At 33.5% G+C, this 72,089-nt stretch overlaps 3 protein-coding genes and 1 long non-coding RNA gene across 7 annotated transcripts in view; 1 reads left to right on the forward strand and 3 right to left on the reverse strand.

The window, feature by feature from the left end:
* The window catches only part of LOC108334741 (putative disease resistance protein RGA4), a 3,627-nt gene extending 535 nt beyond the window's left edge, over window positions 1-3,092 (reverse strand). The window contains exon 1 of the mRNA XM_017570675.2: window positions 1-3,092. This exon is cut by the window's left edge and continues 535 nt beyond it. Within this exon, the coding sequence (XP_017426164.1) occupies window positions 1-2,994 (2,994 nt within the window). The 5' untranslated portion in view covers window positions 2,995-3,092.
* An 18,891-nt stretch (window positions 3,093-21,983) lies between these two features.
* On the forward strand, window positions 21,984-28,939 carry LOC108335379 (uncharacterized). Of its 4 annotated transcripts, none has more exons than XM_017571391.2 (9): window positions 21,984-22,203; window positions 22,331-22,689; window positions 26,088-26,582; window positions 26,668-26,817; window positions 26,900-27,067; window positions 27,222-27,269; window positions 27,350-27,412; window positions 27,571-28,001; window positions 28,158-28,939. In XM_017571391.2, exons 2-9 carry the CDS (start codon window positions 22,359-22,361, stop codon window positions 28,743-28,745), a joined length of 2,274 nt encoding a protein of 757 aa, XP_017426880.1. In that variant the 5' UTR covers window positions 21,984-22,203; window positions 22,331-22,358; the 3' UTR covers window positions 28,746-28,939. The 4 variants fall into 4 exon arrangements, with proteins under 4 accessions (XP_017426880.1, XP_052726090.1, XP_017426881.1 ...); XM_052870130.1 differs by having other exon boundaries at window positions 21,984-22,187; XM_017571392.2 differs by having other exon boundaries at window positions 21,984-22,145.
* Window positions 28,940-30,611: 1,672 nt separating this feature from the next.
* On the reverse strand, window positions 30,612-57,115 carry LOC108334871 (uncharacterized). The gene is made up of 6 exons (XM_017570801.2): window positions 56,812-57,115; window positions 56,210-56,701; window positions 55,837-55,974; window positions 49,232-49,285; window positions 31,468-31,946; window positions 30,612-31,382 (listed from the first exon to the last, which is right to left on the reverse strand). Exons 1-6 carry the CDS (start codon window positions 57,113-57,115, stop codon window positions 30,666-30,668), a joined length of 2,184 nt encoding a protein of 727 aa, XP_017426290.2. The 3' UTR covers window positions 30,612-30,665.
* An 8,386-nt stretch (window positions 57,116-65,501) lies between these two features.
* On the reverse strand, window positions 65,502-66,257 carry LOC128194351 (uncharacterized). Its single transcript, XR_008245780.1, has 2 exons — window positions 66,117-66,257; window positions 65,502-65,980 (listed from the first exon to the last, which is right to left on the reverse strand). It is a non-coding gene; the product is annotated as an uncharacterized LOC128194351 (long non-coding RNA).
* Between the last annotated feature and the right edge of the window lie 5,832 nt (window positions 66,258-72,089).

Genomic DNA, 72,089 nt, shown 5'->3' on the forward strand with positions numbered 1-72,089 from the left:
TTCCAAAGAGGTAACATCCTCAACACCCCATGGAAGGGATTTGAGCTTCGGAATTTCCTTTATGATCAGAAAACGTAGACGTTTCAGACCCTCCCATTCAGTCTTTGATCTGTCAAGATCAAGTTCCGCACATCTCTCAATCGTAAGACTCTGGAGTGAGCTCAAAGACTTGAAACCTTGTGGTAGATACAGTAACTTAGAGCAATCACGAATTTGAAGGGTCTGAAGGGAAATGAAGTTTTTAAGCCATCTCTCAGGTGGAGTTTGTGTAATACGCGATATTAGCATGGTCTTCAATTTCGAAAAAGGAAGGAAGTCCGCTGAAATACTAGCATGCACTGTATCCCTCATTGACTTTACACTTGAATCCACAACCACTAACTCTTCATCCAGATAAGGGTACAAAGGCATGCAATGCAACTCAGGGCAGCATTGTACGTCAAGTTTAGAAATGCGAGTAAAGAATGGTCTGTTGGGTTTCCACTTGGCAGTTTCCCACCAGCTTCGGAGTTTCGGGCAATCAGAGATTGTGAGTTCCTTTAACGATGGAAAAAATGGTGTACTAGAGGAGGAAGATGAGGCTTCAGTGTCAGCACTGATTTGGTCACTGTTTTTTGAAACGTATTCAAGGGAGTCCAATCTCCTTAGCTCGAGAACCCTGAGGTGTTGGAGGTGATCCAGTGCTGGGAGATATTGGCAATTGTAACAATCATTTAGGCTAAACTTAACAAGGCATTTAATCGAAGAAAGCCAATTAGAAAACGTTTTACCGTAATACCCAACTACGGATAACACTGCCAGATTTGGATTTGGATCAAGACATTCCAGTGATTCCTTGTCTTTTTTAGCAATGACATTCCTTTTCTTCTCATCTTCTTCCTCTTTCTCCTCGTGATCCCATCTTAAAGTCAAACAATGAAGGTGCTTTTTATCTCTCAAATACTTGTCTTTGGCTTCCAATGGTGCAGAAAAATTCAATTGCTCCAGATGCAAAATTTCCAAGTGTCCTCTGAGGCCATCAAGATCTGTGAGTTCCCTTAGACCTCCCACTTGGTAGTTCTTGCCAACCACAAAAAGTGACAATGTCTGCAGAGAACTCAGCTTACCTATCCCGCGAGGCATCTGAGTGAGATCAAGGCACCCCTCTAAGTAAAGATGGATGAGGGAACTCAGATTCTCCAAGTCTTTTGGCAGTTCTTCGAGAACATGACATTGGGAAAGTTTCAATGTTTGCAAGTGGAAAAGCTTGGTGATTGAACTGGGAAGCTTCTTAATGTTGTTATGGGATAGGTCGAGAAGCCTCAAGTACTTCAGTTCCCCAATAGAGCTCGGAACCATCTTGATCCCCAAGTCATGGAAATCCAGCACTCGCAAACACTTGAAAGTTTCCAAGATCTTTTCACAAGTTGATATGGTCATCTTCACCTCGTGTGGAAGCCTCGATTTGTTAGTCTTCCCCAGCAAGAGAATGCTCCTCAGTTTCTTCGCATTCTCGAACAAAGCCTTTGGGATTCCACACTGAACATCCAACGCAAAATGAAACGAGGATCGCACCACTCTCTCCTGAACTTCAACCTCTGCCGAGTCCACTATGATATTCTCATCCCAGGCCACAGTCCTTGCCAGTTCATGCATTAAACGGTTCATCTTGTACCGCTTCACAACACCAAACTCGTCACTCCCCATTTCCTGGAAAACAAAAGGAACAAAGTCGTTGAAACACGCTAAGCCAAATTCTTGTGGATCGGAATATAGGTTCCGCCAGAGAAATCCTTCTGCCATCCAGAGACGAATCAAGCTCCCAGCGTCTATCTCTTGTTCTTGAGGAAACAACGAACAATAAGCAAAACATAGCTTTTGTTGCGGGGAAAGTTCGTCATAATAAGTAAACCTTATCTCTCGCAGAAACTTCTTCTTCAACTCAATTTCTGGAACTGGTGAATCAAGATCTTCTAACAACCTTGCTATGGCTATTATCTTCATAGGGACTCCTCCACAATATTCCCTCACTACCCTCCGTCCCACATCTTCGTTTATTTTTCCGGAACCCGGTCCATGAATTTTCTGAAACAGAGACCACGATTCCTCTTCGTTAAGCTCTTGCAAAACATGGGGTTTAAGTTTAACCGTGCCAATTTCAGAAATCTTCTTTGCAACAAAATTGCTACGTGTAGTTACAACCACCGCCCCACCAACTCCAGCCTCCGCTAACCTGTCCTGCAGCTTCTGGAGACATCCCTCACCGTTCTCGACTCTCAAATCATCAAGCACAAGAAGAAAGCGTTTACCCTTGTTAGTTGTTTCGATAACACGTGTAGCAATGGACTCCACGTTGAATGTTTCAAGGTTTACCCATATCCGTGATGCAAAGAGACCTTTGACTTGCTCATCCCCATAAACGAGACGAGCAAGTTTAGTCTTCCCTATTCCCGCAACCCCAACAATGGTAACCACAGGAACAGAAACAACATTGCTGTTCACGAACATCTTCATGAGTTGATCTATAATATCCTTCTTCACATTTTCTCTAACAACCACTTCAACATACTCTAATTCCTCACTTTTACGAGTCAACTTTCTTTCATTCTGCCTAGCTTCTTCAGAGATGACCAAGTTTTCTGCCTCGTTTGAGAGGCGTTTGAGCTCCTCAGTGGCGTCTTTGATTTGGTGCTTGAATTTGTGGCGATGTGCCATGTTTTGGCCGGCTTTGATTAGAGATATTGTGGCAGCGGTCTCCTTGTTGTGACGATGATCCTCCATGAAATCGTTCAAATCGTTGACCACGTCTTTGACATTTTTTAACCAAATTGAAAGAACCGAGGGGTCTTGGATGTTGCTGTGCATGGCCTTCTGAACAATGTGGAGTATCCTTTTGAGATTGTCTTCAAATTGTTGAATGTCGTTTGAGGAGAGACGAGTTGCTTGGGGTGATAGGAAGGTGGTGGCGCATTGAAGGGTGTAAGATATGGCTTCGGAGAGAATAACCATGTCCATTGATTCAACTAAGGTGGATGAAAAATGTTGGTTTGGAACAAGGCAGAATAACAGAAAGTGTTGTGTTGATGAGAATAGCAGACTAAAGAAGACATTGATGAGAATAGCAGATTAAGAGAATGTATTATCGTTTTTTTTTCTTTTATGTAACATTATATTTTAAAATCTTTTTCTAATAACATTTTTATGTATTATTATTTTATTAATTTATATATTTGAAATGAACCAATAAAAAACTATCATATAAATTATATTATTATAAAAAAGTTGTAAAAAAAATAGTTAAAAAATCATTTTCCTTTTTTTATTTTTCATACCACCGTATTATTAAAATATGTTTAGTATTATTTATTATTTTATTATTATTTAAATATATTTAGTATTATAATTACTATATTATACTTGTTTACATAAGTTAAGGTTAAAAGCAAATCTACTAAGATTTCACAATTTACGTGAGTGTTTGGTGAATAATCTTATTTTAATTACGTACATTATGCTTTGAATTCATATATATTGTAGTTTAATTCATGTTAACATGCATAAATGAGTGTGTCAGTGTTCACATAAATATATATGGATAAAAAATGTTTCAACGAAATCCAATAAAAGAAGCATTTGATAATTTGTTGTACTACTTCCTGACGCTAATTAAAGATTCACATTGCTACTAAATTTATTAACCTTACCAAGCACGCAGACATATATTTAATTTATTTTATATTAAAGCAAGCATGAATGTGTGTGGTCAGTGTTCACACTAATGTGGTCCAGAATAAAAGTATTCACACTAATCTAATAAATTGTTGATAGTGTTTGTTGTTTCCTGTGTTAGTTAGGTCAAGTTCATTTAATTGATATTTTACTGCACATAATTAAAAAACTTTTTAAAAATGCTCTCTGAAGGGAATCCAAGGCAAGAGACACACTCCTCCACCCACAAAACATAGGTTAAGGAGATAAAGATTAACATCAAACCATGGGATGAATAAAAAAAACTATATTCTATTGTAAAAAAGAAATATTATACCCAAAATATTTATGGGTAAAATACGATATAATACAAAAACAGATTGATTTTTGTTTTCTATTTTTAATCAATTAAACTGGACTATGTAAAAAAAGATATATACACAAAGCTATCATATTATTAACTTTCATTTTTGTTCTAATAATAATTTTTTAATACGAAATAAAAATATGAAGACCAACTAAATCAAACAAACATGTGTTTGCACTTGAATTAAGAAAAGTTTTCACATTTGCCAGTTGTTTCCCAGACTATAGAAAAGATTAGTCAATAGAAGATAAGTCTGTGCTATTTTTATACATATTTTTAATTGACTTGACCCGTCAAATATGGATCATAGTTCCTCTTTTTTTAGTAGTGAAAATTCCTAGGAAAGTAAAGGGTCATGTCACTGGAAAAGACACAAGCAAATGGTATAATGATGTTGAAGTTCTTCTTTTTTTTTAGAAGAAATTCAATAAAGAAATAAGAGAGAAGAAAAAAGATAAAATATAGAAAATTGAATATTAAATAAAAGAGTAAACGGGTAGATTTTATATTAATAAAAAAATAATATAATTTTATATAATGATTAAGAACTAAATTGTAAATCTATCTTTAATTTATGATTTTTATATTATATTAAAAAAATACTTCCAACAATAATATATATTGAATATAAGTTCATTTAAAAAATTGATATTGTAAAATTAAATTAAAAAATTGAGTTAAGAAATTGAATTAGGTTTAAACTTTAATTTTTGGGTTAAATATGTTTTTAGTCCCTAAACTATTGGTCGTTTCTGGTTTTAGTCCCTCTTTCAAATAAGGTACAATTTGGTCCTCATTCTTTTCGAAACTTTGGTTTTAGTCCTCGAAAACTAACACCGTTAAAAATGTGCTGATGTGTCTAACGTCTCTCTCCACGTGTAATTGCTTTTTTGCTGACGTGTGTTAAGTGATTTGGAGATGGAATTGATTCCTCTTTAATCTGGAATGAAATTGGTACTCAAAATCAGTTACGGTTCGTGTTGGTGTTGCTGTTCTTTCTTTGGGTTTGGTTCGTGGTTCATCTGCGCGTGCATTTTCGTGGTTCATGTGTTTGTTCTTTGCGTTTGGTTTGTGAAAGAAAGGGATTTCTTTGTGGTTCGTTGAGCAAGGTAATTTTTTAGTTGAAGTTTAATTTGTTTTCTTTGTGATTCGTTGAACAAGAAAAAAAATTGTGTGTGTAATGGGCATTCCGCTGTGCATTGTCAGTCTAATGTGGGAAGTTTTCATTTGACCATGTAGGAAAAATGGTTTTTGACGTGTGTTTGTATCATATGAGGAAGTTCATGAAGAACAAGGGTCTAGAATATGTGGAAGGAGAGATACATGTTATTAGGGGAATCGATCCCGACATATGGTCATACTTTGAAGCGGTGGGATTTGTTTGAGAATTCAAGTACTGTGGAGAGTTCAAACTTTGGTGGAAGGGTTCGAAAGAAAAGGCAATGAACAACCTCAGACCACTAACAGATGATAGAGAAGCCATTTTGTTGGCTAACTATGCAGAGGCAAAAAAGGAGGAAGTTGAAATCTATGTTCAACATGGCCAACCCAATCAGGCAGAGGAAATTACTTTTCTTACATTTGGTTAGGAGGCAAAGGAAATAAGAGTAGAGGAGATGGAGGAAGAGATTGTTGTGGATGAAGAAGATATTGGTGGGGTAGAGGGAAATGTTGAAGTACAAGATTTGCTAGTAGATGACGAAGAGGAAGAGGGGAATGTTGAGGGAGAAATGGTGGAAGAGCAAGAGGAAGAGGGGAATGTTGAGGGACAAATGGTGGAAGAGCAAGAGGAAGAGGGGAATGTTGAGGGACAAATGGTGGAAGAGCAAGATGAAGAGCAAGATGAAGAGCAAGATGAAGAGGGCAATGTTGATGACAGTGAAGAGGAGAGAATGACAAATGCTGATGATGGGTTTGGGATGGACAATGTGATGGTGGAGGAAGAGAGAAGAAATATTAATCCAGTTTTGGATAGGTGGAAGAGAATGAAAAAGAAAAATAAAAGTGTTAGGAGCATATTTGAAGATAATGAGGGAGCATTTGTCATTAACGAAGAGGTTGGACAGCATGAGATAAATGAAGTTTATGATACAGAAGAGTTGTCCTCAAATGTAGATAGTGATGAGGATGTGAGGGAGAATAAAAGGCATTTTCCAAAGTATAAGACAGAAGATATGACTAGGGGATTCAATTTTAGATTGGGAATGAAGTTTAAGTGTTTGAAGGTTTTTAAGAGTGCCTTACAGGAGCATAGCGTTTTGAATGGAAAAGAAGTGAAGTTTGTCAAGAATGATTTGGAGAGGGTAAGGGCAGTTTGTAAGAAGGGGTGTGGTTTTCTTATTATGGCTAGCAAGGTAGGAAGTAGCCAAACCTTTAGAGTCAAAACTCTAGTTGGGCACAAGTGTGAAAGGGGTTTTAGTAGCAAAAGTGCAAGTGTAGAATGGATTGCACAGGTTTTGGTTGCCAGATTTGTCAATGTTGCAGGCATGACAGTGAAACAAATTATAGATGAAATACAAAAGTCATATAGTGTTGGAATAACTCATTGGAAGGTTGGAAGAGCTAATAGAATTGCAATGGATTGTTTAGTGGGTGATGGAGAACGACAATATGGTCGTCTCTATGACTATGTGGCTGAGTTATTAAGAGTCAAGGCTGGGACCTTCAAGATTAAGGTCAATCAACCCGAACCCACCTTGCCACCAAGGTTTGGGTCATTTTACATGTGTTTGGAGGGCTGTAAGGAGAGGTTTTTAGGTAGTTGCAGACCATTTATTGGGGTAGATGGTTTTCACTTGAAGACAAGTTATGGAGGTCAGTTGTTAGTTGCAGTAGGAAGAGACCCTAATGACCAGTATTTCCCACTAGCTTTTGCTGTGGTAGAAACATAATGCAAAGACACATGGATGTGGTTTTTGACACAGCTGCTTGATGATATTGGAGGCATAGATTGTCAAAGGTGGATCTTCATTTCGGATCAGCAAAAGGTACATTAAAATTTTTAGTTTAGTTAGAAATTTATTGTGATTATGTAATACTTATTGGTGTATTATGCTTGTAGGGATTAATGTCAGTTTTTGATGATATCTTGAATAGAGTGGAACACGGGCTGTGTTTACGCCATTTATACAACAATTACAAGAAAAAAATTTGGGGGAGGCCTACTCATTAGAGACCTCATGATGGGGGTTGCGAAGGCAACATACTATAAGGAATGGGAGAAAAAAATGGGTGAGTTAAAAAATCTGAATGTTGATGCCTTTAATTGGTTAATGGGTATACCAACTAAAAGTTGGTTTAAGCATGCTTTTAGTGCTTATCCTAGGTGTGATGTGTTGATCAATAACTTGTCAGAATCATTTAATAGTACTATTTTATTGGCAAGGGACAAACCTATAATTTCAATTATGGAATGGATTAGATCATACATAATGAGTAGGTTTGCAAGCCTTAGAGAAAAATTTGACTCATATCCTGGTGATGTTATGCCTAAACCGAGGAAAAGATTGGATATGGAGGTTGAAAAGAGTGGGAACTGGCTTCCTGTTTGGGCAGGGGGTTCACAATTTGAAGTAACTCATGGCTTTACCATGGACAAATTTGTTGTTGATTTAAGTAATCACACATGTACTTGTTACTTGTGGGATTTGGTAGGAATACCATGTAGACATGTTGTTGCTGCTATTCATTACAAATCAGAAAACCCAGAACATTATGTTCATCCTTACTATAAGAAACATGCCTATAGAACTTGTTATGCACCAATTATAAGTCCTATCAATGGACAACAACTTTGGCCTACATCTGACTCTCCAATACTACTACCTCCCATTTACAAAACACCTCCTGGGAGGCCAAAAAAATTAAGAAGACGAGAAGCTGATGAATATGTCAGCCATGGAAAATTGTCAAAGACCAATATTGCTATAAGATGTAGCAGTTGCAATGCATATGGACACAATGTAAGGACATGTAAAAAGAGCCAAAAAAGCAAGGTAAATCTTCTTGGTAATGTTATTTAGAAGTTCATTTATTTACAACTATGTGTTATCTAACTATCTTACTCCTTTCATAGGACAAAAGCGGTGCTTCTACATCAACACCTGGATCTGCATCAAGAAGGGCTGCATCTGTAGGAAGGGGGGCATCTACAAGGGCTGCATCTGCAAGGGCTGCATCTGCAAGGGGGGCACCATCCTTAACATCACAAGCTGGAAGGAGATCAGTCAGAGATGCAGGGGCTGGGGCTGCATCAACATCAGAAGCTGGAGGATCTGCAACTATGCGTGAAGGAGGAACAAGAGCATCCTCAAGACTGGCTGGACAAATTCTAGGGTCTCAAGCAAGTTGTAATTGAAGGATGTAATTTCAGACAAGTTGTAGTGGAGAAAGTATTTATTTAAAGTGGTGGCTGTAACTCTTATTTAAAGTAGACTGGCTGGACCACTTTTTTGTCTTCTAGTGATTGTAACCCTTTAAAGTATGTTGGGACCACTATTTGTACGACTTCTTTATTAGTCAATATGGACCACTTTTGCAGTTGATGTTATTTGAACCATTATGCAGTATTATATTTAATTCCAGTGGCCTTTATTTATGCTGCTGTCACAGACTTTGTTTTACTTTTATTTATGATGTAACTGGTTTAGCTGGTGTAGGGTAAAGTCTACTGCCATGGCTTGGTTAAACTGGTTTATAAATTTTAGGCTCTGCTGGCTGGTGGAACAAGTCATGATTGGTACAACAAACTTGCTCCAATCATAATTTTGAATGCCTAAATTGATTTCTGCAAATTTGCCATTCCAAACCACCACTTTTGGTGTTAAAGAGCAACTCATACAGTGATATTTTCATCTGGAAGCTTTTAGCCTCTGCTGGCAGTTAGTACATGTGACATTTGGTAAAAAAAAGTTGCTCAAATAATCACATTAAGATTCCAAACTCGTTTCTGCAAAATTGACATTTAAACCCCCAAATATTGAACACTTTTTCTGATAAGTTGCAGAATTTGGTGATTTTGTGCTTGTTGTGTTTATTGCATCACATTATATCTTAAATTGGTAGTAAAAGCTTGGTTTACAAACAAGAGCACAGTCTGCATTGTAAAAGCTGGTTTCCAATTGCCATAAGCTGGAAGTTATAGTTATATAACACAAATGCACATAACACAACCATCAGGGCACAATTGAACTGAACCTCCACATTTTATTCAATTTAAAACTTCAAAGTACATCCACAACACAACATTACCTATCTAATTACAATTTACCTTCAATACAAACAAAATACAAAACATAGCTATTAATGCCCATGACAATACAAAAAACACCAACATCATTTTGAAATTTTTTCTCTCTTGCTCTAATTTCTTCTTCAACTTGTCCTTCTTCTTCCTTAGATCCAACACAACATTTTCAATACACACTTCAACTTCTTCACTCTTTCTTTGTAAGCTTCCTTCCATTTCGAAATCTCCTTCATCAACCCATTCAAAGAAGTTACAGCTTGAATTACTCTGCAAATGACAATTACAAATCACCAATACAATCTTGAACACAATAAATAAAGCTTTTATTCTCACTTACTGCCCAATTTCTACATCTATAAAATAGTCTCCCTTTGTTCTTCAATGTAGTTGCCTTCAACAACAACAATCTTTCCCCACAACCACAGTTTTTTGAAGCTAAGTGAGAGGATCCACATGTTTGAGACATTCCAGAATCTATGCTCCTTGGTGTGCAACCTCCTCTATCACCTTTCATTTCCCTTCAAAAGTGATTAAGAAAGAAACTCAAGTTGGAAACCAAAACCTACAACAAAACCCTATATCCCCAAATCCATCCATCATTTTAAACCAAAACAAAGACGAAAATGAACTTACGTGGCCAACTCCACCAATGCCCAACAAGGTGATATCCAAGCTTGAACCTCTTTCGACCTCGTCTTTGCAATGAACCTTCAGACAACACTTTGCAATTAAACTAATAAACCAAACTTTACCAATGTTGGATTAACTTTGCATTTTAACTGTAAGAACACGTGGACAGAGACGTTAGACACATCAGCACATTTTTAACGGCGTTAGTTTTCGAGGACTAAAACCAAAGTTTCGAAAAGAATGAGGACCAAATTGTACCTTATTTTGAAAGAGGGACTAAAACCAGAAACGACCAATAGTTTAGGGATTAAAAACATATTTAACCCTTAATTTTTTAACATAGTATTGAATTAAAAAAATATATTAAAACTCTTTGTAATAATTTTAAGGTAATCTTAACTGAAAATTTTTAAATGTTTTATTGTATCACTTTTCATTAACATAATATTGTTATTTTATTAGATTTTGATAAAAAAATCTTATTTAATTTTTAAAACTGAATTGTAAAAGTATAATTTTCATAAACATTTCCCTCCTAATTTTATTGCAACTTAAAAGATTAATGTTATTAATAAATTTAATATTTTCATTTATGGACTAATACATCACTTGTTTTTTAAAACTGTAGTAGGGTGACACTTCTACATTAAAACTACAGAAAACAAATGTATTCATTCATTTCAATATATATATATATATATATATATATTTACTCAACGATTTTTCACGATAAATTCGGTATTCTACCCAAATAACCATAAAATCGAAATAGACACTACTGCGCTAAAGGGATATAGCCTCGGTTATTTTTGGTTATAAACACTGGTTCGGTAACCGAGGCATATCCAAACGAGGTAAAAAGGTTACCTCTTTTTGTCTCGGTTGTAACCCGAATCGAAAAACGATAGAATTTTACCTCGGTTTCTGCTGAGCCGAGTCAATATCTTGGATTCTACTGCCTCGTTTGAGACCTGAACCGAGGCAGTATAGTGATTTTCGATTTTCCAATGTTCCAGGAAATTGCCTTCCATTAACCGATGACCTTCCATTAGATCACCTTCCATCACATTAACTTATTATCATTTTCATCTTTCAATCTCAAACTCTGTGAAACCACAACCAGAAAAAGAAAGCAAAATCTCACAACCAGAGAGGAAAATATCCAGAGAGGCTAAAATCATATTCAAATTCTTTCATAAATATAACAGAATCATACAACACAAAAAAGAAAACACAAAAAAGAAAAAGATCCTTAAGCCCGTGCTCTGCTCCTTCTTCACCTGCGTAAAATGGAGCCAACAACGGCGACTTTGTTGAGCAACGACGGTCCGACGACTGGCCTCGGCTCCAACGTGAGGTTGCGAACGTCACTTCCCCAGACGCGAATCCGCGAAGAGGCATCAGATCTGTAGATCTGAGATTGGAACGAGAGTCGGTTGGGACGTTGGGGATCTCTATTGCGGGTGAGCCGGGCCTTCAGATCTGTAGATCTGAGATTTTTCACCCCCAAAAGCCACCGCCAACAGCAACCGCCAACAGCCATTGCCAACAGCCACCGCTTCACTCCAAAGATGGGGCCGCTTGCTCTTCACTCCAGAGATGGGGCCGCTTGCACAAGCGAGGTGGTGGTGGCTCCTTGTAGCGGCGGGGCAGCACCGGGGCAGCGGCGGGGCCACTTGCTCTTCGCTCCAGAGACGCAATGGCAGGTGAGGTGGAAGCTGCACTCGAGCCGTCGCCCAGGACGAGGTGGTGGTGGCTCCCGGCAGTGGCGAGGCAGCGACGGGGCAGCGGCAGCGACACTTACAACAGCAGAAGCGAGATTGGAACGAGAGAAAAGCGAGCTTGGAACGAGAGAAGCGAGATTGGAACGAGAGAGAAGCTTCGAGGGAACGAGAAAAATAAAAAGAAAGTGAGAGAGCTTCTAGGGAACGAGAGAGAAGCGAGAAAAATAAAAGGAAGAAGAAAGAGCTGCTATGTTTTCTCGTGCTTCAGTCCAAGCGCAAGCCTTATATGCCTCGGTTCATCTGGTAACCGAGGCAGTAACTTTTTCACTTGAGGTATATACCTCGGTCTATTTTGTCAACCGAGTCAGTATGTCTTTTAGACACCGGTTATTTAATAACCGAAGCATATAATGATTTAAAAATTACAACTCTGCCACCGCATCTGATACGCTTCGGTTCCAAAAAAACCGAGGCATAATGTACGAGTTAAAAATGCAATTTTTTACTAGTGAGAATACTCTATATATGTAAAAATTTAGATCGATGGTTAGATAAGAAATATAAAATTTAATTAAATTTTTATATGATTTTTTAAATCATATTGAAAAATGATGAAATAAATTACATTTATTATATTTGTTTATTTCTTATATACTTTTCATTTTTTTTGTTGAAATATTATATATTTAATAAGTGCAATATTGCCATACTGTTCTTATATATTTTTTTAAAAAACCATGTTGTATAGTATGATATCTAGGCTAAATGGTTAGCATTAAAGACCGATCGGTCTATCTACTGTAGTAGCATTTATCAACAACAGTACTCGTCAACCAGGTCAAACTGCAATAGCGCTCGTCAACCAGACAACGCTTGTCAGCCAGGTCAAACCGCAACAACGCTTGCCAATTATGTATTATACCTAGTAAATATCGAACGATCATACACTTGGCACCGTTCGGTCACCACTATAGCCAAAAAGGGCAATCGATTTTATTAAATTAGGCTAACGCTCATTGGGCCAAGTGTCCAGTGGATGATTAAAATAGTCAAAGATATCTGATTAAAAGATATTCATAAAGATTTTTATGAGCAACCGCCCGGATTTTAAGGGAAATCTGTTTTCAATCGTCCGAATTTTAGGGTAAGTCTGTTTGGCTTGTGACAACTTATAAATACAAGGTCAGGGACATCAACCAAGTACGCTGAATTAACACTCCAAAACGTTCCATTCAAAGTTTACTCTCATATTCAATCAAGAGCCAAGGCTCTTCAATCACACGCCTGACTTGGGTGTCAGAGTACTTTTTGCAACAAAGTACCTTTTGTAGGTACCTCCTCCCCTTCTATCAAGGAAGCAACCGAACGGTCTAGGTGGAAGGAGCAGGGGAAGCATGTGATTCAAGCGTCAGAAAGATTAGTGTCTCGGTCCCACAAAAATTACCACCGAAACATTTTCGCGCCCACCGTGGGGCCGAGAGCAAGCACAAGAATCCCAAATGGTGACTACGAGGAGCATGGACGAACAGCAGAATACCAGAGATTTGATAGCACAAATGCAGGCACAAATACAAGCCCAGGCAAGAACAATATGCGGAAGCACAATAGAAGTTGCAGCGAAAACACGCAAAAGAGATTGCGACGCTTAGGGCGAAACGAGTCCATACCGAACGGTCTGCTTCAAACCAAGAGAATGAAAACGAGAGAAGTCGTAATCGACAACCATCCCAGCACACCAACTCGAACGGTCGAGGAAGGAGAGGACCATCGCCCATCCAAACTGTTCGGCCTAACATTTTACTCCCTTTTACGCCAACCATCATGCAAACTCCAATGCCGGAAAAGAATCCTCCTACATTAGAGAAGTATGATAGCTCGACGGATCCCGACAACCATCTCAAGATCTTCACCAATGCAATGACGTTCTACACAGTGATCTAGTCATATGCAGAGCCTTCTCCTTATCACTCAAGGACGAGGCATTGGAGTGGTATAACACTCTTCCCCCAAACACAGTGGATTGCTTCGCCACTATGGAAACCCTCTTTAGAAGGCAATACACCTCCAATAAAAAACAAGAGGTAACACCGGCGAAATTGGTAAATACGAAACAGGAGAATGGGGAAACTTTAAAGGCCTTCATGAGAAGGTAGGTATTCATTCAACAGTAGTGAAAGGAATGGAGGTACGTTTCACAAGGATTTCGTGCGAACACCCATGTATAATCATTACACTCCCCTCAACGTACCCAAGGTAAAATTTATTGAGGAAGCTCTAAATATTGAGGTTCTTACAATTCGGAAAAAGTCTTCTCCAAAAGATGCTGACGAAAGGAAAAGCTGATGGTTTCATCTAAATCGAGAACATACTACAGAGGAATGTGATGCATTAAAGGATGAGATAGAAAGGCTCATTCGAGGGCGACATCTACAAAGATTTGTAGAAGAAAGAACCCGAACAAAAAGTCCTACCAGAAAAAAGCCTCAGCATAGAGAAATCGAATGCTCATATCAAAGGGTCGAACGACGACACACGCGAAGTCGTAGTCGCAGTCAGAGCCCTTACCGTTCAGTTCGGGGCCGTATCGACTGAAAGATATGATAAAAATTCCTTCCTAACATGTGAAGTGCAAGAAATCTCAAAGTTTACTTGAACATTACTATCATGCTTATTTCAATTTCTTAAGTCATAGACTTTTGTTGTTTAAATTCTTTTGTTGGAATAAACGTTTATGACACTATCGTTACACTTTATCAAATGCATTTAGTCGTTCGACCTTACATGTATTCAGTCATTCGACATCCCATGCATTCGATTCCGCCGTTCGGCCGCACAGGCGCTCGGCCATCAGGCTTCACAAGCGCTCGGCCATCCGGCCTCACAGGCGCTCGACCATCCGGCCTCACAGGCGCTCGACCATTCGGCCTCACAAGCACTCGGCCATCAGGCCTCACAGGCGCTCGACCATCCGGCCTCACAGGCGTTCAGTCATCCGGCCCCACCAGCGCTCGACCATTCGGCCTCACAGGCGCTCGGTCCCGTCGACCGCATAGGTACTCGACCAATCGACCTTATAGGGTCGTCCACAAAACTCAAGGAACGTTCAAAACCGTACGGCAAAGACAATCCCCCATGGACTATAAATCAAAGACAGTCCCCCATGGACTATAAACCGAGCAGTAAAGACAGTCCCTCATGGACTATAAATCAAAGATAGTCCCCCATGGACTATAAATCAAAGACAGACCCCCATGAACTATAAACCGAGCGGTAACGACAGTCCTCCCAGGACTATATAAACCAAGTGGTGAAGATAGTCCCTCATGGACTATCATCCGAACGATAAAGGCATTCCCCCGACAAACGCTCACTCACACACATTCACAAATACACGGCCATTCGACCTCACAGGTATTCGGCCATTCGGCCTCAAAAGTGCTCAGCCATGCAGCCTCACAAGTACTAGGTCGTTCGGCTTCAGAGACATTCGGTCATTTGGTCCAAAAAGTATTCAGCCAGTCGACTTCATATTGCAGGTAAACAAAATGCTATCAAAGTCGCTATTCAACATAGGGAAAAAGTTCTAGAAAGAACTCCCATCACAAGCCAATCGGCCAACTAAAAAGTTCAAAAGGTAACCCCTAAAGTCCATCATTCGGTCAAAGATGAGCAACGACTCAAATTACAATCAGAGCAACCTCCCCAATAGAACGAGGACGACCTTCCCCAAGCTCATATAAGTCCTATACTTAACCTTGGCTAAAGCCAAAAGGTTAACTCGGACTTGGGGGACATTATGTATAGTATGATATCTAGGTCGAACGGTTAGTATCCAAGACCGATTGATCTATCTACTGTAGCAGCGCTCATCGTCAGCCAGGTCAAACCGCGACAACGCTCGTCAATTATGTATTATACCTAGTAGATACCAAACGGTCATACACTCGGCACCGTTCGGTCACCATTTTAGCCAACAAGGGAAATCGGTTTTATTAAATTAGGCTAGCGCTCATTGGGCCAAGTGTCCAGTGGATGATTAAAATAGTCAAAGATATCTGATTAAAAGATAGGTTTAATTGGTTCGGAGGTCCTTATATTTGTGGGTTCGTTTCAATTGGGTCCTCCAATTTTGAAAGTGATCAATTTGGTCCCTAATTTAACAAAATTGAGTCAATAATACCCTTTCCGTTAAATGCAATGGACGTCATTAACTTTTTAAACATGTGGTATGTTGAAGCATCCTTCAAATAAAACTGTGCCACCTGCAAATAAAAGGATGCCTCAATATGCCACATGTTTAAAAAGTTAACGCCGTCCATTATATTTAACGGAAAGGGTATTATTGACTCAATTTTGTTAAATTAGGGACCAAATTGATCACTTTCAAAACTGGAGGACCCAATTGAAACGAACCCACAAATATAAGGACCTCCGAACCTATTAAACCTAAAAGATATTCATAAAGCTGTTTATGAGCAACCGCCCCGGATTTTAAGGGAAGTCTGTTTTCACTGCCCAGATTTTAAGGGAAGTCTGTTTGGCCTGTGATAACTTATAAATACAAGATCAGGGACATCAATTAGGTACGCTGAATTAACACTCCAAAACGTTCCATTCAAAGTTTACTCTCATATATTCAATCAAGAGCCAAGGCTCTTCAATCACACACCTGACTTGGGCGTCGGAGTAACTTTTGCAAGACTTCCTCCCTTTCTATCAAGAAAGCAACCGAACGGTCTAGGTGGAAGGAGCAGGTAAAGCACGTGATTCAAGCGTCAGAAATGTTAATGTCTCGGTCCCACAAAAATTACCACTGAAACACATATAATTGTATATGTAAAAATATAAAAATCATTTTCACGTTTATTTGTAGTGCATAATTAGTGTTAAAGAAACTTAGTTACTATCAATTACAACGTTGTTCCATTTTATATTTTAGACAAAATCCATCTATGTTATTTTAGACAAGATACATTTAAGTCGTTTTAGACCTTAAGCATCACGACAAGTTACGTCTTAGTCATTTTAAAGCTTATCAAAAACAGTTTTATTCTGACAAATGTTAAATAAAACAAATCGTTTGTTCTATTTAACAACGTATTCTATTCAAATTCCAAACTTATGGATATAATTATTTGTATTTGATATTTTTGAAATATAAATGATGAATATTATAAAATCTAACAACTTGACTATTTTATATTAATATATCTTCAATATCATATTTTTTATTATCAGTAATAGATAATGGATCACTACAAAAATGTTTAATTTTATCGGAGGTTTTTTTTTACATTTCCGGGGGTTTTAACCTTCCCTAAATACATTTCCCGCGGTTTAAAAAACCCTCGGTAAAACCAGCATCGGTAATAATTAGCGGCGGTTTTATAAGAAAACCGCTACTATTTTCGGAGGTTTTCAAAAACCGCCGGCAATTACCAGGGGTTTTTTGCAAAACCGCCGGTAATTATCGGGGTTCTCAAAACAACTAATATTTACTGGTATAGAACCGCCGGTACTTCCTATGTTACTTTTTAAAAGCACAAATAATTTTATTTTTTTTATACAATTGAAATGATTTAATTATCATTAAAAAATAATTTAACAATGAAAGATACAAATGAAATAATTTGAAATTAAAATTAAATATTATTATATAAAATAATTAAACACTGTTCAATTCAACCCAATCAATTATTCAATAAGAAATAACATTGTTCAAATAAAAATTAAAAATAAGATATGTTCTTAACAATTATTAATTTCAATACAAAACCTACGCCAAATACACAGAATCCAATATCTACTGCAATTCTCGTTCTAGCCATAAAACAACACATTCAAAATGTTGCTTTATACTTGAACTACACCACCAAAACTGCTCAGCTCCATTTAATTCATTTGCGACAAAAGTTGCACCTCAAATCTTTAAGTATTCAGAACAAAGTAAAAGTGCATACTTTTCTGATACATGCATGGAGCCAATATCTACTTCTTCGTCCTCAAAATCAACCAAAAGTGATAACCATGGAGCTTTTATTAACATGAAAGCAATTTTTCTCCAAGAATTTCAAATGTCTCATCCCTAAGAAAAAAAGAAAAATTGTTAAGTAGACAAATCTAAAATATAAGATAACATACACAAGTTATTAACGATTTAACTAGAACTTTTTCCATTGTTAAAAGCAATCAAAGACGGTTTTGTAGCAAAATAGATTTTTAAACTTGTCACAACTGAAACTGTGAAACAGAGTACGTTGCACTGGAATTGTGTACAAAGCCTAGGTAGTGGTTGTTTCTATTGTGTTCAAGTAGAAAAGGGCTAAAATAATAAATTCACAATTAAATAAAAAAGATCATTTCCATCACATTGAACCTCATTTCAGGAGGTAAGAGAACATGCTTAAAATGATTGAATGACATTCAAAGATAAATGAACCAACTAAAATTTACAAAAAATGGTAAACAGAACATTTGAGGCCCTGTTAGCTCACTTGCATATTCAATAAAATAACATAGCAATATCATTAGTAATAAAAAAATTATTTTAGGATTACCATCCCGTCCTACTGCTTTAACTCCTCACTTAGTGAAATAGTAAGCTTATGTAAGAAAATAGATTAGAATATATATATATATATATATATATATATATATATATATATATATATATATATATATATATATGATTTTTCTAAGTTAATCCACTTCCATTTTTTTTATTCTATAAAGGAGATTAAAATGATAAACGAGGAATAAAATAATGGAGAAACTAATTGGTTCCTTGAATCAAACATAATGCAATGAGATAGGAGTCATGATGTTAGATATAATACCAGAATCAAACATGAGAATGAGACCAGTTCCAAAAGAATAATCCCCTGATGCCAATGGGCGATAAGGTTTGTTTATCTGCAATACAACATTTGGCACATATCATTATTTGTTTATCTGAAATAGAATGATAAAAATAATCTAGTTATTATGCTCACAGTACTAGTAATTTAAGTAAAGTAGAAAATTTATGTTACATAAGCAAAGTAGCTTATGTAACAAAGTAGAAAAGTAAAAAGAAGAATATAATAGTATAACACCCAAAAAAATGGAAGTGGATAAACTAAGAATTGACACATGATGTTTGTCTTTGTCTTCTTGTAATAATATTAAAAAAAATGCTTTTTTAAAATATGTACTAGTTACAATCAATAAATAATATGTTTAATTAAATATAAAGTCGACTTAAATACATAACATAAAACACCAATGACTACTCCCTTTAGATTAACTTTCATACCAGGATACTTTAGTCCTTTCATCTCTTTCAATTATTAGTTTTAGAGACCAATCTCTGTCATCAATCAATGATTTCTTCAATGTCTAAAGTGGTATGCCATTTACTTTTTCATGTTAAATTATTCCATGGTAATAATCTTATGCACTATTGAATCTTCTGCTACTTCTTATCAACCACAGAACCAAATAACCCCTACAAAAATAACACGAATGCTTTTACTTATTCATAATTATTATAAAATAAGTTACTTTAATGACATTTTCAACGAAATTCACCAATCAACCTTTAAAACCAGTAGAGAAATTTTCAAATGTAATCAGATGAGGGAATGGATAAGAACAAATGAAATGTAAGGTTTACCTCATATGAAGGAAACATATTAGTCTCTATGTCACGTTCAAAACCTGTAGACAAATTTTCAAGTCCAGCTCCAACTTTATTAGTTCACGAAGCTGACTCAGAATTTCTTTTCCATGAATCAAGCCATTGAATGAGAAGAGTTTGCTCACATTCAAATCTCTTTGGTCAAATAAAATATAGCACTGAAGTTAAAGACTAATCAACGAATGTTCCTCTCATATATATATATATATGCAAGAAAATTCAAATCGTCAAGATCATCAATGGAAACTTTACATAAGGACCATACATACCAGTGACGTTGACAGAGTGAATGAAGACCAAGCTCTTCGGTTGTTTCTGCAGCATTCATTGTATTAGGAAGATCTTGCTTGTTGGCAAAGACAACCACAACAACATCTCTAAGTTCATATTAAAACAAATCAACATTAACATTCAAAACCTACCCCAATAAATTTCCAGTATACTGTACTTCTACGACATTTAATCCTAAAATTCATTACTTACATTATATTTATCTATTTGTACTAAATCAGAAAAGCCCCAAATCAGACCACGAGCTAGATTCGTGCAACCATCAACACCTCACTGTCTGCATCTTCTTCACGAGCCAGCTACCTGCATTCACGAACAAAAGAAACCCCAAATCAAATTGAAATCGCACCAGCAGTGAACCAGCACCGCAAAACTCTCGCAAATCACATTTTTCTTGCGCATAAACTTGCAAAATTAGAATCCAATTCGTAAACAGACAAAAGCAAAACCTCCATCACTAACCTTCATCGCATCGAAATCGTACTACAGTCATGGCCTCACGCCGCTAGAGAAGCAAAACGCGACGTGGAGAGGTGAAAAAGGAAAAGTGAGGAAGGAAAGAGAAATTGAGAGGCGCGACGTGGAGAAAGAGAAGAAAAAGTGCGGCGTGGAGAAGGAAAAAAGGAGAAGAGAAGACGCGAAGATTAAAAATGAAATGTGAGGCGCGAAGACGATGAAAAATGAAAATTAGGGTTTGGTTATTGGGTTCTATTAAAGAATCACCAAAAATATGTTTTAAAAAATTTTTAAAAGCAATTTAACTGTTGTTTTGTTTAATAATCTGTAAAAAAAAAAAGTTAAGTTTTTGCGATTTTTAAATAAAACAGCCATAAATTATTAGGGGTTTTAACCCCCAGAAAAAAACCCTTACTAAATTATGTTATTTTTGTAGTGGATGAATAATAGAGAATTGATGAATTGCAATCCTTTTAATAAAAATAAAAATCTAAAATTTACAAACATAAAGATCATTTAATCGCAAAATAGAAAAAAGTATGTTCATCACTCTAATCCTACACACATTCTCTTTTATAGATAAAATAAATTTATCTTATTTCCTTTCGTCTCATGTTTTATAATCCTAGCTACATCCTTTAACTTGTTTAATTAATTGAATTTCAACCTCTACACGAGCTTCTATATCTATTAAAATCTATCTCTAAACCAGCATCCCTCTATTGAATTATGTTTGCCCTGCATCCCACTTGTTTTGACGAATTAAGTGTAACCTATAAGGGTACATCGTTTTCCTCCTTTTATATGTATTGTATAAGTATATATTATTAGTCATTAACAAAATTCCTTTTATTATATCATACTATTGTTTTTTTCCCTCAGTTATTCCCACACTTTGTTTGCTTAATGTTTCTCTAGAGATTTTGTATGCTATTTGCATTTTGTTATCTCCTTTAAATTTGTGTGGAAAAACATTTCAATATTTTCATCTGGAACCTAAAATATACGAGAACTTCGTTGTTTTGTTTGCTGGAAGGAGAAAAAAAAAACAATGGATACTCGAGATAAGACGAAGTTCGAAAAATAAAAAAAGTTTTTGAAACAAAGTTTGAAAAGTAAAAAAAAAATTAGAACTTTGTAACGAAAAAAACATATTAGAATGATTATTTTTTTTAAACAATCTAATATATACATATTAAATTAGTTCCAGTCTAGACTCTAATATATACATCTTATATAATATTCTAATATCATTATTTCCAGTCTAGACTCCATACTATCTTCAATATGTTTATAAAATATAGAAATAAGTTATTATATCATTATCTTAACCCTAAAACTAAGGCTCTAAACAAAGGTTCTAAACAAACATAGTAACACCTCTAACTAAAAAAAAAACTCATTTTAACTTATACGTGCTCTTATATGATTTTATTATGATAATTACTTTTTTCTTTATCTGATTTGAACATCATAACTTTATGGGTAAGTAGACTTCTATTCTCATTAATATCTTCAACTTTTCTTATAAAATTTAAAGGTTATACTCTAAAAGTATATATAAAATCGAAGGTATATATATATATATATATATATATATATATATATATATATATATATATATATATATATATATAATCAAAGGTATTGTTCTTGTAAGACCTTGAATAATTGAATAAAATAAAAAAAACAAGCATGTGATAAAACAATAGAAAACATATCTTATATGTATTCTATTGTTTAAATTTTTACAAATAAATAAGACTAGAGATAACGATAGATGCATATATGACAAAACTAAAAAAATAACATATCTGTGTTATATTACATCAAGGACGAAGCTCTTAAATCCAGTTCTTATTTGGCCAGTTTCACCAAAAAATAACATTATTTGGCCAGTTCATAAATCCAGTTCGAAAATATTCATATCCATACATTTTAGGTTCACCATTATTACTATTTAAAAAAATCTCGTGATTCTAAATCCTAATCTCGACGCATCCAAGTTTATATTCTTCTGTGTAGGAGTGCGCGTGATAGAACATAATCCTTCTCTCCATACAGGTCTCAACGTTTAAGCTTTTCAAATTAGTTAGATCATTCCAAGTACCAAACTTCCCCAGTAAAGTTTTTCTCTTTTTCTTTTCTTTTTCATTTTCTGGTGCCACATGCCTACCTTCTTCCCTGTGTACCATGTAGTCTTCTTTCCCATTTTCATTTGACAGTTAATTGATTGGGTTACTTTTCAGGCGCAGGTTGTGAAACCTGAAGCGTAGAATGGCAGGAATGGGTGGTGGAGCGAGTGGAATAGTTCTGGAACCACTCTCAAGAGACAATTACGAGAACTGGAGTGCTCTTGTGAGAAATTATCTGATAGGTCAAGGTTTGTGGGGCGTTGTGACCTTTGTTTCTGAGATTGGTGCGAAAGCTAAAACTGTTTCAGACTCATGGAAGAGGAAGAATGCCAAGGCTTTGCACATCATTCAGCTAGCATGTGGAAAGGAGATTCTCAGTCAGATCAGAGATGTTGAAACGGCCAAAGAAGCTTGGAACAGATTGGGCGCCCTCTACAGTTCACATTTAAAAGCTCATTCAGATATTGAAAAAGGTATTTATGCATGTTAATCACTTTGGTTTGAGCTTAGTTATATCAAACTTCACTTCTATGTTTCAAGAAGAAATGCTTCAAATCAACATGAGTTTCATGAGATAAAATCAAAAAGTTTTTCTTTTTTTTCTTCTTTTCTCTCTGTCTCTAGATTTTGTGAAAATCAATTGTCTGAGAATTTTTTTTCATATATTAATTACGTTTAAATTAAGTAAATTAATTAAATTAACTTTCAGTTTTTTTTATGGAATGAACGCTGAATTGTCCAAGGGAAGGATATTTTTGTACATTTCTCAATATTGACTTTTTTAGTCCTAAGACTTGGTAAACTGCAAATAATTTGAAGTTGTTGTAACAAACACTGCATAAAGTAAATGTGGACTTTAATTGACTTGGAATTATCGTACTTTATCAGTAACTGCGTTAGACAACTTTTAACTTATAGTAGCATAAATGCTGAAGAACTTTTCAACCCTATATGATGATAAACAAAACCCTAAACTAAAGGAAAATGCTTTATTAATAATTCCTTTTATAATAGTAACTTTGATTCATTCGATTTAAATATACAATATCAAAAAGTTGTTAAAAGAAATTGGTAAGTTAACAAAAACACTTTTTCAACAAACAAACATATATCAAAATTTTAGTTCTTCGTCTTTTATATATATATATATATATATATATATATATATATATATATATATATATATATATTAGAAATAAATATAAGTAATGTAATAAGTTAAAAATTTATTGTAAGTGCCGTCTAGGAAAATATTATATAAGCTAGGCTAATAAACTCGTATACATAAGTTAAATAAGTTCACATGCTTGTCAAGTAAATTATGATATGCCAAAATTGAGTTATTAAATACTGGTAAAACTAGTTTTATTAAGTTTGCTTGTTAAACTATAATAAATTTAAAATACTAAAGTTAATAAACCAGCTTAATTAGTTAATACGAAATGTTTGATAAAATTCCCTGTTAAAATAGTTAAAAGTGCATGTAAAAATTTAGGAGAGACACCAAGATTCACTAGTGAATAATATTCTCCCTCCGAAGTTGTGGGATTTTTGTTGGAAGAAACACATGCAAGATCCAAGAGTTAATAATATAAGGGATTTTACATTCACACTCTCACATTTTTATGATCTCATTTAACAACTCTAAAAATTCTTATTTTATTTCAAAATTTTGTTTATATTTATTTTTATTTGTTAAATGTAACATTTTATTATTAAAAAAGATTGTAAAATAAAAATAAGAGAAAATAATGATGTAAAAATGTAGGATTCCATTTAATAGAGAAAACAACTAAACGAAACATTATAGATGTGATACTAAACAAGCACGTGAGACAATCATAAAACTATTATACTATAGTCATCCATAAAAATATGTACTAATTATAGAGAATTATATATACACACTATTATAAACTAGAGTTTTTCTAAAAGAAAAAAGATTATACATAACAAAAACTATCCTAAATTATGCTGCTACATCGTCCTCACCCCCTGTACTTGATCAACTGAAACATCTTTATCTGTTTACATCATTAAGATGATCATTGTAAATAAAAAAAAACAAAAACAAGATAAGCTAATATACAAAGAAGAGAAACAAATATAGAGATGTTAGCACATATAGACATTTACATCAACAAATCCTAACACATGCAATCATTCATACTAGATTGGACCATCTAGATACATATGTATTGATATCATACTTTGGTAAGTCATACACTTGTGGTGGTTTCTACTGCTCTGCAGAGCCATTGCCAATGGGTTTCACCTTACCACACACAAGGTTAGTCCGTTAAAATCTTTGGTCAAGGTAAAACCCCTAAATTAGGACCTTCTACTTCTCTTACCACATACCCCATCCTTCTCTACTTGAGATTAAATAGTTATCAAAGCGACATGATAACTCCCAATATAGAATCCATACATCAATACATACATTACTGAAATCATTACAAGAAACTTCTCCTTGAAATTCCTTCCACAAAATTTATCATACATACTTACAATTGTATTTTCAATCCATAATACACACTAAACTTACATCATATCCATAGTAATCCATTTAAAACAAATCAAAGCATCAGAAAATCACAACATATACACTGGCGCTCAAAAGAGTCGCTCAGCGCTATACTTTTCGCAAAAGATGGCTCTCAACAATAGTCTTGTCACTCAATGTTGTTCTTCTTGTTAAATGTTGTGCTCAGCGCACCCCTCTGTCGCTCATCGACCTAAAATTAAACTGTTCCAAAATTGAAGTGAAAAGTGGCACTCAATAATGCCCCGTCATCGCTCAACACCAAAACATTCACATTTCTTCGCACTCAACTGTACAAGTTTGGCGCTAAACGGTCTAAAGCTAAAATTCTCTCAAACTTGCACAATGAACTGACACTCAACACTAGTTGGCCACCACTCAACACTATATCAAATACCAACATACTTAAAATTGATTTGGGAAAAAAGGGCTTGTTCAAACGGTCAAATTGGTATTCCCTACTTAGTACCTTGGTAAAAAAAATATTTCAATGTCTGGGCACTTATCAACTTGTTCAAATGATCAGATCCTAAGTTCCTCAATTTAACACCAATTCACTCAATTCAACAAAACAACATTTAAAACAACCAACGCCAGTAAATCAACCAATTTCAAGCAAACCAAACATTCAAACTAAGATGACCAAACAACTCAAAAACATCCAAAATACCTTTAGAAGCTCAAAAGCTCTATCTGTCCCTATGAAAAACACAAACACGATCAAGGCACACTATTAGGATCCCTGATTAGTAGAGACTATTAAAGAAGATTCAAATACTACATGTGATCTTATATGGTCCACATGCATAGAAAGACTAAACAGACCAAAGAAAAGGATAGAAAACCATCTTACGAAATCGACTAGATAAAGGTTGAGAGCTCACTGCAAGGATCACTCTAGCAATCTCTAATTTTCAAACAAATAAACAAATATTTAGAAACCCTAAAGAGAAGTGAGGGAGCTCTACAAAATAAAATTTAAAGAGATGATGTGATTTAAGATAATGAAACTCATTTACAGAAATTCTATTTATACTTAAAAATTTTAATATTAGAATAATTGAGTCTAATTATTTAAAACAGTCTAATACAATTTTTTAAGTTCTTAAATAAATATAAATAAAATTTTAAAATAAAATAATAATTTTTAAAAATTGTTAAAAGAGAAGATAAAGTAAAAAGTACCTTTCTAATATAAGATATCATGACATTATTTAACTTAGAACTTTCATTTATTTTAAATGGATTCCAGGTATTTTTCTTTTTCTTTTCTCAAGAATATATTGATTAACGAAAGAATAAACTTTAAGATGGTTTGTGTGGCAGGTGTACTGGTGGAGGATAGTGTCCTTCAAAATAAACCGTTGTACAGATATGTGGAGAGCGATGAGTGGAATGATGCAAAAGCAATAATCAACAATGACGACACCGCCATATTTTCCATTTCCTCTACGGGAAGAACCGTTCTTCATGTTGCAGTAATGGCTGGCCACGTGCACATTGTGAAGAATCTGGTGAAGTTAGGGAAAGAGAAGTTAGTTCAAATGCAAGACAACTTCGATTACACCGCTCTGTCTCTCGCTGCGGAATTAACCGGAAACGTAGAGATTGCAAAGAGCATGATAGAGAAGAAGGGAGGGAAGAAACTTCTAACTGTGAAGACCAAAGATGGTGAAATTCCTGTTCTTCTTTCTGCAGCAAAGGGCTACAAAGAGATGACTCGCTATCTCTACTCTCAAACTCAGCTGGAAGCGTTTGTGGACAAAAATTCCCGCAACGGAGTTTTGCTTCTTTCGCGATGCATCACTGCTGAAATATTTGGTAAGCAATAACAGTCAGTTAACTAATTGAGTTTCTCAGTCCTTACCTATTGAAGTTGTGGTTGGTGTTGTTTTTTATGAGATAGATGTGGCTTTGAGTTTAATTCATCGCATTCCACAACTCCCTCTGACCCATGAATCCGGTGGACTAAGGCCCTTATATGCATTGGCACGCATGCCTTCTGCATTCCCTAGTGGCAGTGGATTTGGACGTTTACAACAACTCATTTATAATGGTAAGTTCTAACGATTAAGATGCGGTGATGAAGGCAGAGGTAGCAGAAGTAATGCTAATTATCCTCTTCAATCCGTTTTCAGGTTTAAGATTAGAAAAACTAGAGGTGCAAAACTTGTGCAAAGGAAAAGATAAGTTGTTCGGAATAAGCATTGACCGTTGCGGAAAAAGCATTGGGATAGTGGCAGATGTTACTCAAGTAGAAGGCCTTCGTGTTGTTCAAGAAGACCACTATAATACTTCCTTCACAGGTCTGTCTCATTGTATAATTTCAACTAGTGTTTAATTAATTCATTCATTTTGAAAAACATCACTCACATATATCATCCTCCTTCTCTTCATTTTCTTCTTTCCATTAACATGTATCAATCATTACTAAGTTTATTTCCTCTAATGTTTCTTCAGGGAGGCTCTGTGAACTGGCTGTAAATTTTCTTCCCATTAGACTGTTAGGTACGCGTGTCCCATTTCTTTCAGGGCTCCTGTGCCCTGGTATCAAATATAACTCTTTTAATTCTTTCTTTGTTTTCCAGGTCGACTGCTTATATTCCTTTATCTGTTATTTCAAAATTACATACTGTTAAAGTTCTCAGCTGGTACGTCAACATACATTGGATTCATTTCTTTCTCTGGTTTTCCCCTCATTAGATTAAAATATCAAGGCAACACTATTCTTTTTTATTTCATGTTATTTATTTAAAAGGATTCCTTTTAATTAATATGTTATTCTCATATAATGACTTGAATACCTCAGGAATTAGAGAAATATACCAACAGAAAAAGACTCACCTGGTAGTTCTTGAAATTCTGAACTGCATGTGCGATAGAGTTTCGGAGTACGAGGAATCGCAGCTGCGAGAGGCTTCGGCGTACGATGCAATGTTGCAGGCAGCGAAGCTTGGAATCATTGAGTTCATAGATAAGATGAGGAAGACAAATCCTGACCTCTTGTGGGCCATTGACAGAAACAGGAGAGGTATATTTTCGCATGCAATTCTGAACCGTAGAAAAGAAGTGTTCCGACTCATACAGAGCGTCAATGGACGGAAGGAGATAATCAGATGCAGTGCAGACGTGTTTGGCAATACCCTCTTGCACTTGGCAGCCTATTTAGGGCCCTCCTCTGATCTTGATCGCAGATCCGGTGCTGCTCTTCAACTGCAAAGAGAACTTCAATGGTTCAAGGTTATTATTATCCACTTTCTTCATGTCATCATAACTTGATGGAAGGAAGCAAGATAGAAAGAAAACTATGATAAAAACAAGAAATGATGTGAAAAATGAGTTAAATATATGTTTGATTATTGTATATGATAATAATAATAATGTATTATAGTGCAGGTTGTTGAGGATATTGTGCACCCCAAGTGCAAGGAAGAGAAAAATGGAGACGGTAAGAAGCCCCGAGAGATATTCAGTGAAAGCCACGTGGAGATGGTGAAAGCTGGTGAGAAATGGGCGAAAGACACAGCTAGTTCTTTCACTCTTGTGGGTACTCTGATAATCACCATCATGTTCGCGGCGGCTTTCACTGTCCCCGGCGGAAACCAGCAGGACACTGGGGTACCCATTTTCTTGCACGACCAGATATTCACTTTGTTTATCATAGCAGATGCAGTATCGCTCTTTCTTTCTTCCACATCGGTCCTCATTTTCATTGGGATCCTGACCTCGCGTTATGCTGAGAAGGATTTCCTGAAGACGTTGCCATTGAAGTTACTTTGCGGCCTCGTGTCTCTTTTCTTGTCTGTGGTGTCAATGATGATAGCATTTTGTGCTTCACTTGCGATGATGCTTAAGGGTCATCAGCGGTTGATAATAGCAGCTATGTCACTTGGGAGTATTCCTGTTATCGTGCTTGTACCCTCACAGCTTCGCCTCTTCCTTGAGATTTTCAATTCTACCATGCACAAAAGATATATCAAGTGAATAAAACCTCTTTTGTAACTTGCTAAAAGGGAACATCCGTTGAGTACTAAAGTTTGTTCTTGTGTCATAATCATGCCAACTATTGAATTAAGTGTATGGCTTTCTATGCAAATCAAGCTAGTTAAACACATGTAATGCTGTAACTACACATAAATTAATCTTGTCAAATTCTAGAATGAATAAATATTCTGAAAGTTATTATGTATAAGTAAATGTATAGAAGAAGCCCAAGGACGTCTTAGTTAGCGGGTTGTCACACGTTGACACCACTTTTTTAATACAACATATATTGCATAATAATTAAATAATTTATTTTAAATTTATTTATTATTGTTACTATATTAATAAAATGAGTTATCAACTAAAAATCTTGTTAAAATATATTTTTTCTCAAATAAAATAGGTCACTTTCAATTGTTAAGAAATAAAATAGATAATTTTTATGTAGTTAAGTTCTTATCATAGGGCACCTGAAAGTTATATACTATATTTCTTCTAAGCCACTAAAAAAACATAATTAGTTATAGGTGAAATTTGCCTGCAATAGTAAAATTTTATTAATAAATTAAAATTATTAATCCAGACATTTTATTTCAATTTTCTCTTTTTAGAGTGACTTTCTTTAAAGAGTTAATTTGTTTTGCGATTTGCAATTGAAATATTTTGTTTCACTACTCAGATTTGTAAAATGAACAAATATATATAAAGGAATGAAACTTATAACCTATTTAGGATTTATTAGCAAAACTCGTAAGAATAAAAAAAAAGTGAAACTATGATTTTACATGAATTTGGAGAAACAATTTAAAATAACTGATTAATAAGTGATTTTATTACTATAATTAATAAGTGGTCAATTTTATTTTCAATTTTTCCTTTTAATGAAATTATTATTATTAAATATATATCTATTATTTTCAGTTTTATAAATTAGTTACATTATCATTAATTATCTTTATATCTGAATTTATATTTATTTTTATTAAAGTTAAACTAATATTATGATCACAAATTGTTATATATTAGTTAATTACTTTGTTTTTTTTGGAAATTTTCATTTACATTTTACTTTTTCATCCCCGAAGTCAAATAATTAAAATTTATAACAGGAAATTACTAATTTAGAATCAATTATTAAACATTTTTTTATTACTTAATTAATTTATTTTGGTTGAAAATGTTAACTATATTTTTCTGTAATCAAATGTGTGACTTCTAATAATGTTTTTCAAAAAAACTTTATACTGTGCTTCTAAGATACATTTTATTTCGAATAAATTCCTAACAACGCTTTGCATGATACATGTGTCCAATTACAACCCCCACCCACCCACCGTTTACATCTTAACAAAAGTAATTGTTAGTGTTTATTAAATTGTTACTCTATTATAATTAATTTATTAGACATAACGAGTTGATTTTGTTAGTAACTTTAGGTCATTCATATATATATATATATATATATATATATATCAAATCATTTGTTAGGGTCATTGTTTATTTAAGTTTGTGTCATCTAAAATCATGTTTAATTATATATTATAAATATGTACATCTTCATTAAAACAAATAAAAATAATAGATTATTTTTAATTTATGAACATTTTTTGTACACTCTTTTCCTTTATCTATGCTAATTTTTTTACTCACAAATATTTTCATCCACTTTGTCACAAGGACATACATAACACAAAACTTAAGTGATCTTTTTAAGGCTTCTTAATTAAGTCTTGAAAGTGTAATTGAGTATAGGAAAAGATTGAGATTAAATTAGCATGTTTACTATGGAATAAAAAAAATTAAAAGCAATGAAAGGTTTATAAAGGTGTATATAAAATGAAGATACATGTGTGTCATTACTCAATTTATAATTACTCAATCAAGATGGGACAGAATCATCTGCTGCACATATATAATACATTAGGATCCTGATATTTTAACAACAAATTTAAAAAAAAAATTTGACAATGGGTCACATATATAATACACTAACATCTTGACAAATACGCGAGAATAACGAAAAACTCTTCGGATGAAGGTTTCCTGGCGACCGTTAATGGGATTTACTGTTGTAAAATTGACAATTTGAGATATGAGCTGTAAGGGTACGAGTAAAATGAAGAGAACGCATGCCAATACGACGATTCCTACATAGAAGTGCTTGTACAAGCTTGATTTTTGTAGAACTATTCCAAGCGCAGCACAGTAGGCAATCATCATGGACACTAGAGACAGGGAAAGGAACCCAAGCCCTGACATTATCTTGATGGGCAATCTTTTTAGGAAGTCTGTCGGAGCATAACGCGATGTTTGCAGGTCAATGTATATCAATACTGTAATGATAGACGCCAAGAGAGAGATTACATCAGCTACAATAAACACAGTAAACCGTTTTTGCTTTATCAGAATCGGCATTCCAGTATCTTGAAGGAGACCCCCTGGGACAGTGAAGATTGCAGCGAACATCACAGTTATAACGAGACCACCCACAATTGCAAATGTCGCAGCTGTTTCCTTTGCCCATTTTTCTCCATCTTTCATCAGCTCCTTGTGCGTTTCAATAAATATCTCTTCAGGCTTCTTACCCTCATCATTTTTGGCTTCTCTGCATTTGATATGCACAACTTCCACCACCGCCTGCATTCATTTCATCCATGTTAATGCATGCATGGACTATATATTGCACGAGAGAGAGAGAGAAAACTAAAGAAGATGAATGCACCTTAAACCATTGAATTTCTCTTTGCATTTGCAGAGCAGCACCGGGTCTGAGATTCAGATCAGACAAAGGTCCTAAACGTGCAGCCAAGTGCAATAGGTTATTGCCAAGCATGTCTGTTGTATAGTTAATTATATCCTTATTTCCACAGAGAGAACTCATGAGTTGGAACACATTGTATTTGCGATGAAGAACTGCATACGAAAATATGTCTCTTCCATGATCGTCCATTGCCCATAAGAGGTCATGGTTAGCCTCCCTCATAGCATTTATGAACTCAACATTTCCATGCTTTGCTGCTTCCAACATGGCATCATACACCAAAGCATCCCGGAGTTCTGAACTATTAAACTTCGAAACAATATCTTTATAATACCTTAATATTTCTGGAAATTCAAGCTTGTGTGGAAATATATATATACTCTCTGTATTCTCTGTATTCTTTGTATTCAGTTCATATAGATCCGTTGTCGATTCTGAAACTATGGGAGGGAAAACAAAATTACTTATGGTTTGGTTAGATTCTGAAACTATGGGAGGGAAAACAAAATTACTTATGGTTTGGTTTTACTAACGGAAGATATTTAGAAATTTGATCATTTCAACCAGCAAACAATTTCAGTATTAACCCTCCAGAATGTTAGACTCCCTAGACAGAACATTGTAATTAATGAATCTCAACAGTTACCATTAGTGTAATTTAAATTGACTATTACATTTTTTTAAATTGTTTGATTTTGTATTTTTTTTATAAGAGTTTAATACGCTGATCCAACCTGATTTGGAATTCAAATCAAACAATAAAAAAGTATCATCACATCTTTAATTCTTAAAAAACATTATTTTAAAATCCACATCCACATAAACTAAATATGATTTTAGTGTAACTAAACCTTATTTTTAAAATTTATTAAAGCTTCTAAACAAAATAATATCTAATAATATTTAAATATCTAGTATAAAAATAATGAAAATGTTAAACGCTATATATTAAAATATCTTAATACTCATATAATTTCTAAACATTTAAGATTGTCTAAAGCTTTCATGCATGTACATAGATATACTCTTTTATCTGTTAAATTGTATTCTATTTTTCTGTGCAGAACATTACATTTATTAAAAAATTGCATTAGAATAAAAAAGAACAGTTAAAAGATATGAAAATATTTTAAAAATATTTGTTTCATACCTTTCCTAAGATCCTAAAAAAATATTAGAGCATAAATATAATATTGTATCTTTTGTCTAACTTTAAAATTAATGAAAAAGCTTGTTTTTGTAAAGGTCATAGTTCCTTGTTGGACTAGTGGTTGTGTTTTAATTTTATTTAATAAATAAATCATTTATTTGTTTTATTAATTTATTTGAACATTTTCTTGTGGAACGTAGGTTGGAAATTGTTTTATCTTGGTATTCAATTTCTTTTTGTTTTGTATCGCGATATGTTGAAAAAGCTATTTTTACAACAATTTGACAACGACACATGTGAGCATTGTATTTGATCATTTTAAATAATTTATTTTAAAGAAATCTGATTTTGAAAAGGGAACAAGGTTCCATATTTGAAAATTCTGAAATTACCCTTCTTTGTTCAATACTCTTTCCTCTCTCCATTTTAGGTTTTCAGTTTTCATTTCAATTTCTCTCTCTCCATTTAGTGAAGGTCTCGAAGTGGACGTTCAACAATCTCTCTCGACGTTGAGGAAGTTTCGTCATCGCTGGCCTCGAAGTCTCTCTTTCTTTCTCAAGTTCGTGATTTCAACGATTTACGTTCAATCATCTCTATGGTTGGTCTGATCAAAGTGTCTCGTTCAGTGTCGATTGTGTCGAAGTTTTGAGCTTTTTTTGTACAATGGCTTCATTCGCTGACATTTGTTTTTCGGACAAGGTATGCACTTTTTCCCTTTTCCGTATTCGTATTAAAGGGTTGAGTTTTTGTGTTTGACCTTTGTTGGTCATTTTGCTGGTTTTTGCTTTTGGGTTGTGACCTTTGTTGGTTATTTGTAACAAGAAATATTAATTTTTTTGCAGTTGTTTGTTCGCCATTCAATGAAAACGAAGTGTGTTGCTACTTTGAATGGAATTTTGAGTGAGAAGCACAAGTCCATTATTCCAAAGACGCAATTTGGATGGTTTTTAGAACTAAATGATAACCTTAAGATTGGTAGGAATAGTCCCAAACATGACTGATTTATGTAATTTGTGAATAGTGCAGTATTGGTAGATGTTCAAGTATAGATATAACTGTATATGTATTGCAACAATTATTTTGAATGTTAATAAAGAAAGTGGTTATTCGAATTGTGATTGTTATATTAATTCCATTTGTTGTTTGATAGTATTATTTAAGATTCAACCTTTGTGAATGTCATAAGAAATGTCTAGTTTTGTTACCCCTATGTGAAGGAAAGACCCACTAAGGGTGTTTATAGTTTGAGAGATTAGGTTCTACACCATTGACACAGGAATGATGCACAATCGATTACCAACAAAAAAATCTCCATTTGTACCAAAACTTGAGGAGTGCTACCCAGACATGGCTTAAGCACTCTCTAGTAGTCCTAACGACTGTGTTTTCAAGGTTTTGTGGATTGATCCCCCTGTTGGCCATGGTTTAAGGTGTCCACAACAAGAAATTTAATGTTTGGTGAGTCCTATGTGAGTGGAAGACCCACTAAGGGGGTTTATAGGTGTAGAGGTGAGGTCTACACCATTGACACAAGAATGATGCACTTGTAATCAAGGTAAAATAGTAGTATAATTAAGGTGTGATGTGATTCTACTAACACAAGCCAAACACTTATATGGACTTCACCTACCTTGGTTTAAACACCTATAGGAACTATTTTGTCCACAATTGAGTGGGGTAAATTGTGTTTTGATGCACTTGACACCATCAATGATCAACAACATGAGACATCCATGCAAAAACTAGAAAAAAAATATCACCTATAAGGACATAAAAATAACCCTAGGGAGTCAAGTTCTTCCAACTAGGGAATACAATTGAAGTTTTCGTACAAATGACCATTTTTTCTCTGTTAATCGATTATAGGGGTCTTGTAATCGATTACTAGAGGAAAAAGGGTCATTTGTACAAAAACTTCAACTGTACTCCCTAGCTAGATGAACACTACTCCCCATGCTCTATTTTTTTTTTTGAATTTTTAATTTTTTGAGATGGTTGAGTGAGTTCAATGTTATTGGGTGTGCTCCCTAAACCAATAATGAGGTTAGGTCATTGATTTCTTCAAAAAAAATATCCATTTAGGTGATTTTTTCCAACTGAGGTGAGGTGCATGACTATTGTTGTAACACCCCTTCTTGGAGTTTCATAGGAAAATTTTTCATTTTATTAATTAGAAATACGTCATCTAATGTTGTTATAATGCACAAAATTTAAAAGGAATTTTCAATAAATAATAGATCTGTCAACAAAAGGGAAAGATATACGTATAAGATAACATGCTGTCAACTTTTACCTTTGCTGACTATTTTAATCATAACTTTTTCCACAGACCTCCAAATGATGTGATTCTTTTTTTATTAGAAAGTAGGCTTAAAACTCTTTCCAATGACTACTAATTTATAATTTTTGGACATATGAGTAGGTGCAGTTAATTCTTTAAAGTTAACGTTTTATATATTTCTACCACCTATAACCTTTGCTGGTTGTTTTGCTCATAACTTTCTCCATCGAACTCCAAATGAGTTGATTCTTGTTTTGTTCGAATGTAGACTCAAATATCTTTCAAATGATTACTAACTCATAATTTTTAGATCACTTTAGTAGATGCAGTTAATTTCCCAAAAACAACGTTTTTCTAAGCTTTCTAAATGAGTTTACTTTCACATTATTGTCTCATGTTTCTTATATTATTCTAATTTATTTTATTTCTTTATAAAATGTCCATAATTCAAGGTAAAATAGTAGTATAATTAAGGTGTGATGTGATTCTACTAGCACAAGCCAAACACTTATATGAACTTCACCTACCTTGGTTTAAATACATATATGAACTATTTTTTCCACAATTGAGTGAGGTAAATTGTTTTGATGCACTTGAAACCTATTTGAAAGCTCTTTGAGTCTAGATCCCAACAAAATAAGAATTGAGTCATTTGGAGTTTGGTGGAGAAAATTAAGAACAAAACAAGTAGCAAAGGTCAGAAAAACAGAGTTGGGGAGTGTTGTTCATCCAGGTGGGGAGTACAGTTGAAGTTTCTCTACAAATGACCATTTTTTCTCTGATAATCGATTACAGGGGTTTTGTAATCGATTACGAGGGCAAAAATTGGCCAGAAAAGCTTATGGAGCTCATCTAACTTACATGAAAGCACCTAAATGACATTTTTTCTCGATAGTTCAATGACCTAACATGTTCTTGCACCATACACACTGGACACATGCACTTGTAATCGCTTACAGAGAGGTTGTAATCGATTACCAGGTTAAAGTTGTAGTTTTGTACTTAAAGTTGATCTGCACTACCCAAATGTGGCAATTGCGCTCCCCATGAATTTTTTTGTTTGTTATGAGTGTCTTTTTAAGATATTGTCAATGGAGGACCCTTGTTGGTCATGGTTGATGGTTTCCACAACTTGTAGTGTGAAGTTTGGTAAGTCTTTTGTGTAGGGAAGACCCATCCTGGGTGGTCTTATCAACGCAGGTCAGGTCTTGCACCATACACACTAGAGACATGCACTTGTAATCACTTACCAGAAAGGTTGTAATCGATTACCAGGTTAAATTTGCAGTTTTGTATTGAAAGTTGATATGTGCTAAGGTGTGGCAACCGCGCTCCCCATGATTGTTTTTTTTTGTTTGTTATGAGTGTGTTTTTAAGATTTTATGAATGAAGGACCCTTGTTGGTCATGGTTGATGGTTTCGACAACTTGTAATGTGAAGTTTGGTAATGAATCAATGGTGTGTGTGAAAAAGCCTAAACCTTGGTGATACCAACCTCGACGATGTGTGCGAAAAAGCCCAAACCTTGGGAGAAATATCGCCAACCACAATTGGAGACAAAAGCCAAAGACTTACACAACAACGAAAATGCATGCCAAAATCAACAAAGTTCCAGAACGAGGGATATATACCGCCAACGAGCCCACGGTGACACCATCAAAAAAAGGGAAAATGGGTAAAGAGAGAGACGAAATCCTCGGCAGTGACCAAATGACCCAAGAAACGAAGTAAGAAAAGTCGAACTCAAACTCAAAGGGAGAGAAAAACAACATTTCAATGATGGACAGAGAGTGAAGAAAAGCAAGGAACGAAGAAAACCGAAACGGTGGAGAGAGATAAATGCTTCAATGGTGGAGAGAGATGGAAGTTTCAATGGTGGAGAGAGTTGAGAAAACCAAGCTGCGAAAAAGAGTGAATCCGAAAAAAAAAACCGCTAAAAGGAGTTTCTATCCAAATTCTTTCCAAAATTGCCCTTCTAGACAAATTTCACCTTTGTAAAAAAACCTTTTAAAACCAACCAATGAAACAACACCACGTGGCATTGTAAAAAATAGTGACCCATAATATATTGTCAAAAAAATTGTTAAAAAAAGTTAATATATCAGGATCCATATTTGAAATGGATCAATCCCAAACTACGTTATAAAAAAAATTGTTAATAAAATCTTTTTCTTTAAATTTTTGGTAACGACGAAATAAAATATCGTCATTTTTTTAGTGGTATTTACAAACAACTTTGCCCAAAAGAAAGGCTACAGGGGGACGAACAAATAGGATTAGTGGATCCGTGGGTTATTAAAACGTAGAGACTAAGAGAGATTAGTTAATAATTTGATAATAGAGTATGTGTCATTGGGTTTTATTAGCGTGTATATTTTTCTTAAATATATTTTGGTTACAAAGTTTAGAAACCGAGAGAAACGTAGGGTGTGCACTGTGAGATAGTGGCTGGAAAATCAAAATAGTGATTTTTTTCTCGGTACAAGAACGTGAGCTTGGAGGAGGTGAAAGTTTAGGCTGTGAATCTTGAGCAAATAAAGGAAGTTAGGATGAACTAAGGTAAGAGAAGCTAACCATGGTTTTTATTAAAGTATAATGCAATTTCTAGAAGAATGTAGAAGCTCGTAAGATAGAGGAATTGAAATTTAATATAAAATCTAGAATGTTGTAGAAAATCCTAAGATAAGAAGAAATAATCAAGAAAATTCTACATAGGTAGAAAGCCTAGAACTTTCTGTATAAGTTCTAGCTAGAATTTTCTAGAATAGTCATGAAAGAGAGACGAGGTCTATAAATACCCATGTGTACTATCATTTGATGTAAGAAGCTAACATCTACAACAACAAAGACAACTACAACACTTCTTCCAACTACTACTTCTACATTCTACTATTTCTAATTTTCTCTACCACATCAACTACTCCTTTCACAAACTTAAAATACTAACAGTGGTACCAGAGCTACGTTCGGTCATCTACTGGGCGTAGATAAAAATTTTTAACTACCTTAAACAAAACTATAACTCCATCCTATATTACCTCCAAAATATTTTCTCAACTCATGGCTACTACCAATCAAACATCATCAACTCCAGTACCTATTTTCAAAGGAGAAAATTATGATTTCTGGAGTGTCAAAATGAAGACATTCTTTCGTTCTAAAGATTTATGGGACATCATAGAAGAAAGATTCCCTATTCCAGAAGACACTTCCACTCTTACTACAGCTCAAAAGAAGGAGTTGAAGGAAAACAAGCAAAAGGATTCAAGGGCTTTATTTGTTCTTCAACAAGCAATTGATGACACAATTTTTCCAAGGATAATTGGTGCTACAAGTGCAAAACAAGCTTGGAACACAATACAAGAGGAGTTTCAATGAAGTAACGAGGTATGCAATGTTAAACTTCATTCTCTAAGACGAGAGTTTGAATTATTAAGAATGAAAGAATCTGAGACCATTAAAGACTACTATTCTAGAATAAAAGAAATAGTTAGTCAGATGAGAACCTATGGGAAAATATTCTTGACAAAAAGATCGTTGAGAAAATTTTAATTTCTATTCCCCAAAAATATGATGCAATCGCAACTGCGATTGAACAAACAAAAGATTTGGCTACATTGTCAGTCACACAACTAATGGACTCTCTTGAAGCTTATGAACAAAGATTGAAAAGGCATGAAGAAGACTCGGTTGAAAATGCCTTTCAAACAAAACTAAAATTATAGTCTCAGAATAAAGAATATGAAGGAAATAAAAGTAGAGAAGAAATTTCTAGAAATAAAGAAAATCCTAGAAGCTTCTTTATGACTCGTCAAGAAAAATATCCTCCATGTGGCATCTGTAAAAAGACAAGTCACTTGGAAAACTATTGTTGGCATCATGGAAAACCTCAATGCCACTATTGCAAGAAATTTGGTCACGTAGAAAAGTATTGTCGTAATAAAAATAAGCATCAAGCAAACTTTGCAGAAGAAGATAATCAGGAGAAACTCTTATTCTACGCCAATCAAGAGTCTTTTGGTAGAGAAGGAAGTTGGTACTTGGATAGTGGATGCAGTAATCACATGGCAAAAGATCAAAGTATCCTTAAAGACATTGATAAATCTGTCATTGTCAAAGTTCGGCTAGGAAATGGCACCACAGTTGATAGACGGGGCCCAAGCCCAATTAGTTTAGTGTAGTATTTCTTTTACTTTTATTAAAACATGTGTAAAAGGTGTTAGGCATGTGCTAGATAGGAGGGACTTTTAGTCCTATATATAGACATGTCACCACCTCTTGTAAGGCACTTTTTGAGAATAATGAATTAAACTTTCTGTAGAGAGAACTCCAAAATTTAATTACCTTGAAAGTCAAGGCTAGAGAATCCCAAAGGATCTCCTCTGGCCACCTTCCATCTCACGTTATCATTCTCTCATTTTCCATTATCAAATTCTCTCTCCTCCGTAGCATCCATCTCACGCCACTCTCACCAATTACTAGCTTCCTTGTGGCTTGCGTCAGGTCTACTGCCACACGTGCCTTTTCTCTCACGAGATTCCATCAGCATAGCTTCCATATCCTCATTTCGCGTCTTCACCTACGTTTTCTCTCTCGAAAGCTCTTCAACCACAAACCTCATCCTCATCATCGCTGAACCTTCACCGTGGTGACTCTTATCACCAATCAGGTTCCTCGCTTCAGTTTGTCGTCGATCCAACCTTGACCTCTTCAAACCACATCCATTCGAGCCTCTTCACCGAACATCATCAGGAGCCTAGGGTTTCTTCCGCCTCTAGGTTATTTCTTAGATTTCCTTCAGTTCCATCGGTTAGATCTTCTTCTTCACCGATTAAATCCTCCCTTACCTTCAACCCTAGAGTTTTCACCAGTTAAACCTCCAAACCTAGGGTTCTTAGTTCTTTTGCTGTTTCCGCTGCCTCATTTGCTTCCTCAGCTTCTTTCCGCTGCGCATCAATGTCAAGGATGCCTCGAGAAGTCCAAATCTCTCAAGTTTCGTCTTCTCCTTGGAGCGTCGCCTATCATGTGGTAATCAGAGCTCAGGTTCCTCCGCGCTTCGCAAGCTAAGTATCTCTCTCCATTGATTCGCGTCTCTGATATGAGTTTAAGTTTCTTGCGTTGTTATGACATTCACGAGTTGTTTCGATTCTGTCTTGATCTTATTCATTCTTGTTGAATCTCTTCAATATTCGTGTTTTTCATTATGATTCCTTCTCTGTCTTGTGTTGATTAATGTGTTTTGGTGTTGATCTCTTCATTAGGTTCTGGTTGAGTCTATTTGTGTGTGCCAGCTTTACATTGAGTATTTTCCTCATTTTAATTGGTCAAATTGTTCATTTGAGTCATTTTCATTGATGAATCATAGTCTGTCATGTTTACAGTCATGTTTAATTGCTTAAAATGTCATTAATTATGTGTTCAAAGCTGTGTTTGAGTTTTTCTGAGATTCTGGATTATATGATCAGTGAGTGTACACCATATGAGCTATGATACATTCATTGTGAGCTCGGGTGCATGCAAAAGTGACCTTAATCTCAGATTTAACGTGCTGTTGATGTGTATTCTGATTTGCGTCTATTGTCATGGCCAATACATATTATTTCGGTGATAAAATGCTTGAATGAGTTCGTATCAGGTGCACACTACTTAAGCCATGAATTGCTGAACCAAATAGCTTGGTGGCACCTTGTGGAAACTCCAACAATATCAAAGTTGCAGTTGCCCGATTTGCATTGTCTTGTTTGAGTCTAGTTTTTTGTTTTAAAATCTGGTCTGACATATAGATCTTGCTGGAAATCTTGCATTAACTTCCTCGTGTCTTGTTCAAGTTTCCAATTGCTGTTTTAAAGTCATTTCCATCAATAATTTGTCAATTGACTCAATAAAGCTTAAAACGGGTGGTGTGGTTGAGCTGTTTGATTGCATAATTGGCTATTGCAAGTTCAATTTTCGAATTACTATGTTTTGCATCCAATTTTAATGCAAAACAAGTTTGTTTTGATGTTTTAAACATGTTGAGATAGTTTAATTCGAGTTACATCAGCCTTTGTGCGTTTTTCACCTTTTGAAACCACCATTTTAAGTCAATTTTTTCTATGAAGCAAGTATAGTGCAGTACTGACAATTTGATTTGTGCATTTATGATTCAGTTGGATTGTAGTAAGAGCTAGGGTCTGTTGAATGAAATCAAAACAAGTGAAAAAGAATATTTATACAAGTTTAAAAAGCGTTTAGACCTTGTGCAATCAAACTAAGACAAGCTCCAAATCAGAAACTGAAAATATTATCAGTTATGAACTAATTTTTGTTGGGGCATTTTATCAAACGCTTTTGTAAAATTCAGTACTAGAGTCACTTAACTGTTTCTGCTCTAACTTGCTTGTTTTTCTTGCTTTCTTAATCCCCTCTAGAGCAATTCTTAGGTTCATTTTGAGTGCTTTCCTTCTTGATAGCTTTGTTTCTTGCTTGTCTTTGTTGGTTATCTAGTTTTGTCTACAATGCATGTGAAATCTATTCTGCCAATCTTTAATTGAAGCTTTTAATTGTTTATTTCATCTGGTCTAGAGCTTCCTTTATTAGAGTCTGCTATACTGTTTGAGTGGTTGTCCTGTTTGTCCATCACTTTGCCTTAGCCTAACCATTTTTTTCTGAATTGAGAAATCTGATTCCATTCTGGTTTTCGGGATTTGAAAGAAGGTAAGTGTGAATGGTAGCATATTAGGTGGTGGTTATCCATAGGATTCTCTGGCCTAAACTGAAAATTTCTCTTTTAAACCTTTCATTTGAGGGCTTTAAATTTTTCAAGAGAAACCTCAGTGCTGTGAGCTTAGTAAGGCTAATTTATCCTAAATTCCTTGGCATTTGCAAGAGAGTTCAGTTTCAATTAACCATTTGTTGACTGTGTTCATTGTGCAGGAAAAGAAATTGGAGTAATTAGAATGGAGCAGCTCTGATTTTGTTTCAACTGCAACTGTAATCACTGTTGTTTTAATTGATTATTGATTTCCTGGTGATGCTATTTGTGCTTGTGAATGTTAAAATGTCATTGCATTCATTTTGGTTTCAAACATTGCCTGTTGCATTCATTGATATACTCACTGTTTTGAAAGTGAATTGTTGATTTCATGGTTGAATTGGGCATGTTGAATGTTGATTCTGATATGATAAGACCTATGGGAACTTGGTAGATGCATAGGAATTGCAAATAATGTGTTGATTGTTTTATGACCATTTCTGGAATTGTAACAACACTGTTTTAAAACTGCCAATTTCTGATTTGCATCACATTACTCTTTGTCCATTGATTTGATTAGCATGGTCCACTGATTTCTGAATTAGTTTAGGACATTGTTCTTGACTAGTTTGGTCCATTGTTTCTGCCCAGTGTAATTCACTAATTTGCTGAAAAGGCTGCTCTTGTCATAATCAGTTGTGCATCAATTTGTTTTTTTTAATTGCCAATGCATCCTCCAGTTTTAAGAAGTGATTAAAGCACCTAAATTCCAGCTTTGACTTGGCGGTTGAATTAATTAGGTGGTTAGTTTCTGCATTGAATTACATCCAATCTGAATCTAGTTCACTGTCCATTTGTACTTGCTGGATTTTGTTGAGATTTATGTGTGCAGAGGTGATGTGAATGAATCATTAGTTGAGCAGCATATTACTGAAGAAACAGTAGCAAAAACACCTCAGTGTGGAGTTTGGAACAGGATAGAAACAACCATTCAAACAGGGAAGTTTTCTAACTTACCCTTTGTTGTGAATTGTTATTTTGTTTTAGCTTGTAAGTCATGTAAGTGATAATATTGAATGAATATCTTGCTGATTTTGGTTGAAAAATTAATTGTGCAGAATACTTGGAGCAGTTTGAGAGCAAATAGGAATTATTCAATATCTCAGTTGCACAAGACCGAGTGAAAGGGAAGATTAGACAAAAGCTAGGAGACCCAAGGCTGGTTAATAACAACTAGAACGTATTCGTTGAGCACAAGAAGTGGACCAGGACCGTAGCAGCTGTCTTTTTTTGTAATTGATTTGAGTTCATCTCGTTTTGTAATAGGCTCTATTGTTAGTTTTCTTAATTTCATTGTAAAAGGCCATTCAAAGTCCAAGTGTCTTGGAAGAGTCCTTGGTGCTCTTTCAACTCTTGGCAAAACTTTTCTTGTTTGTGTTTAAATTTTTGTGTCTTACGTTTAGGAATGATTTAGGCTAAAAGGGATTAAACTCTAAGCCTTGTCACATTAGAGTCCGAAGAGTCGTCTTTTAGTGTTTAACTGTTGTGATTGTTTGTGAGTTGTGTCCTTTGATTTTAAAGGTGATTTTAGTTTAAAGGGTAACTAGTAGTAACCTAAGAAATTTCTGGCAAGGCAAGACTTGGTACTTAAGCAGTCTTCATGACTCACCTCTCTTACCTAGGACTTGTCTAAGTGTGAATCTTGTATATCTTTTACACTATAAAAACTTTTAGAAACAAAGATGTCTTGTTATTCATATAGGTCTTCTAGGAATTTTAATTTTGATAAGCAACTTAGTTACAAAGCCATCAAAAGAGAACATGATAAAGCTAGAAGGAAGTCTTGTTCATTTTATGAATTTGATAGGATTGAAGATGATTTGTATAAACAAGCTAGTGAAAATATTCCATTCTTTGGTGATGATATTGGTGCATTAACATACATCGCTTGGGAGACATGCATTCATTCATGGTTAGAAAAAGTAACTCTGAATCCTTATATTCTAGAGATAATGAATCTTATATTCTTAGTCTCTACACTTCTAGTTTTGAAAAGCATGCAAGAGAGTGGTGGGATTATAGGCAATATCGTGTTAAGATAGGTAGAAAATATCCCATTCATGATTGGAATGAATTGAAAGCTTGTATGAGAAGAAAGTTTGTGCCTCGAGAAATTGAAAGAAAATTAAAACTTATGAGAGAGCTTATTAGAGAAGGTGAGTCATTCATTCAAAATTTAAGTGGGTTCTCTCGTAGGGAAAGTGAGTTTCTAGAAAAACTTAAGAGGCCATGGGAAGAGACAAGCAAACATAGAATTGAGATATTAAAAAGAGAAAAACAAAAGCAAGAAGTAAGAGAGAAAAGAGAAAAAGAGAGAAGAGAAAAAGAAATAAAAGAAGAGGAAGAACGAAATAGAAGAAAAGAGGAAGAAAGAGAGAGAAGAGAAGAAGAGAAAAGAAGAGAGCAAGAGAGAAGAGAAGAAGAAGAAAACAAGAGAAGAAAAGAGGAAGAAAGAGAGAGAAGAGACAAGGAAGAAAGAGAAAGAAGAGAAGAAGAGAAAAGAAGAGAGAAAGAGAGAAAAGAAGCACAAAGAAGAGAAAAGGAAGAAGTTGAAAGAATAGAAATGGAAGAAAAGAAAAAGAAACTAAGGGCAACATCTCCTCCTATCCTAGAAGCTAGATTCTTAAGGGGAGGTTTTCTATCCTCTCACTTTTCTCCATTTATATTTGAATTTTCCAAATTTCACTTCTCTTTCAAAGAATTTGCCACTCCATCTTTAAAAATGTTATCACTTTCAACACATGCACAGTCACAACTTGGGTTATGGTTACCTTTATGGTTACTAATAACTCAAGATACAAATAAAATTTCAAATGAAGAAAGGTTTCTTTGTTATATTAAAATTAAAATTTTCAAAATTAGGAAACCTTCTTCTACACATAGTCTTTTATATATCTTATTGGGTCAAAGAAAACTAATTAGAGATATGTTTGATGCTTATTGTAGATGGATATTTGACCCAAGAGGAACCCTTGTGAAGCCAAGAAAAATAAGTCTTCAGAAGCACCATCAGATTTTAGGACAAATCCTTTCCAAGGGGGAGGGGATGATAGACGGGGCCCAAGCCCAATTAGTTTAGTGTAGTATTTCTTTTACTTTTATTAAAACATGTGTAAAAGGTGTTAGGCATGTGCTAGATAGGAGGGACTTTTAGTCCTATATATAGACATGTCACCACCTCTTGTAAGGCACTTTTGAGAATAATGAATTAAACTTTCTGTAGAGAGAACTCCAGAATTTAATTACCTTGAAAGTCAAGGCTAGAGAATCCCAAAGGATCTCCTCTGGCCACCTTCCATCTCACGTTATCATTCTCTCATTTTCCATTATCAAATTCTCTCTCCTCCGTAGCATCCATCTCACGCCACTCTCACCAATTACTAGCTTCCTCGTGGCTTGCGTCAGGTCTACTGCCACGCGTGCCTTTTCTCTCACGAGATTCCATCAGCATAGCTTCCATATCCTCATCTACGAGTATTTGGATCTATCTGCTACATACATGTTCATGATCAAAAGAGGCACAAGCTTGAAGACAAAACTATACGAGGAATATTCTTGGGATATAACACACAGTCAAAAGGCTATCGAGTCTACAACCTACAAACAAAACAACTCATCATCAGCCGAGATGTTGAAGTTGATGAAAATGCTTCTTGGAATTGGGAAGAAGAAAAAGTTGTTAAAAGCAACATGCTACTTCTAGTGCAGCAATCTCAAGAAGAAACTCAAGAAGAGGCAGAAAATTCAGGTACACTTTCTCCACCTCCACAACAAGATTCTTCACCTGAATCTAGTCTAAGAAGAGTAAGATCTTTGGTAGACATATATGAAACTTGCAATATGGCCATAATTGAGCCTAACTGTTATGAAGAAGCATTAAAGCAAGAAGTATGGGTCAAGGCTATGGAAGAAGAGATTAAAATGATTAAGAAGAATAACACTTGGGAACTCGTAAATTGCCCTCATGGAAAAGACATCATTGAAGTCAAATGGATATATAAAACAAAGCTCAATCCTGATGGAACTATACAAAAGCATAAAGCAAGATTGGTTGCCAAAGTCTACTCACAGCAACCAGGAATAGATAACAATGAGGCATTTGCTCCAGTTGCTCGCTTAGATACAATTAGAGTTTTAATAGCTCTTGCAACACAAAAAGGATGGAACATCTATCAACTAGATGTCAAGTCAGCCTTTCTAAATGGGGTGCTCAAAGAAGAGATTTATGTTGAACAACCACAAGGCTTCATTAACAAAGGCAATGAAGGCAAAGTATTAAGACTTAAAAAAAAAGCATTATATGGCCTGAAGCAAGCTCCTAGAGCATGGTATAGCAAGATTGATAAATACTTCATCGATCAAGGATTCAGGAGGAGCAAGAGTGAGCCAACACTATATATTAAGACACAAGGTCAGTACCATCTTATTGTCTCTTTATATGTCGATGACCTTATCTATACAGGAAACAACATGAAAATGATGAAAGAATTTAAAGAAGACATGACGAAGACATTTGAAATGACCGACCTTGGCTTGATGAAATATTTCCTCGGTATAAAGGTGAAACAAGAAAAAGAAGGTATATTTATCTCTCAAAAGAAATATATTGAAGCTCTACTAAAGAAGTTCAAGATGAATAGATGTAAACTTGTCACTACTCCGCTGGCGGTAAACGAGAAGCTACAAAAAGATGATGGAGCACAAGAGGCAGATGCATCACACTACAGAAGCTTAATTGGAAGTCTTCTCTATCTCACAGCTACACGACCAGACATTATGTATGCTACAAGTCTTCTATCAAGATTCATGCAAAAGCCAAGTCAGATTCATTATGGAGTAGGAAAAATAATTTTAAGATATCTACAAGGGACAAAGGAGTTTGGTATATGGTACAAAACCATGACTAACTCAAGGATGATTGGTTACATAGATAGTGATTGGGCAGGATCAATGGACGACATGAAGAGTACGTCGGGATACACTTTCTCACTAGGATCCGGTATTTTATCTTGGGCATCAAAGAAGCAAGCAACCGTGGCACAATCAACAGCAGAAGCAGAGTATGTAGCAGCTGCTAAAACAACGAGTCAATCAATATGGTTACGAAGAATACTTGAAGAAATGGGTGAACCACAAGATGGACCGACTATTATCTATTGGGACAATAAATCGGCAATAGCAATTGCGAAAAATCCAGTCCATCATCAAAGAATAAAACACATAGCCATTAAATATCACTTCATTTGAGATGAAGAGACAACTAAACAAATTCGACTCGAGTACTGCCCAACAGAAGACCAAATTGCAGATATATTTACGAAGGCATTACCAAGACCAAGATTTGAACTACTGCGCACAATGCTTGGAGTTACCGAATTTGCATTAAGGAGGAGTATTAAAGTATAATGCAATTTTTAGAAGAATGTAGAAGCTCCTGAGATAGAGGAATTGAAATGTAATATAAATTCTAGAATGTTATAGAAAATCCTAAGATAAGAAGAAATAATCAAGAAAATTCTACATAGGTAGAAAGCTTAGAACTTTCTACATAAGTTCTAGCTAGAATTTTTTAGAATAGTCATGAAAGAGAGATGAGGTCTATAAATACTCATGTGTACTATCATTTGATGTAAGAAGCCAACATCTACAACAACAAAGACAACTACAACACTTCTTCCAACTACTACTTCAACATTCTACTATCTCTATATTTTCTCTACCAGATCAACTACTCCTTTCACAAACTTAAAATACTAACAGTTTTGTGTTCTTTTGTGATTGTCTTTCTGTTGTAGTCTATGCATGCTCTATGCAATGCTCCTTGCTGCTTGGTTCAGATGTGATGAATGCTGTGATGTATAGCTTCGTAAGCCTATGTTATACCGTTAGTGTAAGATTGAGTGATACACTTTCTCTAGATAAGGTTTGACGAGGATGCAATGTGCCACATATGTATGTATATATATTACGTAGTAAGTGTACAAATTTAATCTCTCCATGATTAGAGTTTCGTAGGATCAAGTAGTGTTTGAGTTTACTATTGTGGTGGGAATCTGTGCTTATGCATTGTATGATGTTATTTAGTTTCGGTGGAGAAGCTGTAATTTTGGTTTTTGAAAGAATCAAAATCCACCTATGAAATAAAGACTCAAATGTAATTTTAAATCTATTGTTACATTTCTTTCTAATTTTTTGAGAGTTTAATATGCTAATCAACTTGATTTGAAATTCAAATCAAACAATAAAAAAATATCGTCACATCTTTAATTCTTAACAAACATTATTTAAAATCCACATCCACATAAATTAATTATATTTTTAGTTTATAAACTTTGATCAAATTTAATGCTTATAAATTTATTTTACAATTTACAAAATATTATTTTAAACCTATATTTGATTGAAGTTAGTTAATCAAATAAATAATTAGAAAAAATCAAGTTTACTAATTGTAATCCAAAATGGATGCAAGATATGAAATTGGGCATGCGTGTTTATTTTATATGTTTATTTTGAAATTAAATTAGATGACTCAACCAGTTTAACTCAGGAACTCATTATCAATTTAATTTTAATTAGATGCACTAAATTAAATCAATTCAACCAAATATTCAACTTGGTATGTTGAATGAACCTTGGTTACACTCATAAGTTAAATTGTGTATATTATTATATATTAGTCTCTAAATCTAAATTAAAAATTGTTTGGTTGATGAACACAGCATCATGAAATAACTAATGATTTAAATATTTTTATTTCTTATAAAATTATCCAATTTTAAGTTTATACCTCATAAAACAAAGCATCAGACTTTCATTTTCAAACAGTTAATTTTTTTTTAGAATATTGTTATGTAGCATGTCTTATCAACATATATATTAGTCAAATGTGACCTAACAATAGCAAGTAGCACCTTTTAATGTCCATGATATAATGTAACAAGGTGGCTTCTATAAGAAAAATTGTAAATCTTTAAAATAAATATTATTTGTGTACTTTAAAATAAATTTTAAGATAGAAAATAATTATTTCAGATTTTGAAAAAATTAAGATTAAGAAATATTTTACTAAATTAAAACCAAAATTTATTCATTTTATAAAGATTAAACACAATGCACTTTACAACAGAAAAAAAAATCTTTAAGTAGTAAACAGTTTTAAAGACAAAAAATAATTAATCACTACAGTGATTAATTTTTATACCAATATATAAACTTAAAATTATTAATATTTAAAATAGTCTTTATTATAAATAAAAATTTATAATTTAATGGTGAATTAATCTATAAAGTGGTAAAGAAACATTAATTATTAAAGTCATTTTTAATATGAATTAGTGTCAAAATTGGTTTTTAATTAACTAATGACTAATTTAGGCACAGAGACGCGTCTAAATTCGTTTAAATTACTTATAGATACATGTTTATTACATGTATGCGATCCTATGCAAATATGTGATAAACGCAAGAAGATGAATGAAAGAGATAAAGCAATACTTACCCACCAACTTTCCAAACATGTGCATAATTGTCAAAATCAAATCGACTAAAGTACCTGAAAGAATCATAATAAGAAGTTTAAGTAGTCGCATATCTTTTGTGCTTAAATATTATAGAATTTTTGATTCTATTTTCAACGAATATAAAATAGTCCATTAAATCATTATTTTTTATCTTTTAAACTGCATAGAGGTTATAGAGCAGATGGTCAGATTTTATATAAGAAAATGAATTATTTTCAGTTTTGAACGTAAATACACCATCGAATTTGAGTAAGTTAAGATTTAAAAAACAAAGTTCTGTTTGAATTTTAAAGCTGTAATGGTAGGAGGTACGCACATTATTCTTTTGTTTTTGCTTCCGTTGTTTTTGATCTGAATGTCTTATTATGATGTTAATATAACATGTTAGGTCTATTTTATATTGCTATTTTATCATTTGGTAACAGAGCATATGTTTATCCTCTGCCTTGCATAATTTTGTTAGTTTGGATTTTTTAGATTTATGAATTTTGTTCTTTTGAATCATTTAATCAAACCAAATATTACCAAATTAACGTAAAACCTGAATATAATTTTCTTGTAATGTTAAAAGGAGCTTTTAACTTTTAAAAGCTAATAAAATTAACCAGATTGTCATTAGGATTTGCGGGTCGACGATGAACCGTTTCGTTTAAAGTTTTTCTTCTTCGCTTTTGTGTCTTCTTCCCAGCATGAAGGTCTAGTGTTTGACCTGTAGTGACAGCTGGTTGCCCATCGAAACCTGCAGGATTTCCCGTAGCATTATGAAATTAACTTGTTGATGAGAGACTATTTTCTGGGCTTGTGCTTCTTCACCAATTTCTATAGCGAATCATCCTTGTTCGGGATCCTTTCGGCTTACTACCATTTTGTATTGTGTTGTTGCTTGATGAAGGAATGAAAAAGGGTTTTTCTCTGTTGAATTATTGTGGTGGAGAATTGGGTCTTTAAAGTTTGCATCTCTATTAATTAATAAAGATAGAAAAAGGGTTTCTGCCTGTCACTGAACCCTATTCCTTTTTTCTTTATTTTGATTTTTTGGGTCAATTTAATAACCTGCTTGCGCTGCAGCTTTATTGCTTTTCCACCCAAACATTACATGCTTTTATATAGATGAGCTGAATGTTTGAAAGTGATTGGCTACTCCGATTCAACTTTAAACCGGTACGGAATATTTAAACCGGAATAGCTTTTTATGTACCGACTACAACTTTAAACCGGTACGGAATATTTAATATTATACCCGCGTTTTCCCTCTTCAGTTCCTCTCGCCGCGTCTTCACTTTCACGCTGCACTTCTTCTCCTTTGCTTCTAAATCGCCAAATCAATCGTGAAAACCCTCATCCTACTGGACTGTGACTTCTCTCTTTTGCTATATTTGGGAGATTAGGGTTCCGCGACTCATCTAGTAGCCATTGATGCTGAAATTGCGGCCATTCTCGATGAGGCTCGAACATCATACGCCACCCACAACCGAAAGCTCATGTCACTCCTCTGAGCCAAATCCTCTTCTTCGGTCTTCTTTTCCGCCTTCTCCATAACCCTAACTCCTCTCATTGATTTCCAGAGGTTCCTTGCCTCTATTGAACACGTCGTCTCCTTCGTCTATGCCCTTGCTACCTCCGCCTCCGACGAGTTCCTCGATTGCTTCCTCAAGTTCCTCCTAGCTACCGCTACGACATCCAACAAAACAGCCAGATTCGGAGCGTGCCAGATCGTCTCCGAGGTAACTGATTCTCACAATTTCCAAGCACTATTTAATTGAGTTTTTTGCACATTACTGAATTTTATATATATCAGTCACTGAAGGGATAGTTTTATGAAGTCAGATACTGAGGTGAAAAATGCTTACAATTTCAAGATTTATGATTGCACGGAAGATTGTTAAAATTAGAGCTAATATCTCGGATTTGTTGAATTTTAGATAATATTGCGGCTTCCAGATGACGTAGAAGTGAGCAATGAGATATGGGATTAGGTGATTGAGTGGATGATGGTGAGGGTATGAGACAAGATCCCTGTGGTGCGTACTTTTGTGTAGTTTTCCCCTCATGTCATTAGCTAATGAGTGTGCCAAATGCCATGGACTAAAAATTGGGAAGGCAATTGATGATGATGATGATGTGGGGAACTACTTTGTGCTTGGAATGGTGTTTCCTGCTAGTAATGTTTGTCTTGTTACTATTTTTCTTTTCATAAAATTGTTTCTTATGAGCTGTATTTATAGGAGACCCTCTTTTATATGTAAGTGTCTGTATGTATTTATATTTATAATAACTATGCGGCATCTATCCTAACCAGACTTCTATATTTTTTTACATTTACATAGGTTTCGAAGGATGGAGTACGCCTGTCTTCAAACTTTATTATACTATGGGATGTCCTCCTATAGGCTCAAGTGTGTTTGTTTGTGCATTACAGAAACAACTCTTGCCTACTCCTGCCAGTGGGAGTAATCAACAACATTATATGGAAAATAGTTGTCTACCTATTAATAATTTCAAGGAATTGTATCTTCAGTTGGTTCCTTCTAACAGTGGGCTACCGTTGAAGTTTAATAATTTTCCCTCATTGGACGTGTCTAAGGTGAAATCTCATGTCCAATTTGAGAATGACATTGTTGCTTCTCCTGCAACATCTTCTTCACACCTTCTTCTGTATCAAAGTTTCCTAATGCTAGTGGTTTGTCTTCTCCACAATTTAAGGATTCAGCATCTAGTGTGCCAAATCAGAAGAGTCAATCATTGATTTCATCTGATGTCAGCTTAGCAGTAAGTGATGAAAGTTCTAAGCAGTCACTTGAGACATGGGCAACTTCATGGTTATATTCTTGATATTTAATTTTAGGGAATCTTGTCATTATTCCAATGTTTTCAGAGTGTTTTTTTCCAAGTGATATGAGCTAAAAAGCTGCCAGTTGCCAAATCTGGTCATTATATCCTGAGGATTCTGATATAGCAGATAGTGTATATAAGGCTTTCACTATTAATTACGAAACAAAGGTATTTTTATCTCTGCCGTCAAATGCAGCATCTGAAGATCCAATTCAAAGGGATATACCTTGTGTGAAACTAGAACAAAAAGTTGCTAATGTTAGCTTACCAGATAAAATCTCTAAATTAGGTGGTCTATCCAAAGAATATAAACTTCTAAAGGACATAATTTCTTCGTCAGTGAATGATGCTTTATCAAGGTAGGTCTTGTCTGATGGATATTTTCACATGTGAGTTTAACACTTAACGAACACTTTTATTTATTTATCTCCTTGCTGTAGATTGTGTGTTGTTCTATGAATAATTTTTGTTCTTTGATATTTACACAATAGGTTTGACTGTTTCCATAGTAAAAACTGAGAGAACGATCACCTTCATAGCTCCAACTAACCCTAGAAGTAACTTCCTTTTAGGTCTCCCAAGGTCCAGATAACCTTCAAAGTCATTTTCCATTAGGTCTTGAAAGGTGCTAAAGTGACTTCATGACTCCCTGTTTATTTTGTATCTGATACTGGAATCTTGTATAATTAACCATCAGCACACATAAGATTTACATATCCTAAATTGTCCTATTACCTGCTTAATTGCTTAATCTCCTTAAGTTTGACATTTGGTGATTTCTTACTATATATTTCTGCAGGGGGAAGTGATTTTAAATGATATTTTCTTTGTTGATACATATTTTTTTTTAACTTTTTCCGTTTTAATTTTTGAAATCCAATCAATATTTCGTGTCTTCTACATGCTTCATATTACTTACCCTCCCTGTATTTTTTATTAAGTGATGGTCATTCCACATGTATGACCCCTCTATCTATTAACCTTATTTCTTTTTTCTTGCAGCCAAGGAGATCACGTAGTGCATCACCTTTAATTTTATCTCCATACCGAGCCATAGGTTTTAGGCCAGATGGAATTTTTGTGCTTCTAAGAAAGGCACATAAATATTCTGAACTGGGCTCTGTTTGTAGAATGGTATTTATCTCTCAACCATTTAGTTGTTTATCTATATATATGCTGTCAATAAAGTTTGCTCAACATCGTCTAAAGTACTCTCGCTTGAGACATTATTTCAATTATGGCTATCTTCAATTATGTGCTTTGATCAATTACCCTTTTTTTTCTAAACCTTGGATTTAATAATGCACTTAATAGTTGTTGTCCATGTTTTCTTTTTGGCTTATACGCTTGTGGTATCAGAAAACTGCCACTTGAACAATGTTCAGCATAGGTGATTGAATCACGCATGACCAACGTGATCTTCAAAAGAGAATAACTTGAAGCAGAGAAGAGTATTATTCACTTGTAAGGATATGCGCAAGAAAATTATTATTCACTTGTATCTAAAACGAAGCTAATAACGTGTGTGTATGTGTATATATATATATATCCTTCGGTAAAACCTACCGTGTAACAGAAAGCATAAAACTAATGAAGTCTAATAGAATTTCATTATGTATTATTAGAGGTGTCCATATCAGACTTTTATACCTATTATAAGCAGAACAGGTATAAAAGTAAAACTTTCTACACCAATTGTATAGCAGGTATAAAAAATAAAAAACTTTTTATACCCCTGATTATATATCAACTCAAAAATAGGTATAAAAAATCTTTTTAAAGAGGTATAGAAAACCTTTTTTGTACTAGTGTTAGTTCTTTTTTAACTGAAGCATATACGTTTGCGATAATTACAAAAATGTCACTGTGCCATTTTTTGCTTCGGTTAAACCGATGTCAAATGCGCAAGTTAAAATCCTTCTTTTTTACTAGTGCTGGTTATATTTTTATGTTAGCCGATAAAGCTTTTATCTTGGAGAAGTGTCAAGCAGACCTTAACTGCTACTTCTACTATGGAGTCTGAGTTCGTTTTCTTTTTTGAGACTACCTTGCATGGTGTATGGTTAAAGAGTTTCATTTTTGGGCTTAGAGTTGTAGATTCTATGTCTAGGCCATTAAAGTTGAATTGTGACAACTTTGTTACGATGTTTATGGCTAAGAACAATAAAAGTGGATGTCAAAGTAAGCACATTGACATCAAATACTTAGCCATCAGAGAACGTGTTAAGGAAAAGAAAGTGGTCATTGAACACATTAACACTGAGTTGATGATTATTGATCCTTTAACTAAAGGCATATGCCACCAAAGAATTTTAAGTTGAGAGCTAATGTTGAGAGAAATATATTGTGGTACATGGAAGATAACACTCACTATTAGAGGACCTATCGCCATGACTCATATATTCTGTCACTTGTTGTGGTTAATAATTGGGTAAATGGACCAAGTGTGAGAATGTTAGCAATATGTTAAATATTATACCATTTTTAGTTCCTATTTTTAAGGAACATAAAGTGGTTCATTAAGTCGTTACTTTTATCTTTTTAAATGCATAGAGGTTATGGAGCAATTACTAATTTTGCTTCCACGTATTTATTTTTGAATCATGTGATGACCAGATTTTATATAAGGGAACGAGTTACTCTCAACTTTGATCACTAAGCATACTCCTCTATTTAGAAAACACACCATTGAGTTTGAGTGAGTTAAAGTTTAGAAAACAAAGTTGTGTTTGGATTTTAAAGCTACAATGGTTGGAAGTATGCACATTGTTTTTTTCGTTTATGTTTCTGTTGTTTTTTATCTGAATGTGTTATTATGATGTTAATATAACATGTTTAGGTCAATTTTATACTGCTATTTTATCACTTAATAGTTAAGCGTTGTTGTTCTTATAAACTATTCTTCAACCATATGTTTCCTCCGTCTCTTTTAGCCCTTGTTCACTTGAATAGATTTGGGGGAGAGTGATTGACTGGATTTGAGAGGATTTTAAGGTAAATTTTTTTATGTTTATTTGAGTATATTTTGGAGATAAGTTAGAGTGGATTTGAAAGTAAATTTTTTTAATTTGTCACATCAATCAAATTCTACACTAATTCTCAAAAACTTTACTTCTAAATCGACTCTCACTTATCTCCAAAATTCACTCAAATAAATAACAAAAAATTTACCTTCAAATCCTCTCAAATTCATTCAATCACTCTTCCTCAAATCCATTCACTCAAATCCATTCAAGTCAACAGGGGATTAAGGATTTATTTGAAGTCTTAATTTATTTATCTCATTCTTCAAGTTCAATTTCAATATTTTTTAAAGAATATTATCAACACATAAAGCAATTATATTATCAATTTCTGATAAACCTCGTTAATTTTATGTATGTCTTTCTCTCATTTAAGTAAGTGAAGATAACCCCTTTACCTTTTTTTATTATTATTTTCCATCTATTTTGAAAACACGTTTTCTCTACCATAATTTTATTTTACTTTCTCCTTTACAAGTATTTTAGCTTATATGTATTACATACATATTTGCATAGTGAGTTAGAATACTATTCAATTATAATTTTTCATTTTTAAATACACCATTCTAATTTATTGATAAATAATGTTTCATCAGTTATTAAAGAGATTATGAAAAGTAAATTTTCTATGGATTGAATCTTTTCTTCCAAACAAAAAAACATAATTGAGTGGCTAATTAATGCAAGAGCAAAAAGAAAGCAATAGATAAAAAAGAGGAAAATCTTACCAGTTTTCAAACTGTAAACTATTGTCTGCCAACGGCTGGCCTGTGAATATTCAGAAGGCACTCGAGCCAATTCTTGCAAGACGCGTAAGGATTGAATGGGCAGTTCCCCGTAAGATTTAAGCAATCCCAAAGCTACATCTGCGAGTTCAAACCATGCAACCATTTCAGAATTAACTTCTTTTTTCTTAAACATGCTACCAACTGCAAACTAGTATTCCAAAATATATATATATATATATATATATATATATATATGTATGTATGTATGTATATATGTATATGTATATATATAAGGTACATCAAAAGAGCATTGATTTGGAGAAGAAAACGAGGGAAGCAGTGTATATGGATGTATTGTGGTTGATTTGCTTACCAAATATATGCGCTTGGATGCATCGTTCCAGAAGCAAAACTCGATTGTCAGAAGACTGCTTATCAATGACATCGAAAGAAGTTCTAAAGTGAAGGTAACGAGTCATTCTTTTGCGTCCTGAATTAGCAGCCAGAAGAAGAGGGATCTCACCCTCTTTGTTCTCTATAGCAAGCAATTCTAAGCCACCTTCCACATTTACAAAATATCTTGCTATATTAACGTTTCCCGTGTAACCAGCAGCAAGAGCAAGAGCAGTATTACCATCCTCATCCTGCATTTCTACTAATTGCTTCTTCCCTAAGTACACTAACCACTCCACAATTTTCATATGTCCTTCTATTGTTGCAACATGAAGAACCGTCCTACCTGAAGGCGGAGCCCAAAATATGGCATTCGGTTGATCCCTCAAGTATGAGCTCGTGCCTTCCCAATCACCGTTTTTCACAAACTTGTATAAATCTTTGTGCTCACTAACGTTGTCAGATACAACACCTATATGTGCGTCCAATTCACATTAAAACATAAATAAATATTTGAGTTAGTATTACGTGTAAATATATAATTTATATAAAGAAAATTTGAAGATGCATCTAAACACTTACCGTGTCGAATATGCGGTTGGACTTCAGATCTGCAAACTTCGGCCAAGTGATTCCAAGCTTCGTGGGCGGTTTGGAGGTGTTTAATTTGTTCGAAAATTATTGGTGCACATGATAGTTGAATAATATGCAGAGCCTTTGCGTCTCTTTGTGCATCAATGGGTGTCGAAGCATAACCATTCACCACAACTTCCCACAAATTTTCCCCCCTCAGATAGCTTTTCATTAGAGTTTTCCATTGCTGATAGTTATATCTTGTGAGCACTTCATGAACTATTCCACGGGATGCAACACCAATACATTCCATTACAAGGTTTTGTCTTGTCTTGCTTTGCTTCACATATATATATATATATATATATATATATATATATATATATATATATATATATATATACAAAAAGATGTGGTGTTGCTTTTAATGGGAGGCAAGAATATTACATAGTATCAAAGCAAAGAACAAAAGGAGGAAATATTATTGGCATGGAGTAAAAGTGTGTTACAAAGAAGAGAAGAAGATTTACATATGAAAAAAAAAGTTTAATTAAATTTGAACTATATAATAGATTTAAAAACTTTTAATTGAATTATTATATTAAATTTTTTTGATTTTATTAAATTCTAAAAACTTTAAAATTTTAAATTGAATTCTTATTGTTACATTATTTTAATTTGGTCATCCTATTCTTAAATTTTATTGTTAACTTGGATAACATGATTATTTTATTATTCTTTCATCTTAGTTTTCATTACATATAATTTCATATTTATATTTTTATAATTTTATAAAATTACAATATTATAAAATTACGTAGGATAAAAGCTAAACTTAGTTACATTACTTAATTACCAGAAAAATTTAATGGGAGAAACTCAATTGAAGAATTTTAAATTTTTAAAAATTCAATAAACTACAAAAATTTTAAAGAAACTTAATTAAAAATTTTCAAAATTATAATAAACTTAAAATTTAATTAAAAAAACTCTATAACTAGCATAAGAAAGAGAACATAAAACTAACATAAATACGACTGCAGTATAAGGGATAAATATTTGAAAAAATTTACATGCATAACTCATCATATTTATTTGATCCTTTTCAATACTTAATAAAAATTTAATATTTATATTCTTTTAATTAATTCATCTTAAATTATTTTTATTTTAAAATAAAAATATATTTTTACTGGTAATAAAAATGTGTTGAATAAAAAGTTGGATATCTATATATCATTACCTTAAATTTTACTTTATAAAATAGTCACAATAGAAAATAAAATAACAAAGAAAATAAGTTGAAATTAAACTACTTCATACTATAATATACTAACATTTTAATCATATTTCTTTCGTATTTTAATTTATATATATATGTTATATTATTTGAATAAGTTGTACAGTTAACATATTTTGTTTTATATTATGTAAAAAAGTATATTTTTTAAAATAAGAAACTGTTTGGGACGGAGGATCAAAGTGAACTTCCACAGATAATATCAGACTTTAAAGTATCCAAATGTTTTTTACTATCAATATTTGTAGTTATTTGTCCAATCTGATTTGGAGGACACTTACAGGAAATGTTTCTAATACTAAAGTCCGTTAGAATTTAATAATTTAAATATTAAGTATATATTAAATACAATCATTTATTTTTTTATGTTAAATTTATATTTATAAATTTTGAAAAAAATATTAATTAATGATAATCTAATTATACTTTTTCTTAAATTATTTATGATTAAAACTAAAAGTATGATCTTCTATCTTCTACTGTTCTGTCTTCAAACATTTGATGTTTACCGTTATAAAAACATATATAACATTCTTTTTTTTTTATGTTTCCTTCAGGAGAGAAAAGATTTTACAGGACCTATCTCTTTCTCTATGTTTCACGTGTTTAGTTTCCCTGTCCACATTCTCCTCTAACAAATAAAAAGTTATATTCTTTCTGCATGTTTTTTTCTCTTTTACGAAAGTGTTATTTTATTATGTTCTTTTTTAATAAAAGAATAGTTAATAATTAATGTTTTGTAGAGTAGTCCTAACTGTACTGATATATATGAAAATTTCTCTATATATTATTTATTTTTCTATTTTTTCTTACATAAAGTTACCTATTGTAATCCTAAAATTAAGTTTTAATCTTAACAGTTTTTTTATTTTTAATTGTAATCCGCATACTAGTTATCAGTAGTTCCCATTTTAGAATTTTTTTTAGTGGATACATCCATAAAGATAATAGAAATGTTTTCAATATATTTCCATATATTTCAATAAAGTCATGATATATTTAATAATTGGAGCAATAAGAATTTTCACTGAATTATTCCTTAACATATTAGTGTAATGTCCAAGAAATACTTGTCTTGAGATGCTTGAGTCACTTTTGTTTGTGGGACAACGATCCTCATAACTTTCCTATATCTTGCTTCCAAGAGACATGGAAGAAATTCCTAATAACAACCATGTGCATGATACACATGTATAACTACAAAGCCCTACTACAACAAATTGTAAAATTATAACCCAAATTTTGTTATATTAAATACATTTATTTAGTTGATAAGAACATTTGTAAAATTAACTCATAAATATTAGAGTTTACTAAATTTTGATACCAATATACATGCAAAGAGTTAATTGTTTCAAAACTTAAAAGGATGTAAATTATTTTTAATATTTATGAATTGAATTAAACCTGCATAATATTTTTAATTTAATGGTCAAAATTTAAAGATAACAAATATTTTACTCAATTTTCTTCATTGATTTAAAATATAAATTCTCTCATAGTCATTTATTTTATTTATATTAATAAAAAAATTTATACTTATTTCATTCATCCATATCCGTATCTTTTGTTTATATATACTTGTCTCTTCAGTCAAACTCATTCTTTTCATTAACAATTATTTTCTTTGTTTAATTGGACTTTAACCTTATTTTTTTGTCAATATATGCTTTTGTGGTGTAACCTATCTTTGTTAAGGCTTACGATGCAAATTCAACACCACATAGAAATACTTGACTGGATCTTCCTATACTTGGTACAGTCCTTCAAGTCTCTTCATTTTGCTATTGGTGCCTCTTCCATACGTTCAGGAACCGTTCTCTCTTATTAAATTTTGTACTGCTTGATCTATGCCCTGTCACATAGTGGGGTATTATATGTATATATATGAATTAAGTCTTTCTTTTGTTTAAAATAGAACTAGTGCAGGCTGTGTCACTGGTTTCAACAGTGAATGTTGCCATATCCAATCACAGAAGTGACATTGATTGGCTTGTTGGATGGGTTTTAGCTCAGGTGATTGTGATTGTCTTATTTAGTATGACCTCTTTCACATTCATCACAAGAAAATTAATACTGGAATTTATATATGAATTGGAATCAGTTGCATGTTTCATTTGTCATTCTGAAATGTTTAATATTATCTTACTAGGAAAAAAGTACTCATAGTTGGGGCCTACTTATAGGTTTATTTCACCATAAATGTGATATTCTTAGATTTAATTTGGAATGAATTATGAAATGGGGCTTTATTGTTTGTATCTATTGATAATAATGGGATGGGATTCTGTTTGGTGGTTTGGTTTATCACATGATTTATGTCTGCTTCAGGCCTGATTGGACATGGAAGCTTTTGAACCTACTTGCATTTTATTTTTGCTTCATTGATAATATCAACATTTGTGTTAATGTTGTTCTATTTGCTAAGTTAAAATGTGCAGGTTATTGGTTGGTCAATGTGGTTTTCTGAATATCTTTTCCTGGAGAGAAGTTGGGCAAATAATTGATATTTGCATATGTTATTGTTTTAATTATAGAAATAAGGAACATATCTTATATAATCAGTAGTACACAAAGTATATATGTATTACTAAGAGTGTTTTTGTTTATTCTTGTATCATATCTTTATTATTAAAGGATATAAAATCTTTTCTATATATTGTATTAATTCCTTTCTCTCAACAAATAAAGCATTATTGTACCAGAAACACATTATATCAGTTTAATGTCTCTCTTTTTCCTATAGTTTAACTGTTATATTATTGCCTTCTCATCCATTCACCAAGACTTAAAGTTACTGTAAATTCTCTCTTCCCTTTTGGTTGGCTAAACAGTAGAATTGCAAAGACAGGAAGAAGTCAAATATTAGTTTAATGGCTTCTGATTTTCAGAATCTGGTGAGCTTCTTCTGTCCTCTGAATTCAAATTAAACTTAAATATACTTATAAAGTATGTTAATTGAGTTGTTGAGGCTCTTAACATGAACGTAACCATAAGTACACGCGATCTGCACCAGCTTTACTACTTGATATTCACTTTTATCATTGGTGTAATATAGTGCATTTTTTAATCAATTGAATAGAACTTGGTTACACTCTTATGTATATGCTTCCATATCATAAGTTTTTAAATTCAAAATTGTTAAATTTTATCTTATTAGGAAAAAAAAAACTATAAATATAGAAGCACATTTAAATTTTTTTATCATGTAATATCATAAATTTGAATATTTTTACATCTTATAAAATTATCCAATTTTAACTTTACACCTAAAAAACATATTTGGGCTTTGTTGAGTAAGGCCAATGTCAAGTTGAGTTGAGTTGATCTCATGTTAAACTAAGTTGAATCGAACCAAGTTTGCCCAAGTCAATCCAAATCATGCTCCTCTTTTATCATCAGTGTCACTATTGCCTCTGCCTCTAACTTTTCTTCCTCCTCTTTTCCATCTTATCCTTTCCCTCCTTAGCCACCCTTGTCGCCAGTGCCTCTAGCTCATCTTCCTCCTCTTCTTCACCTCCTCCTCTTTCTCCTCATCTTCTTCCTATATTTATGTTGTCATCACCTCCTTTAATTTCTTTGTCGTTTTCACCACCATCACTATCGTCTTCACCTTTGTTACTATCGTTGTCACCTTTTTCATTGTTGTCACCGTTATCGCCTCCATCTCCCATCATATTTTTTGTTGTGAGTGTCGTCATTGAATCCTCTTATTCTTAATCCTCCTCCTTTTTTCCCCTCCTCCTATTCTTCCTTCTCCTCATCTCACCCTTCACCTTTTCTTCTTCTTCTTGCACGTCTCCAATTATTTTGTAATAAATATTTTGTTAGATTTAGCAGAAAAATTAGTGTTTGTTTTACTTCTGAAATTATTGTTCAATTTTCGCAAAAAATATAATTAATGATAGATTTACCAACAAATTTTAGAAGAAATAGAATTATTGAGGGAATTTCAAAAAATTCAATTTTCAACAAATTTTAAAAAAATGTTACTAACAAAAGAAGAGGAGGAGTGATGCACGCGATTATGGCAAACACACACTCTATTATAAATGTCTGGTAACGATGGATGATCCGGAGGGTTTGGAGAAGAACGAAAAAAAAACAAAAAGAAATCCTAATATAATGACACACACCTTTTAACGTAGTTGATGCTAATATAATGGAAAAAACCATATTGAATCTATTTAGAAAATATAGTAACTCAATTGTATAAAAAAAAATATAGAAACAAAAGTGAATTATAAACCTAAAGACCAAATTACTAATTAAGCTACTAATTTAATGTTGAGTAATTTAAGTAATATTTTGGATTTAGAATACTATTTATGGTAATTTTGCACGGAGTTTACACATTATAAGAAAATTTAAATAACAACCAAATTTAGAAACTATTGAATATAGTAAAAATTATATATAGGATTAATCTCCCTTGTGTTGAATATACACATAAGGTCCTTTATTTATAATAGAAGAAATACTAAGCCCAAAATACAAATAAAAAATAATAACAAACTAACTAAAGATAAAAAATAATGATAATATATCTAACATGTCCCCGCAAGCTGTGCATACAAATCGTATGTGTCAAACTTCTTACTAATATAATCCATAAAGGCTTATTGAAAATATCTGCTTCTGCACTCGAATGACACCAAATTGCTAATGATTTGCAAGACGACATAGAAGACGAAATACGAACTCAGAAGACTCTCCCTAAGCAACAAATCTAGGAGGTTTCTCCATGTAAATCTCTTCTTGCAAATCGTCCTTGAAGAATGAATTGTTGACATCCAATGGATAAAGAGGTCATTGTTGAAGAGCCACCACAGCTATAAATAAACTAACAAAAATCATCTTTTCCACAGAAGAAAAGACATATATGGACGAGTCAAACACAATGATGACAAAAAAAGGAGGTCAGAAGAGACACTAGTGGAAGAAGCCATTGATGAACAATAGAAAAAAACAATAAAAATCCAAGATTCTCCAATATATAATGAATGTGTCGTTGGTGGCATGGTGGTCGCCTGGCCGAGCCGATCAAAACCATGTGATTGTCAGTCGAAACTAGAATTCTAGTAGTGACAATAGTAGACGATGGTGCCACCAACAACGGTAGGTAGCGTCGCCGTTGGCAATGACGAGTGTAGTAGTAAAGACAACAAGAATTTTTTCCTCAAAATAACCTTAAGCTATGATACCATGTTAAGAAGTGGACTTAAGCCTAACTCAACCCCACAAAATCGGTTTGTAAGGTGAGGTTTGCACTCACTTATATGTTCTAAATTGGTCTTATCTCTAGTCGATGTGGGACTTCCAACACAACCCCACACACCGAGGTATTTACATTTTGACTGTGAGACTAGACATTAATGGGTGATCCGCTAACAACTCGATAGCGGGTGGAACAATATGTCCAACAAATAACAAATATCGCTAGGATAAACTCTAATCATAACTCTGATACCATGTTGAATATAGTTAAAATTATATATAAGATTAATCTCCCTTGTGTTGAATATACACATAAGGTCCTCTATTTATAATAGAAGAAATATGAACTAAGTCCATAATACAAATTAAAAAATAATAACAAACTAACTAAAGATAAAAGATAAATATAAAATAAAGATAATATATCTAATAGAAACAAAAATAATTAATCATTATATTAAGATTCTATAAACTAAAAATTATTAATATTTAAAATATTTTTTATTATTAATAAAAAAGTTATAGTTAAATTAAAGTCAAAATTCATCTTTAACATTAACGGCCAATATTTGAACTATTTACTTATTATTGGTTCTAATTAGTCTTTTACTTTTGAATGCTTGAAGAATGTATATTCTAAGAATGGATAACTATTCAGAATAAAACATACTAGGAAGTATGGTTCCTTTGTTCGCACTGCAGAGGTATTTTTCAAAATACAAACTATTTGTTATGTAAACCATCCAAAAAAGTTTGTATAGTCTAATTTCAGGTACTATTTTCACAAGATGTATTAACTATGTTTTGTGGTCTTTTCACATGAATACCACTACATTTCTCAAAAAATCCTTGGTAAATATTTGAATATCATGATTAATGTATTTATGACAATATCGTTCAAAGTTCAATGACGATGAAATGAAGTAGTGATAAGCACTTAGTTGTTTTATGAATGTAGTTTTTTATATGTAATTTTATATCTTTTTCATACACATGGTGAAGTTCAATATTTGTAGGATGTATAATCTAAAAATGAAGAATTCTATAGAATAAATCATACAAGCTATGATTGTTCGTGTTCACAATGTAGATGTTTTTTTTAGTACAAAACTATTTGTTGCATAGACCATTAAAGGTTTATATAGTCTAATTTCATGTACCTATTTTTACAAGATTTTGTTAACTAAGTTTTGTGACCTTTTATTGGATGCCGTGTCCCTAATCGAATATATATATATATATATATATATATATATATATATATATATATATATATATATATATATATATATATATACTACAAAGACTAGATTAAAAAAATGGCTTAATTGAACTTTTAGCCTTTTTGGTATCACAAATCTAATAATCTCTTACCTTACATCTGCACCAATTGTCTTATAGGTATAGTTAATATGTGACTTTAGCAACTTAGAATTCAATATATGCTAATGGGTCTTCAAAATATTACAATTACTAAAGTTAATATCACATTGTTTAATGAGTTGCTATATAACAACATTAAATGAATTACAATAACACGACAAAATATTAACATGGTAATTGATTTTAAAGCAATGAATTTAGTCTTTCCAGTAACATTAAATTTTGTTTCTCATGGTAAACGAAGTTATACGTAGACATCTACATGCTTACACATCTACTGACACATGTCTGTTGAATTTTATTTTTCTAATAAAATTAATTTTTTTTAAAATGTAACCATCTTTCTAAGTAGAACACCGTTTACCACATCTTTCTCCATGAAGCGTCACCATCTGCAATTACTTTCTATAAAGTAATTGCAACTTGACCTCAACTATAGTATCCAAACTAAATTACCCTGTATAGTTTCATAAATAAGACTAATGTTAAATCAAACAAACACTTTTTTTTGGGGGCAATACGAATAATGGCTTACGACATGAGAGACCTTACATCCTCAAAGACACATTCTTGTCTGAGCTGCTGTATGACATCAATTGTTTGAGAATTTTCACTAGCTCATGCTGCGGAAGAAATTCGGTTTAAAGTTTCTTAATTCGTCCAAACAAAAGCAGTTTCAGTAAGCGTGTAATGCAAAAAATCATCTAAAAGGCTACGTTGCGAAGTTGTCATGAAACAGAATTCAGAGATTTTCTCTTTTCTTTATTTTCCCCTTAAATTACTTGTACAGAAGATCATATAATGGGCAAACTCACGTTCATTAACTATATTGCTTAATGCGAACACTAACTTTTAAGCTAAAGATAAGGTATGACACAGAATTCACACACTACATACAATCCAGGTTTTTGAATGAGTAAAAATGAAGGCAAATTAGGAATGAAGGATCATATAACATTAAACATATCTTAACACTATAAATGGTCAGCTTTAATACAATTTGAACTACAAGCTATCCTAAACAAGATCTTGTTAGAATTATCCAACTATTAAGTGACTCTGAAGATAAATGAGGGTCAAAATGTGATTTAAAATAATTAAGGGACTTAAGGCAATCATTACAACTTGATGGAAGTTGTATAAGAATGGATGAAGGATTATGTCCCTGATGCACAAAATGTTTTCATGAAGAAGCTCTATCTTCCATTAGAAACACCATAAAGTCTTGAGAGAATTAAGGTTGCATCAAAGAGATAGATTGGGTAAGGAGTTGAAGATCTAGAGCAAGGAAAGCATGGATCAAGGTTAGTGATATTTTTATCCTAATTATGTAATTATGTTTGATGTTGTGAGAATCATAAATTCTTTTAAGATCCTAAATCAAAATGATAGTATAGAAAATTAAGAAACTTACATGTGGTATCAGAGCTTTAGGTTACTAGATTTATGATTCTCCAAGAATGAAGAAGATGATGAATAGTAGTTTGGGTAGAAGATGATGAATAGTGTTTTTGGGTAGAACATGATGAATAGTGTCTTTGGGTAGAAGATGATGAATAGTAGTGTGGGTTTGAAGGTTTGAAAGCTTACGCGAGTGCAAAGAAAGTGATGCCAAAATGCTATTATTAAAGTTTAACTTTATGAATAGTATATAAAAAAAAATTCAAGAATGGGACATACTTTGTTTGCCCGTGAGAATGGTGCATGAAATGCATTGAACTTTTGCAAAGTTTTTTTTTTATGATAGTATATATTAAAAAAAAAATCAAGTTGGACAAACTTTGTCTGTCACACATGAATGAATGGTGCATTGCAACTTTGCAAAATGATATAACGTGTACATCACAATAATAATAATAATAAATTATTTATACAAACTAAAAATTAGAATTAAAGAACAAGTATTATCACTCTTATGAAAATTTAGTCACTTAAATTGAAATTAGGTTTTTCAATTTTAATTATGACACATAATAAATTTTATGTTAATAAATGTATATTGTTAAATTAAAATTAACAATGATGTTATGTATGATTAATAACCAATTAAAGGTTATTATTATTATTATTATTATTATTTGAAATTAATTATGGTAAATTTTGTTAGTCACCAAAGTGACCAAAATTTTAAAGTTAATTTAATTTCAAATTATTAATGATTTTATTTCAATCTCATTGTATGGATGTTAAATTATGAATAATTAATTTATGGGTTAATTGAAAATTCATTATTATAAGATATTTTGTATCATCCAAAGGTGATTATTTGGTCTTATAATTAATGAGTATGATTGTAGATAATTTTGTATGCTCGCTAGATTTATTTATATACCCAAAGGTAGTAGATGATTCTAGTTGATGCATATTTCAATTATCAGTAAAGATTTACAATTGTTAGCATCATTATGCTTATGTTTGTGTATTAATGAATCTCCCAAAGGAGAACACTAATATACATAGAATGATGATTAAAGTATGAATCTGTATTTATGACTCAAAGCACTAATGATTAGCATGTATTAATTACAGTCCCCGTTCCAGTATCTTTACACTCGCTCGCTACGTCTGTTTCAGTCTTTAATGGATTGAATTTCCCTAATTGGAGTGAACAAGTCCGATTTCACTTAGGTGTATTGGATCTTGACTTGGCTCTTCAAGTTGAGAAACTGGTTGCTATCACTGATATTAGTAGCAATGAAGAGAAAACTCATTACAAAGCTTGGGAAAGATCAAACAGACTTAGTCTAATGTTTATGAGAATGAGAATTGTAAGTAACATCAAATCTGCAATTTCCGAAAACTGAAAATGCAAAAGAATTCATGAAATTAATGGAAGAGCGCTCCCAAACTGCTGACAAGTCCTTCGCTGGGACATTGATGAGTACGTTGACCACCATGAAGTTTGACGGTTCACGTACTATGCATGAACACGTGATCGAGATGACAAATATTGCAACAAGGCTTAAGTCTCTAGGAATGAAAGTGGATGAAACTTTTCTCGTGTACTTCATTTTGAACTCGCTACCGTCTGAGTATGGTCCATTTCAGATTAACTATAACACCTTAAAAGACAAATGGAATGTGCATGAATTGCACAGTATGTTAGTTCAAGAAGAGACCAGACTTAAAAACTTAAGAAGTCACTCTATTATCAAGAAGCTGGAAAGAAATTTAAGAAACATGTAAAGGGTAAAGGACCATTAAAGATTGACAAGTCCTCAACCAAAATCCAGAAGAAAAATGACAAATGTCATTTCTGCAAGAAGTCTGGACATTTTCAGAAGGACTGCTTAAAGTGTAAAGCTTGGTTCAAAAAGAAAGGTGAGCATAATGCTTATGTATGTTTTGAATCAAACTTAACTGAAGTTCCCCATAATACTTGGTGGATTGATTCTGGATGTACGACTCATGTTTCTAGTGTGATGCAAGGATTCCTTACAATTCGATCCATAAACCCAACTAAGAAGTTCATCTTCATGGGAAATAGAGTGAAAGTTCCAGTGGAAGCCGTCGGGACTTATCGATTGATTCTTGACACTAGATATCACTTAGACCTGATGGATACTTTTTATGTACCTAGTATCACTAGAAATTTAATTTCTTTGTCTAAGCTTGATGTTGTTGGATACTCTTTTAAATTTGGGAATGGTTGTTTCAATTTGTTTAAGCATGCCTGTATGATTGGATCTGGTACACTTTATGATGGTTTATATAAATTGAATTTGGATAATTTATATGCTGAAACTCTTATGACCTTGCATCACAATGTTAGCACTAAACGCAGTTTAGTGGATGAACGATATGCTTATTTGTGGCATAAACGTTTGGGACACATTTCCAAAGAAAGGATACAAAGATTAGTAAAGAATGAAATCCTTCCAGATTTAGATTTTACTGATCTGAATGTATGTGTGGATTGTATTAAAGGCAAACAAACAAAACACACAAAGAAAGGAGCCACAAGAAGTACACAACTTATTGAAATTATACACACTGATATATGTGGTTTGTTTGATGTGAAATCCTTCAATAAAGAGAAATACTTCATCACCTTCATTGATGATTTTTCGCGTTATGGATATGTCTATCTACTGCATGAGAAATCTCAAGCAATGAATGTCTTGGAAGTTTACGTAAATGAAGTAGAAAGACAATTAGACAGAAAGGTGAAAATTGTCAAGTCTGATAGAGGTAGTGAGTATTATGGAAGATATGATGAAAGTGGACAACATCCTGGTCCATTTGCTAAATTTCTTGAGAAACGTGGTATTTGTGCTCAATACACAATGTCAGGCACACCACAACAAAATGGTGTATCAGAAAGGCATAATCGAACCTTAATGGATATGGTTAGGAGTATATTAAGTAATTCATGTTTACCTGTATCGTTGTGGATGTATTCCTTAAAAACTGTCATGTATTTGTTAAACAGGGTTCCCAGTAAGGCTGTTCAAAAGACTCCTTTTGAGTTATGGACAAATAGGAAACCCAGTTTGAGACACCTGCATGTTTGGGGTTGTCAGGCAGAAATAAGAATTTATAATCCGCAAGAAAAGAAATTGGATGCAAGAACAATTAGTGGATATTTCATTGGTTATCCAGAAAAATCAAAAGGGTATATATTTTACTGTCCTAACCATAGTACAAGAATTGTTGAAACTGGAAATGCTCGGTTCATTGAAAATGGTGAAACTAGTGGGAGTGTAGATTCACGAAAGGTCAAAATTATAGAAGTTAGAGTACAAGTTCCTGTAATTGGTACCTCTTCTTCAAGAGTTGGTGTTCCTTATGTTGTAGAAACACGCAACAATCAAGAAGAACAACACATTATTACTCCCATGATTAACAATGAACCAGTAGTAGAACAATCGTAAGAAATAGTATTAAGAAGATCTCAAAGAGAAAGAAAGTCTGCTATTTCGAATGATTATGTGGTTTATTCACAAGAGTTAGAAAATGACTTAAGTATTGATAACGATCCAGTTTCATTTTCAGAAGCCATTAATGGTGATAATTCTGATAAGTGGTTAAATACTATGAAAGATGAGCTTAAATCGATGGTACAAAATGATGTATGAGATCTTGTGGAATTACCAGAAGGATGCAAGAGAGTTGGGTGTAAATGGGTCTTTAAGACTAAGCGTGACTCTCATGGTAATATCGAACGTTATAAGGCTCGACTTGTTGCCAAAGGTTTTACTCAGAAAGATGGCATTGACTATAAGGAAACATTTTCACCTGTTTCTATGAAAGATTCTTTCCGTATTATCATGGCATTAGTAGCTCATTATGATCTTGAGTTGCATCAAATGGATGTCAAAACTGCTTTTCTGAATTGGGATTTAGAAGAGGATGTCTATATGGATCAACCGATGGGGTTCACTAAAAAAGGAAAGGAACACATGGTGTATAAACTAAAGAAATCAATATATGGACTTAAACAAGCTTCTCAACAATGGTATCTCAAGTTCAATGATACTATTATATCCTTTGGATTTAAGGAAAACACTGTTGATCGGTGTATAAATCTAAAGGTCAGTGGGAGCAAGTTTATATTTTTGATTCTATATGTTGATGATATCTTGCTTGCAACTAATGATCTTGGTCTGTTAAGTGAGACTAAGAAATTTCTCTCTAACAACTTTGAAATGAAAGATATGAGTGAGACATATTACGTGATAGGAATAGAAATATTTCGTGATAGATCACAAGGATTGTTAGGTTTGTCTCTTAAAGTATATATTAATAAAGTTTTAGAGAGATTTAAGATGGATAAATGTTCAGCATCTCCCGTTCCAATACATAAAGGAGACAAGTTTAGTCTCATACAATGTCCAAAGAATGATTTGGAACGGAAAGAGATGGAAAATATCCCTTATGCATCTGTTGTTGGGAGTTTGATGTATGCTCAAACATGTACAAGACCAGATATTAGTTTTGCAGTTGGTATGCTTGGTAGATATCAGAGTAATCCAGGAATGGATCATTGGAAAGCTGCAAAGAAAGTTTTAAGATACCTACAAGGAACAAAGAATCACATGCTTACTTACAAAAGGTCTAGTCATCTTGAAGTGATTGGATATACAGATTCAGACTTTGTTGGCTGTATAGATACAAGAAAATCTACATATGGTTATCTGTATCTTTTAGCCGAAGGAGCAATCTCATGGAAAAGTGTGAAGCAGTCCGTCATTACTACATCCACTATGGAAGCTGAATTTGTGGCATGCTTTGAGGCCACTATTCAGGCTAATTGGTTACAGAACTTTATTTCAGGACTTGGAATAATTGATAGTATTGCCAAGCCGCTGAAAATTTATTGTGACAATTCTGCAGCAGTCTTCTTTTCTAAAAATGACAGGTATTCCGAAGGTGCTAAACATATGGAATTGAAATACTTTGTCATTAAAGAAGAAATTTAGAAACATAAAGTGTCAATAGAACATATTAGCATTGATTTTATGATTTATGACCCTTTAACAAAAGGGTTACCTCCCAAATTATTTGTTGATCAGGTAAAGAATATGGGCATTATGTCTACATTGAAAGTTGAATGTTAATGTTATTAATGCTTATGTGACACTTGAGTTCTTTAATGTATAAGTTTCTGAAATTTGTATTTGTATTTTCTTCTATATGGTTATGTATACAAATTATGATGAAGAAAAAGAAACAAATTATATTATTGTTATTAAAATGATATTATGTTTGAACCCATTATGTATTTAAGTTTTATAACGTCATATTAAAGAGAAAGAGATAATACACTAGTACATAGAAGGAGACATATTGGTTAAATGATGTGCGATCGCCATGACTCTTATTATTTCTATATCTTTAATTATGAATAATGATGAAGCCAATTATATAAAGTCCTTAAATGCGCATTATGATTATTTATTAAATCACATAATGTTATGACATCACAAGAGTCAAGTGGGAGAATGTTAGAATTATCCAACTATTAAGTGACTCATGTGAAAATAAATGAGGGTCAAAATGTGATTTAAAATAATTAAGGGACTTAATGACAATAATTACAACTTGATGGAAGTTGTATAAGAATGGATGAAGGGTTCTCTCCCTGATGCACAAAATGTTTTCATGAAGAAATTCTCTCTTCTATTAGAAACACCATTAAGAAAGTCTTGAGAGAATTAAGATTGCATCAAGGGATAGATTGGGTAAGGAGTTGAAGATCTAGAACAAGGAAAGCATGATCAAGGTTAGTGATATTTTTATCCTAATTGTAATTATGTTTGATGTTTAGTATAAAAAATTAAGAAACTTACAGATCTTGCTCTTGCTATTAAGTTAGATTATCTCCGTGAAAGGTGGCATGTTGTGGTTGGTAGGGGCTAGTGACCACCCTGCACAGCCTCTGTCT

Source organism: Vigna angularis, chromosome 10, assembly GCF_016808095.1.
Source record: "Vigna angularis cultivar LongXiaoDou No.4 chromosome 10, ASM1680809v1, whole genome shotgun sequence".
NCBI classification, from domain to species: Eukaryota; Viridiplantae; Streptophyta; class Magnoliopsida; order Fabales; family Fabaceae; genus Vigna; species Vigna angularis.

Coding starts and splice junctions, on each gene's coding strand:
- LOC108335379 (XM_017571391.2), top strand. CDS start 22,359: ATGGCAGGAATGGGTGGTGGAGCGAGTGGAATAGTTCTGGAACCACTC. Junction 27,270..27,349: donor TCTTCCCATTAGACTGTTAG/GTACGCGTGTCC, acceptor TTTGTTTTCCAG/GTCGACTGCTTATATTCCTT. Junction 27,413..27,570: donor ACTGTTAAAGTTCTCAGCTG/GTACGTCAACAT, acceptor TGAATACCTCAG/GAATTAGAGAAATATACCAA.
- LOC108334871 (XM_017570801.2), bottom strand. CDS start 57,115: ATGGAATGTATTGGTGTTGCATCCCGTGGAATAGTTCATGAAGTGCTC. Junction 56,702..56,811: donor CCAACCGCATATTCGACACG/GTAAGTGTTTAG, acceptor ACGCACATATAG/GTGTTGTATCTGACAACGTT. Junction 55,975..56,209: donor CATCCAAGCGCATATATTTG/GTAAGCAAATCA, acceptor TTGAACTCGCAG/ATGTAGCTTTGGGATTGCTT.